Below are 64,447 nucleotides of genomic sequence, written 5' to 3'. Positions count from 1 at the left end.
GGGGTGTACGGAGTGTGACACAGAGAGTGAGTTGGTAGTGGCGCGAGTGCGGGAGAGCACATCGGAGCGCGAGTGTGAAACCGAGTGCGAGCGAGAATGCACGTCGGGGTGTACGGAGTGTGACACAGAGAGTGAGTTGGTAGTGGCGTGAGTGCGAGAGAGCACATCGGAGCGCGAGTGTGAAACCGAGTGCGAGCTCAAAATATTTGACGATCCATATTTTTTATTCATATTTACCTCAGCGCATTTCAGCGCACGGAATCAACGGAATCAGAGCAGGTGGGCGCTGATTCGCTCAGAGCGATCACGTGATGACGCTATGAACGCTATGACGCTATGAACGATATGACGCTATGACGCTATGAAAAAAAAAATCGCTATGAATGCTATGATGCTATGACGCTATGAAAAAAAAAATCGCTATGACGTAATGAACGCTATGACGCTATGAACGATATGAACGCTATGACGCTATGAACGCTATGACGCTATGACGCTATGAAAAAAAAAATCGCTATGACGCTATGAAACGCTATGAACGCTATGACGCTATGACGCTATGAAAAAAAAAATCGCTCGCTTTACCAAGAGGCTCGCTCTCCCCCCGTTCCCCTCCCCTCCCCTTCCCCCTCCGCTCCCCCGCCCGGCAATGCCGGGTACTTCTGCTAGTATATATATATATATATATATTGTTACGGAACCCAACGTCGGCCTCTGTTCCCCTTATCGAGGGGGGATTAGTCCCCTCGTTTATGACTGACCGACGTAGTCCCTGACGCTGTACAGCGACCTCCGGAAAGGCCGGTGGCACAGCCCCGTTCGTACCGCGGACAGATGTTAATTGCCGAGCGGTTTTAGCAACCGCGGCACGAACTATTAACAATGACTAGACTCGATTCCTGAACGTTGGCCAAATCGTGCCACAGGTATTCAATTTGGAAAAGACAAAGACGAAGGAAGTGAAGAAGAAGAAGACAAAAGGGTGAAAATACGAATATTATTTATTACTACTATTTACACAATTAAAGAAACCAAGGAAGAAGGAAGGATAATTAAATTAAGACAGAAAGGAGCCAGGAGACACAGTGAAACTCTAGCTTAACTAAACAGGCTTAACTTATACCCCAAGGACAAGACAAAGACAGACAACGAGCACACTTACATGGGGAATGATGGCAGAAACGAATGCAGGAGGTGGATGGCTGGAGGGAGAGGGAGGTCCACGGGAACTGTGTACTGGTCGGGCCAGGAGCGGCAGCTCCGTTCCTCCGCGGCCACGGTCGGCACCGCCGTCAACGTCCAAGCTGCGGTCGTGCGAGCTGCCGCGGGACGAGCACCGCCGGTCGAGTTAAAGCTGCCTGGTGGAGCCAACGCTGCTTGGTGGAGTCAAAGCTGCTGGGGGGGGGGGGGGGGGGAGGGTTTGGCGTGACGGGTTCTCTCTCTCTTGAACTCCTTTTGAACTCCTCTCTCGTTTCTCTCGACTCTTGAACTCCCTTCTCCGTTTCTCTGACGCAACTTGTTCCAAAGGCTTCCGCGTGCGTTTTTATATCGCCTCCGGCGATCAAGCCGCCGGCCTCCAGGACACGCCCATCGGTGGGCTCGCCTCGGCCCTGATTGGTCGCGAGGGCTCACCGATCCCGCCCTTAGAGGAGGCGTTGGCAAGGCCACGCCTTGTTCCCGGCGCTGGGCCGACTCCTCCCACCTTCGGCTCCGAGATGACCTCGTGGCTAATGGAGTCTTGCAGCGAAAACAACCACAACCCCCCAGCAGCGGCAGAATGCAGCAAACCGCTCAGTGCAGTTGGCAATTGACGAAAGGGGGGATGTGCTGGGAATCTACCTTAATCCACTTCGGTGCAATGGAGTGTTAATTAATGGAAGACACAGCCTTAATCTAATACACATAATAAGGAGATAACTACTGAACAAGGAGGAAATCTATGATTGGCTACGTGTGGTATATGGAATAACTAACGGGAACGACCTTTGACCTTTATACACAACAAATGGAGGAAGGAGGGTGATATTTTACAATTACAATAACAAAACACAATTCTCAAATCCATAGCACTGCACCCTCCTCCTCTTAGGCACGTCCCGGGCCTATTAAACTTTTACCTTCAGTGTGGCACGTAGGTGTAGTTCCCTCTACATTTAACCTGACCCTGAGTGTGACAGTTTTAAAACACGAATAAATATGTTCCGCTGCTGCATTGCACCCTGCCTAACAGACTTACGCCCACAGCTAACCGAATTGCGGAATTGTCTTCAAACTACAACATGAACGATGGGGGAGCATTATTTACAGTTACTCTACTGGTATTTACAAAACTAACCCAGGACCTGTGATTGTTCTTTTGGGGGCGGGGGAGACAGCCTGCCCTGCATCGACGCACCATGAAGCACCAAAACACCATCAGGCACCAATCGGTGCACAGTCACCACAGTTCATAATAAACAGTAAACCCAAACCCTGCTGGTGGTCTTGCTCTTCGGCTCCCTCTGCTGGCTAATGCTCTTCCAGATGTTGTCAACTTCTTTGCTGGCGGCCTATTTGCTGGAAATAAACTTGCACAAAACGTGTCCATTTTTTATTTATGGCCCACAGGGCCGACTAGGGGTGGTTCACCTGTGTGGCATAGGTGCCCTGTGACCAAGGTCCGCCAGCAAGGTCTCGGGCCATCATGGCCGGTTCCAGCAGAGGGGCCATGCCCCACCCCGTGGGGTCCATGAGTGGTGCTCAGCCACAGACATGTGGTCCATACGTGGTGCATCGATGCAGACAGCTGGTTGCGGGAGTTTCGGGCACACAATGGCGGACTCCCGCACGCTCCCCTCGGCGCCCAGTGGCGCACAGTCCTCGGGTGGGAGACAAGGGGGGGGGGGGGGGGAAGAAGACAGGTGAGCGAGGGGTAAGGCCACAAGGGTACACATCAACAAGGCAATGCACGACGAGGAGCGTACAGAGAGCGAAGTGAGAAAGCCCGTCCCTACCGTACGCCCCCCCCCCCCCACATGTGACCTACATTACCCTTGCCCTTACCCCATATTTACAACAATTTACACATTACAAATCCGTCGCGACCGTCACGTCTTCCCCATATTTCCCCTATACCAAATTCGTCCCCACAATCCCTCTAACCAAAATTTGCCATCACCAATCCATCATCAATCCTCATAAGGAGGGAGAGATGGAACAACAAAGCACAATGTCACACCCACGTCATGATGCATCTCACAATCCAAAACATTTGCACAAAAAAATAAATAAAAACATGGCATGGTGCGGAGTTTTGTCACCTCAGGTGAGTGGATGTAGATGGTGCGAGGAGATTCTTAATCCTAACTATCCTCTAAATGACTTTAATACACTTTACACTACTCGGGGTCTTTCCCTGCCAATCCATTGGCAATCTTACTCTATGCGGTTTTAAGAACCAAATTCCCATTGACCAAACTGTGGTGCTTATCAATTTGGGGTCTCACTCCCCCGATTCAACTCCCTGTGCCTTCGCACAATTTCCGGGCTGGGTCGTGCAGCTCTCCCAGCAGGTCTACCCACCTGCACACCTTTTTTTTTTTTTTTTTTTTTTTGTATACAGGATCGAGGCTCGTGAAAGAGCGAACATTAATCACACAGAAAGACAAACCGACACATAAAACATATAACATCGGGAGCGGTAGACAAGATGGGGAGAGAGGGGGAAGGACACAAACACAACATTTGAGAGCAGGGACCGAGAGACATGGAGACATCGAGAGATCTGAGAGAGGGCGAGGGCTTTGGGGGGGGGGCATGGGAAGGGGGCGGTGGGAGAGGTATAAAACATATGGATACTGCCAGGACTTCCAGGAAAGAAGTTGGAATTTCAAACAAGGTGGATCTGGGGTGAATTAGCGGGGGTAGAAAAGATCAAGGTTTTGGATGGGGGAAGATAAGAGATGGTGGTGAACAGCTGTTTTAAAGACCTGGAGGGAGGAGTGGGATTGAAGGGAGTGAGGGAGTTTGTTCCAGAGGCGGGAGAAAAGAGGAATGAAAGAGTGAAGGTGAGCAGCGAGCCGAGATTTCGGCAGTTTAACCATCAGAGGGTTGCTGGCAGATCTTGTGCGACCTGTAGGAATATTTGGGGGACAGAGCACAGAGAGAGCTGGGGGTGCAAGGCCGGAGAGGAGTCGGTAGAAGACAGAAAGACCACCTACCTGCCTGCGGTGAGTGAGTGAAAGGCCCTCAGAGATAGCTTCATCGCAGGAGATTCCAATAATTCTGAAAGCTTTGGTTTCAACAGCGTGAAGCCGAGCTAGGTGTGAGGCAGGAGCACCGGCCCATAGGGGAGAACAGTGTTCTATTGAGCTGCGGATGAAAGCCTTGTATGTGGTGAGGAGCTCAGGTTTTGCCGAGGAAGGACTTCGCATGACGGAGGATGCCCAGTCGGCGACTGGCTTTGGAGACCAGCTTGGAAATGTGGTTTTCCCAAGAAAGATCATGGCAGATAGTGAGACCCAAAAGCTTGAGCGACAGAACTTCTTGGAGAGGATTGTTGAGAAAGTAGATGGGATGGTTGTCCAGTCGATCTTTTAGGAGAGACATAGTACGAGTGTGAGATTTGTCAGGATTGAAAGACATGGTCCACTTGTTTGACCAGTCTGTGATTTTGTCCAAGTCTTCAGAGAGTGAGGAGGCTGCAGACTGCCGATCTGAGGGAAGAGGAATGGAGCGGCAGAGAGTGGAGTCATCAGCAAAGAGATACAGAGGATTTTCAAGAGAGTCAGAGAGATCATTGATGAAGACCAGAAAAAGCACGGGGCCCAGAACACTGCCTTGGGGAACTCCAGCCTGAACAGGAAGAGGAGATGAGAGAAACCTATTCAGGGCCACACGTTGACGACGACTAGAGAGGAAGTCCGCCAGCCATGCGTGGAGATTTCCATGGATACCAAAGGAGGCGAGTTTGGTGAGCAGAGCGGGGTGCCAGACCGTGTCGAAGGCACGTGATATGTCGAGGGAGACAGCTCTAATTTCCTGTTTGGCATTGAGGACCTCCATCCATTGTTGAGACAGCAGAAGCAGCATGTCCAGAGTAGAGTGACCTGGTCTGAAACCAAATTGATGATCAGAGATCAAGCCATTGGAGAAGAGGAAAGATTTCATATCCGAAGCAATGATGGATTCCATGACTTTGCTGATAATTGGGAGAAGGCTGATTGGTCTGTAGTTGCTAGGATCTGTTTTTGCACCTTTTTTGTGCAAAGCGGTGATGTTGGCTGATTTCCAAGCAGATGGCAGTTGACCTTGAGCAAAGGAGAGGGTGAAGAGAACAGAGAGAGGGTGAGATAGAGCAGCAGAACAGGATTTTAGGACCCGTGGGCTGATGCCGTCGGGTCCAGTTGCAGAATCAGAGTCGAGGGTTGACAGAAACCTTTCCACCTTGTCAGGAGGAAAGGACACGGAGTCCAGGAGCAGCAGGGTACGACTGGGTATGGTGGGTACAGAGAGGGATGGGTTTGGGACACAAGATTTAGAGGCAAACACAGAGTTGAGGCATTCAGCTTTTTCACGTGCGGAGTCAGCTGTGTAGCCGTTTGAGGTAAGGGAGGGGATGGAGGGGGAACAAACACCAGAAACGGATTTGACCAGACGCCACCAGGATTTGGAAGAGGGTGACAGATAAAAGAGTTCGGTCTTGAGAACGGAGAGATATTGTTTCCTGGCTCTCCTGAGGGTGGACACACACTTGTATCGGGCTTTGTGAAAGGAAATGAGATTTCCTTCCGTTGGATTTGCTTTCCAGGAGACGAAGGCAAGTTGTTTCTGGGCAACAGCCTCACCACAAGATTCCGTGTACCATGGACGGGAGGAAGGGTATGACAACTGAAGACGAGATGGGATAAATCTGTGCATGAGAGAGAGCAATTTACTTTGGAAGAATTCCCAGGATGAGTTGATGTCAGAGGTGGTAGAGATGGGAGACCAGTCCAGATGATTGATGGCTGCTTGAAGACCGTGCCAGTTGGCCTGAGTGAAATGCCAGACTCGTCGACGCTGAGCAGGCTCCCTGAGGATGGTCAGAGAGATGTCCACTTTAACAAGGACATGATCAGATGATCCGATTGGAGCAGAAGAAGAGCAGCAGACATTTTCAGGGAAGTTAGTCATAACCAAGTCCAGAAGAGAAGATGTTCCGTTGACTGAGATCCGGGTCGGGAAATTGACAGATTGTGTCAGTCCCAGTGAGTCGCAGAAGTCCTTTGCTGAGGAGCCATGGCTGGTGAGAGAGGTACCCACACCCAGCCAACTGGCATGATGACAGTTGAAATCACCACATATGAGGAAGAGGGAGTTGGGATGAGTAGATAGAAGTTGGTCCATATTATCAGACAGCGAGATGTAGATGGAGTCATCACTGTTTGGTGGACGGTACAACACACATATGAACAAGAGGTGGGAGCGAAGGGGAAGCCGTAGCCAGAGGTATTCCTGGGGGTGAGGTGGAGAGAGTGCAGTGCAGGGCGAGTGAGGAAGAGAGTTTTTGATAAAGATAGCAACCCCGCCTCCAGGACGAGGCTCAGGTCTATCATACCGGAGGAGGGAGTAGCCCGGGAGAGATACTAAGGAATCAGAGACATCATAAAGGAGGAAAGTTTCTGTTAAGCAGATCACGTCTGGTTTGACAGAAGCAACCTGTATGGAGAGATCAGTTAAGTTTGAACGAAGGCCCCGGATGTTTGAGGTCCATACCGTTAATGAAGAGGAAGGGGGAGCATCAGATACAGAACAGGGGGGAGGAGGGGTAGGGTAAGATGTGGAAGAGGTGGAAGAGGTAGGGAGAGCTGTTGAAGGTGTGTCAGAGATTTCAGAATAGCTCGGAGAAAGGGAAGGATGGGGCGGACAAAAGGTTTGATGGTGATTGGGTGAGGCACAATGACGTGTTATTTGAGGAGGGGGAAGAGCGAGGCAGAAGGTTGGGGGAGATGGAGGTGAGAGTTGGAAGGGGGAAGAAGCGGGGAGGACGCTTTGAGGAGGGGGAGTGAGAGGGGGGAAATTGAGAAGCAATGAGGGTGGGGAGATTTGAAGGGGAGGGGTGAGGGGGGAGTTTGGGAGGGAAGGGACAAGGGGAGGGATTTGAAAGGGATGGGATATGGGGAAGATTTGGAGGGGAGGGGTGAGGCAGGAGTCTAGGAGGGGAGGGGTGAGGGGGCGTCTTGGCAGGGAGGGGTGAGGGGGTAGTTTAGGAGGGAGGGGGCAAGGGGGGAGATTTGAAAGGGATGGGTGATGGGGAAGATTTGGAGGGGAGGGGTGATGGGGAAGATTTGGAGGGGAGGAGTTATGGGGAAGATTTGGAGGGGAGGGGTGAGATTGGATTTTAGAAAGTGTACGATTTATGGGAAACGAACATTTATTGCAAAATGAGTTTCTTGTGACCTTCGAGTTAAAAATACGTTTAAGGACGCTGGATGGAGGATGGAGTGCAGGAGATTTTAGGGAATGTAGAAAAAAGGCACTATAGGAGATGGATATTTTTTTTGGGATGAATTGATTTGGTGAGCAAGTCGAAAGCAGCCTTTTAAAGAAGAAGAAAAAAAAGGTGTTATAAAATATGACGGAATACATAACTTGAGGGGAAAGTGTAAACATTGAAGGTTAATAACTGTGAAAACTATCTGGGGAAATGGGGGAGAAACACGTGGTCGAAGAACGAACAAACGAATAAGAATGAATAAACGAATGAGAACAGAGAAGGAAATGTTTTTTTTTTTTGTTTTTTTTTGAGTTGAGATTTACACAAGGAAGTAGGCTATGGGTGAAAAGACTGGGAATACAGAGAACGAAAGTTATTGGATCACAAACGATGGACCGCTGAGAGAAAAACAAAGCCTCAAGGTCGTACAGTGTACACTGTACAAGGCCTCAAGACACGACACGAATTAACACGATTTTCAATACAGGTATGAAAGATTTGCACCGAAAAATCTTCGTCGGGACACAATATACGTACAACACCATAAATAAATACAGTTTTAACGAAAATACAAATGGGAACAATCACTTAACTTCGATTTCAAATCGTTCGCGACGCGGCAAAGGCCTTGCTCGCGACACGGCAAACAGACGATCAATTTATGAAAGATAAACACCGAGAAACAACCAAAGTTGCACACAATAACTTCACACACCGAAAGATAAATACAGTTTCGACAAAATACAATTGTGAACAGACTTAACTTCGAAAAACGTGGAGACCGTGTGGAGCTTCGAAAATCCCTCCCACTGTCTCCGAGATCTCGCGAGATCCCCAAGACCTCCACCACGCGATATCGCGAGACCTCCACCACTGTAGTTGCCTCTGAGCTTACCTGCTCCTCACCCTAACCTATCTAACTGGGGAAGGCCCTCTGGCGCTCTCCCCACTCGGTGCCCTCTCTGGCACTGGGCTACCCGGGTCCATCCTCCGGATCCTCGGGCCCCATCCACAACTCTACCGGCTCCCAGAGCCCACCTGCGGCCTCACCTTGCCGACATCCTCACAGTGGTGGAGTGCTCAACCAACTACACACACTAACAGGCCACACGCCCAGCCATTTCCACGACACTAATGCACCCATCCAAACTCCATTCTTCCACACGCACCACAGATGCCAATATCCAACCACAATTTACCTGTACCCTCTACCTAACACTTAAACTACCCTCCCCGGGTATTCGTGATGGGGGTCCACCTTTGCCCCATTCACACCTTCGCACCATCCACTCCACTCCACAGTTTCCACCATACTCACTCCACGACCATCCATTCCATACTCCATATATTCCATACTCCATGTATTCCACACAACCATTCTCCATACACCTGGATTTGCACACCTGTGCAATCACTCCTGGTGCTACCTGCACCCTCCTTCCTCCAAAGCTCCTTCAATCACTCAATACAATGCACCACCACAATCGTTCCTCATGCACTGCTCCATACACTTCCACGCTCAATACCATTGCCTCAGGCACCCAGATTTTCCCACGCTCACACACACATCTCTCCCGAGCATTGCCCCGCAATTCCTCATTTGCTCGATATCAATACTCACACATACGGCATCATCTGCTCTACCTGGTTTCCCGCTAACTTGGTGCTCCCCGTCTCCCTTTAAACTAAGCACATACCACGTCATTATCATCCAACTACCCTCTCTATGTCCCCACTACCTGTCCAAAGTCGCTACTTAAACTTACCGTTACCTATGGTCATCTTCTCTAGATCCCTATCATTTATCCTAACCCTCCCGGGCTAGTTTTCACTGCCAAACCCCATAAAACTACTGCTCCTTTGCCCCCGCTGTAAGAGATGGCAGAGTTGCTATCCCACCACATCGGGCATCTCTCACTATCACTATCAATTTTGTTCATCCAATTCCTGCATATCAAATTTTTCCAATCACTGCCAATTCTATTCACTTGTCTAAATTTCGGATCAAAAACACTATCATCATCAGTCTACTCACTGGAGCCTCTCGGTGCGCCAATTCATCTCCAAAGCTCGGCTTCGCAAAGCCGAGCAATGAATGCGGGTTGTTCGGTGCCGGCGGTTGGATCCGTCCGGCATTCGGTGCAGGGAAGGAGGTTTACTCGGGCCGAAATCCCAAGGTCCACCTCAGCGCGGAGCCTTTCGGTCCCCCGCCTGATGACCCGATCTCGCCCTGCCGGAACGCCTCAACCAAAAGAGGTCGCCGTCCCGACCCTTCTTACCGGGCCGCCCGTTCCGCCTAGCGGAGCACGCACGCGGCCGTTCAGAGCGCGGCCCGGCGTGGATCCCGCACGGCGGTTCTTTCGAAACCGCCGTGGTTACGATCCCCGCTGGTTCCAGCGGCACACGAAGCCCGGCACGAACCGAGGGCCCGCTTCGGCTATAAGTCGATCTAACCGCTATCCCGGTTACCGTCGATGCTCCACTTGCATGCTTACACCCCGCAGCCCGTTCCTTGCTCACACATCCAGCTGTCTCCATGCTCTTTGTCATTGCACCTTCTCTGACACACCCTCCAGGTTCACTCATAGACTTCGTCACTCCTCTGACCACCGCACACCTTAGCACACACTCGTCGTTCGCACACCTCACCAACACACCTCTTCGCGCCCCCTCCTCGGTCACATCCTCTGTGACAACCACGGGTGTGCACTTACTTGCACACCCAATCACGTGCCTTACTACTACCTCCAGTGTGCTTTCCCACACGCGCTCGACCATTGCAGGTGTGCATCCTTTCACTCCAGGTGTACATCCTTCCATTCCAGGTGTGCATCCTCTCTCACCTGCTACAACCAACTCACGCTCCGTGTCACTCTCACTACTTTCACCACCACTCTCGGTCGCGCATTCACCCTTACTCTTGACAGCGCACTCTGTACTCATGCACCCATCCGTTACACACCTTTCTCGTGCATCCTCTTGCGCACACTTTCCCATCACACCCTCCATAATACTCACCACAGGTGTGCACTCTTTTGTTACATCCCCTGTAACACTCCCCATCCCGTGCTTCCATGTGCCCCCCCCGCACACGAGCTACGACCAACTCACTCTCGACAGCACACTCACTCCTCGGTGCGCACTTTTTCCTCACACACCCCATAGTCGGACTTCCTCGCACACCTCCTCCTTCACACTCTGCACCTGTCGCACACTTTACCAGCGGCCTCTCACGAACACCCGGGTCCAAACCAACCCCCGAGCCGACTGAATGTCCCCTCACACCATATACATTTCCGCGTATATCACCACTCACCTTGGCACCTCGTCTCCGCACCTCCTCCGCCACTTGCAAACTCTTTATTTGGTTAGCAAGCACACCATCACGATTTGAGCACCGACCTTGTACATATTCCATCACTTCCTCCTTTATATCTTTCTTAGTTTCCCTCCGTCTCTTCTTAATTTCACTCACCCCCTCTTCCACTTCCTCTAACCTTTGCTTCACCTCTTTTATTTCCCGGTGCGTCTCCTCAATTTCGTCCTCTAAGGCCACCTTGACCGTTTCTATGTGCGTCCTCACCTCCCGGTCCTTCGTCTCCATTGCCTCTGTCACCTCGTCCAAACGCTTTGTCAACCCCTCACGTACCATCCGACATTCCCTCTTCGTCGCTATTAATTCATTTTTGATTTCTTTTTGTGTCGCTTTCAACCCTCCTAGTACCGCAGTGTTCTTTTCCACCTGCTCCACTAGTTCCTTTTGTCCCACCGTCAGCTGCTCTACTCCCCAGCTCAACTCCTCTATGCCCCCTTGTAACTTTGCCGTCCCCCTTCTCACCTCTTTCTCCATACGCTCCTCCCCTCGCTTTACCTCCTCGCGTACCCTCGAGACATCCTCGCCCACACCTCGTCTTATCTCCTCCCCCATTTCTCCCATCTCTTTAGTGGATGCCGCCCTCATCTGTTCCAATTCATCCCTCTGAGCATCCAGTTTACCTTCCAACCCGATTTTCACCTCCTCTATCTGGTTCCCCATCTGTTTGATTTCCCGGGCGGATTGCTCCCCTCTTTCCCGCAATTTGTCTTCCATCCTGGCTTCTAGCCCCGTTAACCCATTCTTCATCCCTTCCATCTGGTTCTCCTGGGCAGCCATTCTATTTTCCAACCCCGTTAACCCATTCTTCACCTCTTTTATCCCGTTGTCTAACCCTTCAAATTTATTGTCCAACCCCTTAAAATTATTGTCTAACCGTTCACTGGTACCCCTCGCTTCGTCCCTCATTGCTCCCAATTGCTCACTGGTACCCCTCGCTTCGTCCCTCATTGCTCCCAATTGCTCACTCATTCTGTTTTCCATTTCTTCACCCGACTTAACCATAAAGGCCTTTATTTTTTCCATAAATAGGCCCCAATCCATCGGCGGCGCTGCTACGGTCGTGGGCGCGGCGACATTTGGTGCTGCTGTAACCACATGCGCGAGGGCGCCATTTTGTGTACCTGACACCCCCTCAACCACTTCACCATTGCTCTCCTCTATTTCCCCCAAATACATTTCCCTGGGGTCCTGGGTCGACTCTAACCCCTCTTCTATTTCCCCCACCGGCATCCCGTCGCCTTGACCATCCATGGCACGATTTTTTAAATTTAGGATTTTATAAAACACAATTTTTGGGCCACTCGTAATTTGAACGCGCTAAGCGCTTCAGGTCCGAATCTCGCTCCCGACACCAAATGTTACGGAACCCAACGTCGGCCTCTGTTCCCCTTATCGAGGGGGGATTAGTCCCCTCGTTTATGACTGACCGACGTGGTCCCTGACGCTGTACAGCGACCTCCGGAAAGGCCGGTGGCACAGCCCCGTTCGTACCGCGGACAGATGTTAATTGCCGAGTGGTTTTAGCAACCGCGGCACGAATTATTAACAATGACTAGACCCGATTGCTGAACGTTGGCCAAATCGTGCCACAGGTATTCAATTTGGAAAAGACAAAGACGAAGGATGTGAAGAAGAAGAAGACAAAAGGGTGGAAATACGAATATTATTTATTACTACTATTTACACAATTAAAGAAACCAAGGAAGAAGGAAGGATAATAAAATAAAGACAGAAAGGAGCCAGGAGACACAGTGAAACTCGAGCTTAACTAAACAGGCTTAACTTATACCCCAAGGACAAGACAAAGACAGACAACGAGCACACTTACACGGGGAATGATGGCAGGAACGAATGCAGTAGGTGGATGGCTGGAGGGAGAGGGAGGTCCACGGGAACTGTGTACTGGTCGGGCCAGGAGCGGCAGCTCCGTTCCTCCGCGGCCACGGTCGACACCGCCGTCAACGCCCAAGCTGCGGTCGTGCGAGCTGCCGCAGGACGAGCTCCGTCGGTCAAGTTAAAGCTGCCTGGTGGAGCCAACGCTGCTTGGTGGAGTCAAAGCTGCTGGGGGGGGGGGGGGGGGGTCTGGCGTGAAGGGTTCTCTCTCTCTTGAACTCCTTTTGAACTCCTCTCTCGTTTCTCTCGACTCTTGAACTCCCTTCTCCGTTTCTCTGACGCAACTTGTTCCAAAGGCTCCGCGCGCATTTTTGTATCACCTCCGGCGATCAAGCCACCGGCCTCTGGGACACGCCCATCGGTGAGCTCGCCTCGGCCCTGATTGGTCGCGAGGGCTCACCGATCCCGCCCTTAGAGGAGGCGTTGGCAAGGCCACGCCTTGTTCCCGGCGCTGGGCCGACTCCTCCCACCTTCGGCTCCGAGATGACCTCGTGGCTAATGGAGTCTTGCAGCGAAAACAACCACAACCCCCCAGCAGCGGCAGAATGCAGCAAACCGCTCAGTGCAGTTGGCAATTGACGAAAGGGGGGATGTGCTGGGAATCTACCTTATTCCACTTCAGTGCAATGGAGTGTTAATTAATGGAAGACACAGCCTTAATCTAATACACATAATAAGGAGATAACTACTGAACAAGGAGGAAATCTATGATTGGCTATGTGTGGTATATGGAATAACTAACGGGAACGACATTTGACCTTTATACACAACAAATGGAGGAAGGAGGGTGATATTTTACAATTACAATAAAAAAACACAATTCTCAAATCCATAACAATATATATATATATATATATATATACAGTCATGTGAAAAAGTAAGTACACCCCATGTAAAGTTTTGACTTTTTCAACATATTTCAACATACAGCTATTTGATCTTCATTTCAACAATATTGATAGATAAAGGTGATGTAATATAACAAATATCGTGAAACATTTACATTTTGTAGTCAATTGTATAATTTAAATAAACATAAATGCAAATTTCGCATGTGGAAAAAGTAAGTACACCCCTACATTTATCACTACTTCAAACACCTAAAATTAGAATCAGGTGCACCAGCTCAGGTGCAAATGATTATAACATCGTTAGAGAGGATCTTGGAGGAACCTGTCTTATTTAAACCTCAGACATTTACTTTGGTTTGCTCTTTGTTGTTGAAGTGTGCGGCGTCACCATGCCTAGATCAAAAGAGCTCTCTGAGGCTTTCAGAAAGAAGGTTATAGATGCCTACGAGTCTGGGAAGGGATTTAAAAAGATCTCCAAACAATTTGAAATCAATCATTCGACTGTCCGGAAGATAATCTACAAGTGGAGAAGATTCCAAACAACTGCCGACTTGTTCAGGCCAGGCCGCCCCAGCAAGTTCAGCCTGAGAGCAGACCGCAAGATGCTGAAAGAAGTCTCTAAGAACCGCAGAATGTCATCACGGGACCTACAGGTAGCTTTTGCCACTGTTGATGTTAAAGTGCACGAGTCTACCATTAGAAAGAGGCTGCACAAATGTGATCTACATGGGAGGTGTGCCAGGAGGAAACCTTTGCTGTCCAGAAAGAACATCAGGGCAAGATTAAAGGTTGCCAAGGAACACCTCGGCAAAGACCAGCACTTCTGGAACAATGTGCTCTGGAGAGATGAGTCAAAGGTAGAGCTATTTGGCCACAGTACCAGAAGACATGTTTGGCGAAATCCAAAGACAGCATTTGACCACAATAACCTGATACCAACTGTAAAGCATGGTCATGGAAATATTATGGTTTGGGGCAGCTTTGCTGCATCAGGGCCTGGGCGGCTCACCATCATAGAATCCACTATGAATTCTTCATTGTACCAGAGGGTGCTTGAGGATAATGTGAGGCCATCTGTCGGAAAGTTGAAGCTCAACCGAAGGTGTACCTGCAACATGACAATGACCCTAAACATACCAGTAAATCCACCAAGGAATGGCTGAAAAGAAAGAAATGGAGGGTTCTGGAATGGCCAAGTCAAAGCCCGGATCTAAATCCCATCGAGATATTGTGGGGGGATTTGAAACGAGCTGTGCATGCAAGAAACCCCTCAAACATCGCACAGCTGAAAGAATTCTGCATGGAGGAGTGGGCGAAAATTTCTCCCTGTCGATGTCAGAGACTGGTAGACAGTTATAAGAAACGCTTACTTGAGGTTGTTTCTGCCAAAGGGGGTAATACCACCTATTAGAGCCAAGGGTGTACTTACTTTTTCCACATGCGAAATTTGCATTGATGTTTATTTAAATTATACAATGGACTACAACATGTAAATGTTTCATGATATTTGTTATATTATATCACCTTTATCTTTCAATATTGTTGAAATGAAGATCAAATAGCTGTATGTTGAAATATGTTGAAAAAGTCTAAACTTTACATGGGGTGTACTTACTTTTTCACGTGACTGTATATATATATATATATATATATATATATATATATATATATATATATATATATATATATATATATATATATATATATATATATACATATATATATATATACATACATACATATATATATATATATATATATATATATATATATATATATATATATATATATATATATATATATATATACATATATACAGTATATATATATATATATATATATATATATACATACATACATATATATATATATTAGATTTAGACATACATTCGTAAACCACAGCATTTTCTGTCAAAGTAGGAAATGAACGAGTGTATTCTGTGAGTGAGAAAATAAAATTCCCTTGATGTGTATTGGTTGGTTTTGGAACTCGATGGTATTCATAGAATACTTACCCTGCGCAGTCAACTTGTTGCGAGCCAACTCTTCTGTTTTTGTACACCGCACCTTTCCTATGCCTTCTCCAGGTATTGCAAATCGTCATTACTGAGCACCGAAGGGGACTCGGCAGTGACGCACGCTGAAAGGGAGTACTCAGTTTTCACTCTGTTTGTTGTACACCGCACCTTTCCTATGCCATCTACAGGCATTGCAAATCGTCATTTCTGGGCACCGAAGGGGGCTCGGCAGTGACTCACGCTGAAAGGGAGTATTCAGTTTTCACTCTGGTTGTTGTACACCGCACCTTTCCTTTGCCATCTCCAGGCATTGCAAATCGTCATTGCTGGGCACCGAAGGGGGCTCAGCAGTGACGCACGCTGAAAGGGAGTACTCAGTTTTCACTCTGGTTGTTTTCTTGTTTGTTGTACACTGCACCTTTCCTATGCTACCTCCAGGCATTGCAAATCGTCATTGCTGGGCACCGAAGGGGGCTCGGCAGTGACGCACGCTGAAAGGGAGTACTCAGTTTTCACTCTGGTTGTTTGTTTGTTTTCTTTCTTGTTTGTTTTCTTTCTTGTTTGTTTTCTTGTTTGTTTGTCCGGATGATATCTCAGCCATCCTTTGAGCTAGGAAGCTGAAATTTCGGCGCAGTAGTGAGCATGTCCTTTGTCCAAAAGCATATTTTTTGTTTTTTGAATAATCGATTAATTGAGGAGTTATTTAATTATTAGCGATTAATTAAGTACTTATTTAATTAATCAAATTTCCTTTCTCTTCTGACCATTAACTCAGGCACCTTTTGAGTTAGGAAGCTGATATTTGGACATGCCAATGACCAGGTGATTTGGCTGCAAAGGCTATTTTTGATTTATTAATGAATCATTTAATCAATTAATCGATTAATTATTTGATTATTCGATTAATGACTATTGTTTATTCTTTTTTTAAGTTACAGATTCTGATGAAATGGTGGTGGTTCATGTGTTCTCTGACTGAATTGATTAATAATTTAATTTTTTATGATTATCATTTATTTATTTTAATTATTAATCATTTATTTATTTTCTTTCTCATTTGGCCAATATCTCAGGCACCTTTTGAGCTCGGAAGCTAATATTTGGACATGAGTGACCAAGTGATGTGGCTATCAAGGATATTTTTGATTTATTGATTAATCAATTAATTGATTAATTATTTAATTATTCGATTAATTTCTAAAAAAATAAAAATAAAATCAGTTACAGATTCTGATGAAATGGTGGTGGTTTATGTGTTCTGTGACCGAATTGATTAATAATTTAATTTTTTAATGATTATTATTTATTTATTTTCATTATTAATCATTCATTTATTTTCTTTCTCATTTGGCCAATATCTCAGGCACCTTTTGAGCTGGGAAGCTAATATTTGGACATGACAGTGACCAAGTGATGTGGCTATCAAGGATATTTTTGATTTATTGATTAATCATTTTATCGATTAATTATTTATTGATTAATTATTTATTGATTAATCAAGTAATTATTAAATTTTTTATTAATGACTTATTTAATTACATTTCTAAAAGATACATCTTCGGATGTAGCACTCGTGGTTTAGTTAAGCTGTTAGCCAATTGATTAAGAAAATATTTTCTGATAATCTTTTATTGATTTTAATCATACAATTAATCAATCAATTAGCATACACCTCTCCCTCCCAATGCAGCCTCTATGAGCTGCACTGCGGTATATTTAATTATTTGGCAAGGGGGCGGTGTACTTTGAATGTACCTTTACTTGTTGTACACCGCACCTTTCCTATGCCATCTCCAGGCATTGCAAATCGTCATTGCCGGGCACCGAAGGGGGCTCGGCAGTGACGCACGCTGAAAGGGAGTATTCAGTTTTCACTCTGTTTGTTTGTTTTCTTGTTTGTTTTTCCGGACGATATCTCAGCCATCCTTTGAGCTAGGAAGCTAAAATTTCGGCACAATAGTGAGCAAGTCCTTTGTCAAAAACAGTATTTTTTGTTTTTTGAATAATCAATTAATTTAGGAGTTGTTTAATTATTAGCGATTAATTAAGTACTTATTTAATTAATTAAATTTCATTTCTCTTCTGACCATTAACTCAGACACCTTTTGAGTGAGGAAGCTGATATTTGGACATGCCAATGACCAGGTGATTTGGCTGCAAAGGCTATTTTTGATTTATTAATTAATCAATTAATCGATTAATTATTTAATTATTCGATTTAATGACTAAAATTTTTTTTTTTAAAGTTACAGATTCTGATGAAATGGTGGTGGTTTATGTGTTCTCTGACCGAATTGATTAATAATTTAATTTTTTCATGATTATTATTTATTTATTTTCATTATTAATCATTTATTTATTTTCTTTCTCATTTTGCCAATATCTCAGGCACCTTTTGAGCTCGGAAGCTAATATTTCGACATGAGTGACCAAGTGATGTGGCTATCAAGGATATTTTTGATTTATTGATTAATCAGTTAATCGATTAATTATTTAATTATTCGATTAATTACTAAAAAAATTTTTTTTTTTTTTAAGTTACAGATTTTGATGAAATGGTGGTGGTTTATATGTTCTCTGACCGAATTGATTAATAATTTAATTTTTTAATGATTATTATTTATTTATTTTCATTATAAATCATTTATTTATTTTCTTTCTCATTTGGCCAATATCTCAGGCACCTTTTGAGCTGGGAAGCTAATATTTGAACATGACAGTGACCAAATGATGTGGCTATCAAGGATATTTTTGATTTATTGATTAATCATTTAATCGATTAATTATTTATTGATTAATCGATTAATTATTTATTGATTAATCAATTAATTATTTGATTTTTTATTAATGACCTATTTAATTAAATTTCTAAAAGATACATCTTCGGATGAAGCACTAGTGGTTTCGTTTTGCTATTAGCCAATTGATTAAGAAAATATTTTGTGATAATCTTTTATTGATTTTAATTATACAATTAATCAATCAATTAGCGTACACCTCTCCTTCCCAATGCAGCCTCTATGATCTGCACTGCGGTATTGCCGGGCGCCGGAGGCGCCCCGGCATTGCCGCGCTGTTCGGATATTTAATTATTCGGCATGGGGGCGGTGTACTTTGAATGTATCTGTACTTGTTGAACATATTTTTTTTCATTGATCCAACATGACGGCCATAATGACATCAGACGTAATCGCATCACCCTGTCATGTGACCAGATCCTCAGCTCTGATTGGTGTACGTCTGAGGGGACAGACATGCATACATACATACATACGGACGGACAGACACTCTTTGAGACTGCTTTGCCCTGTGGGCTATGCCGTAAAAAACAAAATTTAATATCTGAAGTGGCGACATGAACGCATTAAATAATCAAATTTTATACATAATATAATTAAAATTTCAATTTCACACAATACAATTTCGCTGCGAAAAGCGCGGTTAAACAATCTTCGTGTCCGTACTTACGTAAGAACGTAGGTGTGTGCATTTTTTAAGAGCGTACATCGAAAACCGTTTCACGGAGGGAATGTAAACTTTACCACGTGTTAAAAGACCATTTGATATAGGGCCCTAGCGCATGACATGTTGAGCGCACATCGAAAACCTTGCGAAATGAGAATTTAGAATCATTGTAATCGCCTCAGCCTTGCACGGCTGGAAAAAAAAATAGCGAAGGAGAAGAAGTACAAATTGTCGTTTTGTAGCGGTTCCCGCTGGATGTACACAATCGCCTTGCACCTGCCAGGACGCGGCCAGGGCGCAATCGCCATGCCGGGCTCGTCCGGACGGGCCCAGACGCGCCTCTCCCGGGCATGCCCGGACTCGCTGTTCCTGGGCATGCCCGAACCTCCCGGGCACGCCCGGTCTCGTCTTTCCCGGGCATGCCCGCTCTCGCCTTTCCAGGGCTCGCCCAGAACGCCCGGGCATGCCCGCTCTCGCCTTTCCAGGGCTCGCCCAGAGCGCCCGGGCACGCCCAGCCTCGACTTGCCAGGCCGCGTCCAGGACGCCCGGGCATGTCCAGACTCGCCTTTCCAGGACTCGCCCTTGACACCTGGGCATGCCCGGTCTCGCTTTTCCCGGGCAAACGCTCCGGCATAAATGTGTATATATATTGCTGCCCGATAAACGGGCTTTTCAGAGTACCCGAGTTTGATAAGTATAATAAAGCAACTCGGACGAATTTCCGTCTTTGGTCGCGTCAATTCTTTCGACTCGCGTTGGAGCACAGCTCCTTCACTGGTGACCTACCGACATGGACATGGCAGTGACTCTTAAACTGCCTACCTTCTGGGAGGCTCACGCGGCTGTTTGGTTCGCCCAGGCGGACTCCCAGTTCGCCCTGCGAGGCATCACCGCGGACGACACCCGCTTCCACCATGTCGTGGCAGCGCTCGGTTCCGCCACTGCGGCCTGCGCCCTGAGCCTCCTCGAGCACCCGCCGGCTGCTGACAAGTATGACGCGCTGAAGACACTGCTCCTCGACGCTTTCGCCCTCTCACCGGCGGCACGCGCACGACGCCTGCTCGACCTGCCCGAGCTCGGCGACACGCGCCCGTCCGAGCGCATGGACTATATGCTCTCGTTGCTCGGTGAGCACTCTCCGGATTTTCTGTTCCGCGAGCTGTTCCTTCGCCAGCTGCCTCACCCGGTGCGCCTCGCCCTGGCTGGCACGTCGATCACAGATCCCCGCGCCCTCGCCAGGGAAGCCGACAAGATCTCCTCGGCGGGCCAGCACATCGGAGCGGCTACCTGGAGCCCGCCGCCGCCCGAGGCGACGCCCACGATGCCCGAGCGCCCTGCGCGGTTGGAGGCCGAACTGCCGGTGCAACTGGCGGCCGCCATGCTGCGCCGACCGCTTCCGACACGACGGCCGGGGCCTCCACCTGACCAGGCGTGGTGTTATTACCACGCCAGGTTCGGACACAAGGCCCCGTGCACTTTCGGCAAGTCGGGAAACGGCCGGGCCGGCGTTCATTCCCAGCCATGAGCGCCGGCCACTCGGGCAACTTGCTTTTTATTCGGGACAAAGCATCCGGGCGGCGTTTCCTTTGTGACACCGGCACCCAACTGAGCGTCATACCCGCCTCCGAGCAGGACAGGCGGAACGCCGTTTGCGGCCCCTCTTTGGTCGCTGCTAATGGCTCGGCCATACGCACTTTCGGCCCGCGCGACGTCACCCTATGCTTCGGCAGCCAGTGCTTCCAGTGGACCTTTGTGACCGCCAGCGTCCCCATGGCTTTGCTGGGCGCCGACTTCCTCTGCACGCACGGGCTGCTGGTCGACGTCAAACGACGTCGCCTTATCAACGCCGAGACCTTCAGCTCCCTGGCGTGTACGATGAGCAGCTCTGCGCCGACCGAACTGGCATGCGCCCTCCTGACGGCGAACGAGTTCGCTCGCCTGCTCGCGGAATTCCCGGCCCTCACGCGGCCGACGTTTTCGGCCGTCGCAGTGCGGCATGGGATCGAGCACCACATACCCACTACGGGCCCGCCGGTCTACGCCAGGGCCTGCCGCCTCGACCCGGCCAAGCTCGCCATGGCAAAAGCCGAGTTCGACGCGTTGGAGCGCCTCAGCATCATGCGGCGCTCCAATAGCGCGTGGGCCTCACCACTGCACATCGTGCTAAAGCCGGGGGGCGGATGGCGCCCGTGTGGCGACTACCGCCGCCTCAACGACGCTACCACCCCCGACAGGTACCCGATCCCGCACATCCAGGACTTTTCCGCCCGTTTGGCGGACGGGTCATATTTTCAAAAATTGACCTGATACGGGGATACCACCAGGTACCTGCCCGGGCGGCCGACGTCCCGAAGACGGCCGTCATCACGCCGTTTGGCCTGTTCGAATTTTTGAGGATGCCGTTTGGCCTCAAGAACGCGGCCCAGGCGTTCCATCGCTTGATGGACGGCGTGCTGCGCGACCTGCCATTTCTTTTCGTCTATCTGGACGACATCCTCGTCGCCAGCACGTCCCGCGCCGAGCACCTCCTCCACATCCGAACACTGTTCGGTTGCCTCAGCGAGCACGGCTTAATTGTCAACCCGGCCAAATGCCACTTCGGCACGACGACCATTGACTTTTTGGGCCACCGCATCACCAAGACCGGGGCCGTGCCGCTGCCGACCAAGGCCAAGGCCATCACCACGTTCCCGCGTCCCCGCTCCATCAAGGCCCTACAAGAGTTCCTCGGCACGGTGAATTTTTATCACCGATTCGTGCCCCGCGCTGCTCAGCTCATGCGGCCCCTTTACGAGGCCCTCCGGGGCAAGCCGGCCAAGCATGACATCATTTGGTCCGCGGCCATGGACGCGGCCTTCGCGAGCGCAAAGCGGGCCCTCGCCGACGCAACGCTGCTGGCTCACCCGGTGCTCAACGCGCCCATCGCCCTCACTACGGACGCCTCCAACTACGCGGTGGGCACCGTCCATGAACAATGGGTGGATGGGGTTTGGCAGCCACTCGCTTTTTTCAGCCGGCAACTCCGGCCGAACGAGTTAAAATACAGCACGTTCGACCGCGAGCTGCTCGGTCTATTCCTGGCCGTTCGCCATTTCCGACACCTCCTGGAGGGCCGCCCGTTCACGGCTTTCGTCGACCACAAGCCGTTGGTCTACGCAATGGCCAAGGTCACGGAGCCGTGGTCGGCCCGCCAGCAGTGCCACCTCTCCGCCGTGTCGGAATTCACCACGGACATCCGGCACGTCGCCGGCAAAGACAACGCCGTGGCCGACTGTCTTTCTCGGGCCAGCGCGAACGCCGTCCACCTCGGCGTGGACTTCGCGCTCATGGCGGCCGACCAGACCACCGACACCTCAGTGCAGGCCCTCCGGGTGGCGGACACGGGCCTCCGCCTGGCCGACATCCCCTTCGCGGACACTGTCCTGCTCTGCGACGTCTCCCAGGGCCAGCCTCGCCCCATCGTGCCCGTTACCTGGCAGCGCCGCATCTTCGCCTCCATCCACGGCCTTTCTCACCCGGGCCGGAAAGCTTCTCAGAAGCTGGTGTCGGCGCGTTTCGTCTGGCACGGCCTTCGACGGGACGTCCGCGACTGGGCCAACGCCTGCACGGCCTGCCAGCGGGCCAAGGTCCACCGCCACACCCAGGCCCCGCTGGCACCTTTCACCGTGCCTGAACGGCGTTTCGACCACGTCCACGTGGACCTGGTGGGTCCCCTGCCCCCATCGCGGGGGTTCACCCACCTGCTCACCATGCTGGACAGGACCACCAGGTGGCCGGAGGCCGTGCCCCTCACCTCCACCACCACCGCCGACGTGGCGCAGGCGTTCATCGCCATCTGGGTCGCGCGCTTCGGCGCACCGGCGGACATCTCGTCCGACAGCGGCCCACAGTTCACGTCCGAACTTTGGGGCGCGGTCGCCCGCTCGTTGGGGGTCACGCTGCACCGCACCACGGCCTACCACCCCCAAGCCAACGGGTTGTGCGAGCGGTTTCACCGCTCCATGAAGGCCGCACTCATGGCCGGCCTTCAGGACGACGGTTGGGCCGACCGGCTGCAGTGGGTCCTTTTGGGCCTTCGCCCGGCCCCCAAGGAGGACCTCCGGGCGTCCACCGCCGAGCTCGTCTACGGCCAGCCGCTCCGCGTCCCGGGCGAGTTCGTGCCCGACGCTACCAGTCCCTGGTCCGCTGCACACCAGCGCTCGGACCTCCAGGAGGCCGCCCGACGATTTGCCCCTGTGCCAACGTCCCGCCACGGTGGCCCTCAGTCCTACGTCCCCCCGGCGCTTCGCACAGCGGAGTACGTCTTTGTGCGTCATGACGCACACCGGGGGCCACTCCGGCCGCCGTACGACGGGCCCTTCCGGGTCCTGCGACGGGGCGACATGTCATTTGTCGTCGACTTCGGCGGCCAGTCGGACCGGATTTCTGTGGACCGCCTCAAACCGGCGCACGTGGACGTCGACCGACCACCACGGTTGGCCCTTCCTCCGCGGCAAGGCCGCCCCCCGTCCACAGTTCCCCCCGCTCGACCACCCACCACCACATCGGACCCCCCCCCCCCCCACGACCCTCCAGGGGTCGCCTCGGCCGGGTCATCCGGACCCCCCTTAAATTGACCCTGCCGGTGCAGGTCGATTCTGGAGGGGCGTGTGTAGCGGTTCCCGCTGGATGTACACAATCGCCTTGCACCTGCCAGGACGCGGCCAGGGCGCAATCGCCATGCCGGGCTCGTCCGGACGGGCCCAGATGCGCCTCTCCCGGGCATGCCCGGACTCGCTGTTCCCGGGCACGCCCGAACCTCCCGGGCACGCCCGGTCTCGTCTTTCCCCGGCATGCCCGCTCTCGCCTTTCCAGGGCTCGCCCAGAGCGTCCGGGCATGCCCGCTCTCGCCTTTCCAGGGCTCGCCCAGAGCGCCCGGGCACGCCCAGCCTCGACTTGCCAGGCCGCGTCCAGGACGCCCGGGCATGTCCAGACTCGCCTTTCCAGGACTTGCCCTTGACACCCGGGCATGCCCGGTCTCGCTTTTCCCGGGCAAACGCTCCGGCATAAATGTGTATATATATTGCTGCCAGATAAACGGGCTTTTCAGAGTATCCCAGTTTGATACGTATAATAAAGCAACTCGGACGAATTTCCGTCTTTGGTCGCGTCAATTCTTTCGACTCGCGTTGGAGCACAGCTCCTTCAGTTTTAACGATCTCTCGATTTATACTTCAGCGATCTATCCTGGCGTTTTTATCAGCCTTGGTAATTATGAAAACACTCGAGAACGAGAATAAAAGCTACTTTGAAAAGGCTTATTTATTAATGTACTCTATTGCAGACTTTTAAAGTATAATTTGTATTATACTTTAAATGTAAATGTAATTTGTATTATACATTTACCTTGTGGCGGGCACAATGGTCAATAATTCCGCGCACCAGTGGGTGGCGAGAGCGTCCGGGCGTGGAACTGAGATACATGCCCCGCCTTTCGGCCGTTCGGCCACGCCCGGGGGCATTGCGTGGCCTCGGGATATATATGCGGGCTCTAAGGTCGAGCCCGCCCAGTGCTGATGTGCGAGCTTGTATTAAAGTGCTTTCGTTTGTATCCACGCGTTGTGGGCTACCTTTTTGGCAATCGAGTCGTGTGTGCACAGCACCACAACCTCAGAATTGTAGATAGATGCATTAATTACAAATTTGTAAGACTGCGTGGGGTATTTTATGAATACCATCTAGTTATTTTTTGTGTCTATGACTATTTAACTCAAAGTTTCAGAATGTAAAGTTAAATCTGTAATGTGTACAGGACAGTACTTCATACATAAACCATCACCTCGAGAATCATTAACATTAACATTAACATTAACCGAATTCATTCATTCATTCATTCATTCAATCATGCATTAATGCATTAATTAATTTATTCATCCTCAAGCTCAACGTCGGTGCTGTAATAGCCAGAGCGTCGTCTGCGAGGTCAGCGGTTCGAATCCCGGCCGAGCCTATTAATAATATTATTATTATCCTCCCTTTAAAATGGACGTCATCCTTGTGCGCCAAGGCCATCGCGTGACGTATGATAAACGACGCGCATGCGCAGTCCTGGCCGCGTGGGTCCTGTTGGCGTGTTTGAGCTGGGCGACGGTTCTGCGCTGCCCTGCAACTCATTCCGAGCTCCCCACCCCCCCCGTAAAGGCGCCAACGCACCACCTCCACGAGGTGCGTTCGAACGGTGCTTGACATAATACAACGCAGACATTTTGTTAAGCGTTTGTTCTCTCAGAAATGTGATTTGACCGTCTCGACTAGTGCAGGCCGCCGACCTGTCAGGCGCACGGACACGTCTGTTGTTTTATTTTCTTTGGAAATCGTTCTCATCAGCGTCACGGGCTCCATCGTGCGGTGTTATTGTGTGGTTGTGTGGTTTGAAGAGCGGTTATTAGTATTACCGATTGGATGTGAAACACTTTGAGAGCCTCGGTTGACCCAGGTTCCAGATTCCAAGTTCATGTGTACGTGATGGTGCTTGTTGTTTATGGCTGTGACTCGCAAGTTAAACCTGTGTGAGCGACTTCGTGTTGGGTTTGTGTCGTTGAGCGCGGTTTACCTGCTTCGATCGCGTCTCCACTCGTGGCCTGATCGGTTATTAAAGCCGCTTTATTTATTTTATAAAGATATGCAAGGGACTTGGACAAATGAGGCCATTTGATCTATCAGTATCAGTATCATGGGTACTCCTTATCGACATTATCTACGTTAATGAAGTCCATCGTTTTATTTCCTTCATTTCACTGGGAAGGGAAGCCTGGTGTTGGCTAACCGGTTAAGCCTAAGCCTAAGGTGGGCTGGCTTGAGATCTTAGGGTCTTCAGTTGGAGCCCCTGTCGTGACGTCATATTACACCAGGTGGGTTGATTCAGCCAGACATGTTTCCGATGTCGATAAATGAGTGCCAGATGACTGGTAACAGGGACACTGCATCAGCGGCACAGCTGCACTCCCAGTAATAATGAAACCAGCAGCCACAGACTGCATACGAAACAGCAACAACTGGGAAGGGTGAAGCGGAGAAGTAGTAGTAGTAGTAGTAGTAGAGCAGTGGTACAGGGGTAGGGACATCGGCAGGGTAGTGGGAGAGGGGGTAGGGACATCGGCAGGGTAGTGGGAGAGGGGGCAGGGAGTGGGAGAGGGGGTAGGGACATCGGCAGGGTAGTGGGAGAGGCGGCAGGGACATCGGCAGGGTAGTGGGAGAGGGGGTAGTGGGAGAGGGGCTAGTGGTATAGGGGTAGGGACATCAGCAGGGTAGTGGGAGAGGGGCTAGTGGTATAGGGGTAGGGACATCAGCAGGGTAGTGGGAGAGGGGCTAGTGGTATGGGGGTAGGGACATCGGCAGGGTAGTGGGAGAGGGGGTAGTGGGAGAGGGGGTAAGGACATCGGCAGGGTAGTGGTATGGGGGTAGTGACATCGGCAGGGTAGTGGGAGAGGGGGTAGGGACATCGGCGGGGTTGTGGGAGAGTGGATAGTGACATCAGCAGGGTAGTGGGAGAGCAGGTAGGGACATCGGCAGGGTAGTGGTATGGGGGGTAGAGACATCGGCAGGGTAGTGGGAGAGTGGGTAGTGGTATGGGGGTTGGGACATCGGCAGGGTAGTGGGAGAGTGGGTCGTGGTATGGGGGTAGGGCCATCAGCAGGGTAGTGGGAGAGCGGGTAGGGACATCGGCAGGGTAGTGGTACGGGGGTAGAGACATCGGCGGGGTAGTGGGAGAGTGGGTAATGGTATGGGGGTTGGGACATCGGCAGGGTAGTGGGAGAGTGGGTAGTGGTATGGGGGTAGGGCCATCAGCAGGGTAGTGGGAGAGCGGGTAGGGACATCGGCAGGGTAGTGGTACAGGGGTAGGGATATCAGCAGGGTAGTGGTACGGGGGTAGCGACAGCAGGGTAGTGGGAGAGGGGGTAGTGGTATGGGGTTTGGGACATCGGCAGGGTAGTGGGAGAGGAGGTAGTGGTATGGGGGCTGACCGACAAAGCTCACATTGTCCGTCTTGATCATACAAGTTGATGGTCTGGCTGTGAGGCATATTGCCGACAGCCTGAAGAGCAGCTTCCTACGGTAGCCTCCATTTGGCCCGTATAAGCATATAGTCCAGGCCCTGCTCATAACCCCGTACACAACTCATCCGCAAGAGATTTTGAAACTTGATTTGACTTATTGGACCATTTACCTTTAAAAATCACACAGGTGCTTCTTCGGAACCGGCTGCAAATGGCCGCTTGGGGTGAAAATCCTAGATGGCTGCCAGTAGCCATATTGAAAATATAAATTTTGAACCACTCACCATAAACATGTGTAATATCTTGTTTTATGGGTTTTTGGGTGTGGGGAATCCATTTGTGACATCATTTTCATGATTGAAGGCCAAGGTCACATGCTAAGGTCAAGGTCAAGGTCAGAAATCACAAAAAACTACCAAAATCGCAGTTTCACAGACATCGAGAAGCAAACTATCAAAGTTTGATGAGTGGTACAATTACTGATGTTTTGCAACTTAACTGACTGTGGGAATAAGTGTAGGCCATGTAGTTTTTTCAAATCTTGTTTATTTTACAACTTCTTATTTTATTTGTCTCACAATATCGTCAGCATACACATTGTTCACTTATGAATTGGAACATTTTAATCATTCTTTCGAACACACAATCTGAAAATTAAAAAAAACAATAGCTACATTACAGTGCCATACAATACCTGCATATAAGCCATATTCCTTATAATTATGACTAAAAATGAATGGTATATGAGTCAGATGCCCAGACGAGAGAGCTAAGGTGGGAACTTGGCATTTGTTTATTTATTCACACAGATAATAATAATAATGCATTTATTTTATATAGCGCTTTTCAGGGAGCCCAAAGACGCTTTGACAGAGTGCAAAACATAATGCATAGCAAAACATAAAAACAATTGCAAAAAAAGAAGAATCAATAGGGAAATATTCAAAGCACAAAGGAGGGAGAAGGAGAGGAGATAGTCAGGGGTTAGATGCTGTGGGTTAAATGTTGAATGCAGTGTTGAACAGGTGGGTCTTGAGTGATGTTTTGAATGTGGTGAGTGAGGAGGAGTCTCTGATGGTGTGAGGTAGTGAGTTCCAGAGGGTGGGAGCAGCGATGGAGAAGGCCCTGTCCCCCCAGGATCTAAATTTGGTCCGGAGGGGGGGGGGGGGGGGGGGTCAGGAGGTTGGTACCAGCAGAGCGGAGGTTGCGGGTGGGAGTGTGTCTGGAGAGGAGGTCAGCCAGGTAGGATGGGGCCAGGTTATGGAGGGCTTTGTAGGTCAAGAGGAGGATTTTGTACTGGATTCTCTGGGAGATGGGGAGCCAGTGAAGCTTTTATGGGCTCAACAACCTTCTTATGGCAGTAGATCACACACATAACTTGTGCTGCTTTGCAGGAACAACGCTTTGAGTTACACTTCCCACACAGGGAGCCACACAGGGTCAGAATTTTGGTGGGGATCGGCTTCAGAGACTTAAGAAAATGAATAGGGTCAAGCTGACTGGCATCAGCTAGCAAGATCAAGGCATTCCGGATCACGTAGAATTGAATAGAATTGAAGCAAATTGAATACGATCACCACAATGGTCATCAAGTAACTTTTTTACATCTCGGTTGTAAATTATAAAATGTACAGTGTCATCTAAATGATACATACAACTCGTAATGTCTTTGACAGTAAAACCATACCCTTTTTGCAGAAGAGGCTCAATGTGCTTTAAGGCCTGCAAAAATTAAGTCTGCTTAACCGCAGAAGTTGACTTGCATTTTTCAAAAGGAATATTGCTCGAGGATTGTACATCTTGCTCATACTTATGCAGGTAACGTCTGATACAAATGGCATGACAATACACATCTGATGCCAATACATCCTCAACACTGTTCAGCTCAGCAACTCTACAAAACACCTCATCTTTCAAATGTTTAGTTGAAATCAAGAAATTTTCTTCTGCAACTCGCTCACTAATTCTGAATTTGTCTCTCAAGGATACACAGTTTACCTGTACCCTATCACTGCCACACACAATGCATTTCAGCTGCTTTGGGTCTTTCTCAGAACTTGCTGCTTCCCTCGGTGTGATGGAGCTGCGGCGCAGGCTGGGCTTTATAGATTCAGTTTTTGTCACTCCCATTTCATCCTGACCTACAGCTTTAGCCTGTTCCATTGCATTCAATTTCTGCCTATGAGTATACCACCTGAAGCACTTGTTAGTGTTGTGATATACATATGGTGTACATTCCTCTTCTGCTCCTTTCAATCTTTTGCTGACTACATCTTTCCTGATTGACGCAGCGCGTTTCATGCTGTCTTGACCAGCTTCTTTCGGTTGTGTTAATTTAGTAGTTTTATCACCAGTTTGCTGGCAGATGATGCAATTCATGGGATCAAACTCTTTTGAGATACCAGTTGTCAGTAACACTCCAACAGGTGCACACAAAGGAGTAGACTTCTGGCTGCTGCTCTCCACCATTCTCACTGACACAATATAGGATACACTGGAACAAAGACAAGAGGGCTTTTATTACACACTGTAAAAAGTACTAAAAAATGCTAGCTCTCGCAGGGAAAATGGCCTTAAAATGCATGTTGTTGTTGTTGTTGATACCAAATTATCCATGCTATATATACAGCGTGTCCCTAGATCATCACAGACAGAAAAAAATGGGGCCCTCTTTTTCATTAAGTTGATACAGATTTGAAAAGTATGGTTCATCAGTATAACAACACTTGTGATAACACTGGTTCTGTTTTTTTCTAAGACACCCTGTATCTAGAAAAGAATCAATTTTTGTGAAAAATAATATATACCTACCACTCGGTGTGGATGACTAGGGGCGATCAGTGAGCACAATGTCGACAGAATCAGACACGTCTATGCGGATACACATATGCACTGCACACCTGCGGAGTATAAAACAACCTTAGTCAGTGGCAAATTGGTCATAAACATCATAAAGTACATCATAAACTTTTAAATAGTGAGTTATACTTGATGGTCTGCTTCTCGATGTGTGTAAAACTGCGATTTTGACCGTTTTTGTGATTTCTGACCTTAACCTTGACCTTAGCATGTGACCTTGGCCTTCAATCATGAAAATGATGTCACAAATGGATTCCCCACACCCAAAAACCCATAAAACAAGGTATTACACATGTGTTTATGGTGAGTGGTTCAAAATTTATATTTTCAATATGGCTACTGGCAGCCATCTAGGATTTTCACCCCAAGCGGCCATTTGCAGCCGGTTCCAAAGAAGCACCTGTGTGATTTTTAAAGGTAAATGGTCCAATAACTCAAATCAAGTTTCAAAATCTCTTGCGGATGAGTTGTGTACGGGGTTATGAGCAGGGCCTGGACTATACGCTTATACGGGCCAAATGGAGGCTAGCGTAGGAAGCTGCTCTTCAGGCTGTCGGCAATATGCCTCACAGCCAGACCATCAACATGTATGATCAAGACGGACAATGTGAGCTTTGTCGGTCAGCCCCCATACCACTAGGTCCAATAACTCAAATCAAGTTCCAAAATCTCTTGCGGATGAGTTGTATACGGGGTTATGAGCAGGGCCTGGACTAATCGCCCCTGGATTCACAATCCCGAGTGGAATTTTCTTCAACTTGTAGGTGACATCTGTCATCACAAACACTTTCCTGGGTGTGTCTCCTTCAGCTGCCAGTATCTGCCAATACTCCTTGCTCAAGTCGATCTTGGTGAAAGACTAATTTCCTGTGAGCTTCCCGAAGAGGTGACTGACTATCGCTCTTGGTTCTGGATCAGACACAGCAGCAAGAGGAAGTCATGTATATCAGTTCTGGAGCACCAGGGGCCTAATGCTCTGCACACTCCTTGCAGTGCCCCGAGTTCAGCTCGACCTAGCTTAAGTTCCCCTGGTTCCGAGTCCAGCGCAGTTTCCTGGCAGTGGCTCTCCCTCTGGTCGAGTGGACAAGCAGGTCGTCGACAGCAAAGGTCACAGCAGAGTCCGTGGCGAAAGTGATCTTTTTGAGTTTTTGGTAATCAACATCTCCAACATAATGTGCCACATGTCTTCACTAAAGGATTGTCTGACTGTACGGTATTGTGTAGTTTTGACTGGACACGCTCACTTGTAGTCAAGTTTGTGATGTTGGAATGAAGTCATAGTCGCTGGGATAAGATTTTGGGGCAAAGGTCAAAGGGCATGTGACCTTTATCTGAAAGGAGCAAATTTTCATTTCCACGATAACTTGTGAACCGATGAAGGGATTTTTTTTTTGTACTAAACTTGGCATAGAAATGGACTTTAATACAAAGATGAACTGATTAAATTTTGGCTTTAAAAGTCAAAGGCCGAAGGTCAAGTGCTTTTTCATTGAAAATCTGTGTTGTTGCAATAACTTATGAACCACTCAAGATATTTCAACCATGATTGACACATTTATGGAGTGTAATACAAAGATGAACCAATTCAATTTTAGATTGAACAGGTCAAAGGTCATGTGCTCTTTGAAAATAATTTTGCAGACCACAACTCGAGTTACAATCATCTGATGTTGGCTCTGTCTTGATCTCTCTCTCTCTCTCTCTCTCTCTCTCACTCCCTCACTCTCTCACTCTCTCACTCTCTCACCCTCTCACTCTCTCACCCTCTCACCCTCTCACTCTCTCACTCTCTCACTCTCTCACTCTCTCACCCTCTCACTCTCTCACCCTCTCACCCTCTCACTCTCTCACTCTCTCACTCTCTCACTCTCTCACCCTCTCACTCTCTCACCCTCTCACTCTCTCACCCTCTCACTCTCTCACTCTCTCACTCTCTCACTCTCTCACCCTCTCACTCTCTCACCCTCTCACTCTCTCACTCTCTCACTCTCTCACCCTCTCACCCTCTCACTCTCTCACCCTCTCACCCTCTCACCCTCTCACTCTCTCACTCTCTCACTCTCTCACTCTCTCACTCTCTCACTCTCTCACTCTCTCACTCTCTCACTCTCTCACTCTCTCACCCTCTCACCCTCTCACTCTCTCACTCTCTCACCCTCTCACTCTCTCACTCTCTCACCCTCTCACTCTCTCACTCTCTCACCCTCTCAATCTCTCACCCTCTCTCTCTCTCACTCTCTCACTCTCTCACCCTCTCACCCTCTCACCCTCTCACCCTCTCACTCTCTCACTCTCTCACCCTCTCACCCTGTCACCCTCTCACTCTCTCACTCTCTCACTCTCTCACTCTCTCACTCTCTCACTCTCTCACTCTCTCACCCTGTCACCCTCTCACTCTCTCACTCTCTCACTCTCTCACTCTCTCACTCTCTCACCCTCTCACCCTCTCACCCTCTCACCCTCTCACTATTCCCCACAACTCACTATTCCCCACAACTCACTATTCCCCACAACTCTCTAATCCCCACAACTCTCTATTCCCCACAACTCTCTGTTCCCCACAACTCTCTGTTCCCCACAACTCTCTGTTCCCCACAACTCTCTGTTCCCCACAACTCTCCGTTCCCCACAACTCTCTATTCTCCACAACTCTCTGTTCCCCACAACTCTCTGTTCCCCACAACTCTCCATTCCCCACAACTCTATTCCCCACAACTCTCTGTTCACCACAACTCTCTATTCCCCACAACTCTCTATTCCCCACAACTCTCTGTTTACCACAACTCTCTGTTCACCACAACTCTCTATTCCCCACAACTCTCTATTCCCCACAACTCTCTATTCCCCACAACTCTCTGTTCCCCACAACTCTCTGTTTACCACAACTCTCTGTTCACCACAACTCTCTATTCCCCACAACTCTCTATTCCCCACAACTCTCTATTCCCCACAACTCTCTATTCCCCACAACTCTCTATTCCCCACAACTCTCTATTCCCCACAACGCTCTATTTCCCACAACTCTCTATTCCCCACAACTCTCTATTCCCCACAACTCTCTATTCCCCACAACTCTCTGTTCCCCACAACTCTCTGTTCACCACAACTCTCTATTCCCCACAACTCTCTATTCCCCACAACTCTCTATTCCCCACAACTCTCTATTCCCCACAACGCTCTATTTCCCACAACTCTCTATTCCCCACAACTCTCTATTCCCCACAACTCTCTATTCCCCACAACTCTCTATTCCCCACAACTCTCTATTCCCCACAACTCTCTATTCCCCACAACTCTCCATTCCCCACAACTCTCCATTCCCCACAACTCTCTATTCCCCACAACTCTCTATTCCCCACAACTCTCTATTCCCCACAACTCTCTATTCCCCACAACTCTCTATTCCCCACAACTCTCTATTCCCCACAACTCTGCATTCCCCACAACTCTATATTCCCCACAACTATCCATTCCACACAACTCTCTATTCCCCACAACTCTCTATTTCCCACAACTCTCTATTCCCCACAACTCTCTATTCCCCACAACTCTCCATTCCCCACAACTCTCTATTCACCACAACTCTCTATTCCCCACAACTCTCTGTTCCCCACAACTCTCTGTTCTCCACAACTCTTTATTCCCCACAACTCTCTATTCCCCACAACTCTCTATTCCCCACAACTCTATTCCCCACAACTCTCTATTCCCCACAACTCTCTATTCCCCACAACTCTCTATTCCCCACAACTCTCTATTCCCCACAACTCTCTATTCCCCACAACTCTCTATTCCCCACAACTGTCTATTCCCCACAACTCTCTATTCCCCACAACTCTCCATTCCCCACAACTCTATTCCCCACAACTCTCTATTTCCCACAATGCTCTATTCCCCACAACTCTATTCCCCACAACTCTCTATTCCCCACAACTCTCTATTCCCCACAATGTTCTTTTCCCCACAAAGCTCTATTCCCCACAACTCTCTATTCCCCACAACTCTCGATTCCCCACAACTCTCTATTCCCCACAACTCTCTATTCCCCACAATGCTCTGTTCCACCACAACTCTCTATTCCCCACAACTCTCTATTCCCCACAACTCTCTATTCCCCACAACTCTCTATTCCCCACAACTCTATTCCCCACAATGCTCTATTCCCCACAACGCTCTATTCCCCACAACTCTCTATTCCCCACAACTCTATTCCCCACAACTCTCTATTCCCCACAATGCTCTATTCCCCACAACGCTCTATTCCCCACAACTCTCTATTCCCCACAACTCTCTATTCCCCACAACTCTCTATTCCCCATAACTCTCTATTCCCCACAACTCTCTATTCCCCACAACTCTCTATTCCCCATAACACTCTATTCCCCACAACTCTCTATACCCCACAACTCTCTATTCCCCATAACTCTCTATTCCCCACAACTCTCTATTCCCCACAACTCTCTATTCCCCACAACTCTCTATTCCCCACAACTCTCGATTCCCCACAACTCTCTATTCCCCATAACTCTCTATTCCCCACAACTCTGCATTCCCCACAACTCTCTATTCCCCACAACTCTCTATTCCCCACAACTCTCTATTCCCCACAACTCTCTATTCCCCACAACTCTCTATTCCCCACAACTCTCTATTCCCCACAACTCTCTATTCCCCATAACTCTCTATTCCCCACAACTCTCTATTCCCCACAACTCTCTATTCCCCACAACTCTCTATTCCCCACAACTCTCTATTCCCCACAACTCTCTATTCCCCACAACTCTCTATTCCCCATAACTCTCTATTCCCCATAACTCTCTATTCCCCATAACTCTCTATTCCCCATAACTCTCTATTCCCCATAACTCTCTATTCCCCACAACTCTCTATTCCCCATAACTCTCTATTCCCCACAACTCTCTATTCCCCACAACTCTCTATTCCCCACAACTCTCTATTCCCCACAACTCTCTATTCCCCACAACTCTCTATTCCCCATAACTCTCTATTCCCCACAACTCTCTATTCCCCACAACTCTCTATTCCCCATAACTCTCTATTCCCCACAACGCTCTATTCCCCATTACTCTCTATTCCCCACAACTCTCTATTCCCCACAACTCTCTATTCCCCACAACTCTCTATTCTCCACAACTCTCTATTCCCCACAACTCTCTATTCCCCCACAACTCTCTATTCCCCACAACTCTCTATTCCCCACAACTCTCTATTCCCCACAACTCTCTATTCCCCACAACACTCTATTCCCCACAACTCTCTATTCCCCACAACTCTCTATTCCCCACAACTCTCTATTCCCCACAACTCTCTATTCCCCACAACACTCTATTCCCCACAACTCTCTATTCCCCACAACTCTATTCCCCACAACTCTCTATTCCCCACAACTCTCTATTCCCCACAACTCTCTATTCCCCACAACTCTCTATTCCCCACAACACTCTATTCCCCACAACTCTCTATTCCCCAACAACTCTCTATTCCCCAACAACTCTCTATTCCCCACAATGCTCTATTCCCCACAACTCTCTATTCCCCACAACTCTCTATTCCCCACAACTCTCTATTCCCCACAACTCTCTATTCCCCACAACTCTCTATTCCCCACAACTCTCTATTCCCCACAACTCTCTATTCCCCATAACTCTATATTCCCGACAACACTCTATTCCCCACAACTCTCTATTCCCCACAACTCTCTATTCCCCACAACTCTCTATTCCCCACAACTCTCTATTCCCCACAACTCTCGATTCCCCATAACCCTCTATTCCCCACAACGCTCTATTCCCCATAACTCTCTATTCCCCACAACACTCTATTCCCCACAACTCTCTATTCCCCACAACTCTCTATTCCCCACAACTCTCTATTCCCCACAATGCTCTATTCCCCACAACTCTCTATTCCCCACAACTCTCTATTCTCCACAACTCTCTATTCCCCACAACTCTCTATTCCCCACAACTCTCTATTCCCCATAACTCTCTATTCCCCACAACTCTCTATTCCCCACAACTCTCTATTCCCCACAACTCTCTATTCCCCATAACTCTCTATTCCCCACAACGCTGTATTCCCCACAACTCTCTATTCCCCACAACTCTCTATTCCCCACAACTCTATTCCCCACAACTCTCTATTCCCCACAACTCTCCATTCCCCACAACTCTATTCCCCACAACTCTCTATTTCCCACAACGCTCTATTCCCCACAACTCTCTATTCCCCACAACGCTCTATTCCCCACAACTCTCTATTCCCCACAACGCTCTATTCCCCACAATGCTCTATTCCCCACAACTCTCTATTCCCCACAACTCTCTATTCCCCACAACTCTCTGTTCCCCACAACTCTCTATTCCCCACAACTCTCTATTCCCCATAACTCTCTATTCCCCACAACGCTCTATTCCCCATAACTCTCTATTCCCCACAACACTCTATTCCCCACAACTCTCTATTCCCCACAACTCTCTATTCCCCACAACTCTCTATTCCCCACAACTCTCTATTCCCCACAACTCTCTATTCCCCACAATGCTCTATTCCCCACAACTCTCTATTCCCCACAACTCTCTATTCCCCACAACTCTCTATTCCCCACAACTCTCTATTCTCCACAACTCTCTATTCCCCACAACTCTCTATTCCCCACAACTCTCTATTCCCCATAAAACTATTCCCCACAACTCTCTATTCCCCACAACTCTCTATTCCCCACAACTCTCTATTCCCCACAACTCTCTATTCCCCACAACTCTCTATTCCCCATAACTCTCTATTCCCCACAACTCTCTATTCCCCACAACTCTCTATTCCCCATAACTCTCTATTCCCCACAACGCTCTATTCCCCATTACTCTCTATTCCCCACAACACTCTATTCCCCACAACTCTCTATTCCCCACAACTCTCTATTCCCCACAACTCTCTATTCCCCACAACTCTCTATTCCCCACAACTCTCTATTCCCCACAATGCTCTATTCCCCACAACTCTCTATTCCCCACAACTCTCTATTCCCCACAACTCTCTATTCCCCACAACTCTCTATTCTCCACAACTCTCTATTCCCCACAACTCTCTATTCCCCACAACTCTCTATTCCCCATAAAACTATTCCCCACAACTCTCTATTCCCCACAACTCTCTATTCCCCACAACTCTCTATTCCCCACAACTCTCTATTCCCCATAACTCTCTATTCCCCACAACGCTGTATTCCCCACAACTCTCTATTCCCCACAACTCTCTATTCCCCCACAACTCTCTATTCCCCACAACTCTCTATTCCCCACAACGCTCTATTCCCCACAACTCTCTATTCCCCACAACTCTCTATTCCCCACAACTCTCTATTCCCCACAATTCTCTATTCCCCACAACTCTCTATTCCCCACAACTCTGTTCCCCACAACTCTCTATTCCCCACAACTCTCTATTCCCCACAAGTCTCTATTCCCCCACAACTCTCTATTCCCCACAACTCTCTATTCCCCACAACGCTCTATTCCCCACAACTCTCTATTCACCACAACGTTCTTTTCCCCACAACTCTCTATTCCCCACAATGCTCTATTCCCCACAATGCTCTATTCCCCACAACTCTCTATTCCCCACAACTCTCTATTTCCCACAACTCTCTATTCCCCACAACTCTGTTCCCCACAACTCTCTATTCCCCACAACGCTCTATTCCCCACAATGCTCTATTCCCCACAACTCTCTATTCCCCACAACTCTCTATTCCCCACAACTCTATTCCCCACAACTCTCTATTCCCCACAACGCTCTATTCCCCACAACTCTCTATTCCCCACAACTATCTGTTCCCCAACGCGGCCGGTTTGTCTCGCCAACGGTGTGCGGTTTGCCCTGCTTTGCGATCAGGTATGCAACTTCATACGACGTGGTGAGGATCGGTTTGTCAATTGGAACGAAGCCGAGAGTGGGCAAGGTAGCACTTGCGTCGAATCGGACTCTCTTCAATTTGAATTCATCCAGCGTTGCGTCTTTGTACTGCCCCTCGCGGTGCAGTTTTTTGAAGTGTTCCTGTAGTTTTGCTGGTGCTGGGCTGGAGTTGCTCAACTTGACATTGCAAAGCATGCATTGAGGACGCTGACTTCCGTCCCGTTCCGTCAAACATGTGAACCCGTACCGCACGTAATCCTCCGCCCAGACCACTTCCTTTTTTTGCTTGACATACTGCAAAAAAAAAAAAAAAGTAACAAACTGATCTTAATTGAGTTCGGGCAAATAATTATATGACAAAAATTAAAAAAGGAACATGCTTAAATATAATCAGTACCCCTCTGAAAACTGAGAAATTTTAACAAAGAAAACCTAACTTATAGTTACGATGACGGAATTTATTATCTACTCAACTCTATGTCACCTCAAATCCCATTATAATATTACATAGAAAACTGCGAATTGTTAGTTTTGAATTGTGACCAAAGGAGTTATATCACCTCCACCTAATTTTCTGAGTAATTCAATGATATTTTATAATAATAATACCGTAAGGACTCGACTTTGTTATCCCTTTTACGCCGCACCCAGTGACCCGATGCCCACGGCACTAATGGATTTACGATCTACGAACCGTGCTCTTTGTTTATCACGTACAGACATACTCGAAAAATCAGAATTAGCCGACGTTGGGGCCCAAAAGCATCCGATTAACTGCTGATACGACGCCATCTTACGACGCCATCGTATTGGCGTCTGCTGGGCGAAGGCGAAGCGAGCCGTCGGCTGATTGGACAGTCGAGTGGTGTGAACATGGGTGGTGTGAACCAAATGGTCTTTTTATTCCCTTGAACATTTTAAATTAGGATATATAAGGAAACGTCTTTATCGTCATTTTAATAAAGTTAAATGGAGTGACGTTGCGATACTCAGGGTGCGTTGCATAAATCCTCGTAACTCAGAGAGGTGTAGCAGGTGGCGAGATGTAAGGAAGCTTAAAGATAACGAGCTGAAAACAGACGAACGATATGTCAATCTCTTTCTACACCGAACGGAAATAAAAGTATGAGAGCGAGATGGCATTGCCTGAGCACTTCGAGCAGAGAGGACTGATTGGACTTAAATTAAAGAGAAAAAATTGGAGCTTAACGGAAGAAGAAGATCCCATGAGCGCTCCCCTATGCCATCCATAATGGTACATCCTCCCTTCCGTGGATCCTCCCCTATCCTCCCTTCCGTGGATGTTCCACGGGTTTCGGCTAGTATTTTATAATCACCATCCACTTTTGACTTTAATATAACTCTGAACCTGCCCTGCATATCCACAAACATTTCCAACTTACTTTTCAATTAATCAGTAACTCCAAAGTAAGGCGCGACCAATGACGCACGGCACACGGCAAGCTAATCGAGGCTATTCACTGGAATTTCCGAACACCTGCAAAGTCCAAAATCCAGTAAGTAAGTAAGCAAGTAAGCACCATCAACAGAATAATTAGCAAGTTGCTCATTGATTCAACTTACTGCAGTCAGTGTGAAACAACTTATCTTAAACACAGACCAGAGAAACCATGAATGGGATGGGAATACAATTACAAATAACATTTCCATTCGTTCGTAACATACATAGCAAAATAATAATAATTTTAATAATAAGCGTAATTACACATAGATTCAAAATTCATACAAAACTAAAAACAAAAAACAAACAAATTGCAATGCGTTTCGGAGGACCTCCTCCGAACCCCTGAGACTGGCTCACTGAACCCCTGGGGTTCGGTCAACCCAGGTTAAGAACCACGGCCTTAGCTGCTTTTAACCATCCTCTTACACGTGGTGCAGAACATGTCTTGTCCATCAAATTCCAACCATGGATGTACTTTTTTTGGCTGGAGCAGGGTCATGGATGAAATGGACTTTTAACAAAGCTATCCTTGGCAGAAATTTCTCGTCTGTGCCCTTTTCATGCCTGTCATTACAGAATGCACTATTTTATTTGGCAGGGGGCACGTCTTGTCGTCAAGATATTCATCAGTGTAAATCCTGTCAGTCATCTGTTTTTTCAATATCAGTATTTTTATCAGGAGCAAGAAGAGGCATGTTAATGGAAACATTATTAAAAATATAAAACGAAAAATTGTTTTTGTCTGGCTCTCTGCATCGCACGGCAAATTGTTCTTCTTTTTCTCTGTCGGGTCAAAGGTTCATGGAAGAGTTGCGACGTAAATCGCGAACACACATGCAGATGAATACATTGAGACACACCAGACTTTTACTTCAGACAAATCCAGCCACTGAAGTTGGGAGAAGTGACGTAACTTCCCGAGACACTCTGGGTGTGGGTGGACATCTTTCTTATTTGCCTTCAATGAAGGAAGAATTTTCTTCTCCCCATGGTTACCAACCTACAGGGTATATCCATGCTCTATCATTGTAAATGCTGAACTTCGTGCAAGGAAGCAGTACCTACCATATTGAATGTCTTTGGTATGACTCGACTAGAGTCGGAATCGATCAACCACAACTCAGAGTGGACACTCTAACCATTATACCATGACTTTAAATTAGCAGCTCCAGACAGTAAGTTCTGGTTTTTATTGACGCCAGCGCACGGCTCGTTCACATATCATTAGCTATTAGTCCTTGAGCCAGACCAAAAGTAATGCTCCGGCGGGGGGAGTAATTCTCATTACGATTTTCCATTAGACCAATGTCTCAAGTGTCAGAAAAGGTGTGATGGACATCTGAGAACGGTAGCTTAGTGCCCGGATGGACGCCATCTTTGAAACCACCCAGCTCGAAAATGCCCATTTGGTGGGGTACATTGTTGCACGTGTATCTGGACTTCTATACTAGCTATCGATGTGCGGTTGACGACTAAATATACGTCCGATGTGTACCGTCTAAATAAAAAATAATATGAAGCATTTTGTTTTAGATTAATTATTATAAAAATCAATTATTATCGAAAAAAAATCATATATTTTTCAATATTTTATTATTAGACTTGTACTTTTTTTAGTGAAACAACACTGGTATGATTTTCCAAATTATGCATTGTGCTACACCGTTTATCTGTCTATAAAAATAACTCAAAAACTAAAACATATCATCCACCACGAGTTTACAACAAATAAATGTAAAGAGGCATAAAATGACTTAGGCCGCCGCTGGCATTATCTATTCTGACGATAACGCAAGTTAGGAATGTCGTACGGAGAGGATTTTAACACCATACGATATCTAATAAGCAGGCGGAAATTGTTACATAGGAAATCTGCACTTTGGTGGCCATCTTGGATTTCAAAATGGCCGCCAATTATATTAATTATTCATTACTAGAGTTTGGAAAGACGTATGGAGCTGATTTTAACACCATACGATGTATATTCCTAATAAGCAAGTGGAGGTATCATTGAACATGTCATGTTTTAGTCAAATAACACCGGTATGATCTTCCAAATTATACATTTTGCTAAACCGTTTATCTGTCTATAAAGATTTTCAGGCAATTTGGCCTGCATTATAATAGAGAACAACATATGCTATACAATATACAGTGCACACAAAGTTAATCATCAGAGTCGCCATCAGTCATTGGCATCCTGAGCCACGATAGCATCATCCTGCACCATGTTGGAGCATCCCTGCAGCTTACACACAACAGTGCACTTCAACCCATTCAGTATGCAGGAGCAATCTGACGGTCGACACGTCCTTCTGCATGTGCATGAGATGAGATTCAAGACGACATCTGGAGCTGGTAGACCCGCCATCCATCGGATTGTGAGCGAACCGCCATCATCGAGTTCCCAACCATGTCCTGCTGATGGTGTTGGGACGTCTGGTAGGTTTTCAAGGCTGCGTCGCCAGATAGCCGCCTGATAGTTGGCCCTAAGCGTATGCTGCATCAAGGAGTCTTCACAAGGCGGCAATTGTCCAGATTCGATCTGGCCCTTCTTTGCACAGAACATGTGATAACGGAGCGAATTAACACCGACGATCTTCGTGTTCTTGGCGTACAGCTGACACGTGAAGGCCTGAATGCTATTGAAGACGTCTGTTGGTACATTCCACGAAGATCCCAGATCTGTGAATGCTTGAAGATACAGCTCATTCGCTTGCACAAGCTTCAAAGCCTTTATCTTTCCTTGGCTAGCCAGAGCACTCACAGTGTCACACCCGCTCCATGCATGAAGCCCTGGCAATGCACTGCAAACTCCAGACCCCAATACCCCAGCCAACTTTCCAACGTCGATCATTCTGACTCGAACCTTTGTTCCTCGTCTGATGAAGAGCTGACTATCGATGGTTCTGCTGAGATGAAGACTGATGATCAGAACGTCGGTGTCATCTGCCACTAAGATGATCGTCTTGTAGTGGGTAGCGGCGTGCTTTGCGTGGAGAAACATACGCGTGTCTGCTTCCTCGTGGCTACATTCGAGTGCTTGCACCAACTTCCACCTATCGCGGGTCAGTACCAGACATTTTTCACCACAGGTGACATACAGTGTTCTGTTGCCTAGCTTTTCGCGATTTGTTTCATGTTTCCACGACTCCGCCAGAAACACAACCAGTTTCTCCTTTGTCTGGCTGCAAGCAAGGAGACGCCGCCAGTTCATGATTTTGTGTGCGGGTCTGATCTCGCTGAAACTGATGCCTTCATTTGAACCGCGGTTCACACGCTCAGCTGCTTTGATGGATTCTTCTGTGTATGTGTCAAAGACAACATCGATGCGCTCACTGCCTTGACCAGCGTGAAGCGCTGCAGCAAGGATGCGGTCAGATAGTTCTTCGAACGTGTCGTTCTCGCCATGCATCTTTTGTATGAGAGCCATCGCATCAATTATTGTTGCACTTCGCTTGTCAACGCTCTCGGCTGGTTCCACAAGACCTTCCATGTGTTTCGCAAGTGCAGCTTTGTTCGTTTTTTTCATTGACCCATCAACGTTTGCCAAAGACCATGGTAACGGCCCTAGTGGGTGACAAAGGACAAGTTGCATGTCGAGGTTCCTTGTCTTGGCGATGAGTATCATGGTGGCAAACAGTTGTCTGTCAGCTCTCAGGACGATCTCCTTGTTTGTGCCCTTCACAACTTTCTGCTTGATCTTACCAAAGGTCTTCAAGTTTAGCTTGTTCAATGTGTCATGAAAGCCTGTTCCCTCTTCAAGACGTTTCTGGAAGCTTTGATACACCGCTTCCCCCTTTTGCAGGGTGTTGAGTAGGTCATTAGAAACGTCCTCCCTCGCAGCCGCTCCGGTAGATATACTGAGAAGACATGACGGATCATCGGCAAATGGATTGGTCCAGTCATTTTCCAGTAGATCACAGATAGCTGTGACGCCAGACTCATCACGTTTGATGCGAGAAGTAGACAAGTCAGGGTGCTTGGCGTGAGATATGTCGCTGCCATTCACAAGGATAGTTTCTCGTAGTTGCCTCAGTGCAGTAGCCCGATTTTCTGCAGTTAGATAGTATCGTGACACAGCCCCTTGTCAAAGACTAAAACCTCGTGTTCCTCCAGCTGTTTGCGTATCTTTGTTTACTGTTTCTTCTGTTGTCTGATCAACAGCGATTCTGGCAAATGGATTCCCTGGTCTAAGCTGTACGGAGAAGTAGCCTTGATTGAAATGCCTGTACAACTCGGGGCATGTTTCGTGGAGTTGCGTCATCTGTGCATAGTACACTGGTAGATATCTAGCATAGTTCACCTTGTTCATTGCGAAACACCAAGGGATCACTCTTCTGACACAAGCCAAGTGAAGCATCCAGTCGCCTTCTCTATCCGCACGAATCAACCCCAGCAGGGTCTCTACCATATCAATATACATCATCCAGAAGCGAGCCAGGTCTCCATGTTTGGTTCGCAGAAAATGTAGGTATTTCGCGAACATGTCAAAGCTCTGTACACATGAATCATCATCGAGAGCAGCAGCGAGAGTCTCGTGGCAAACATCCTCCTTGATGCTGCGAATTTTGAGGTCAGTGCTTCGAATCTGGGGTTCCTTGTCAGGATGATTGCTTTCTATCCACACCTGGAAGCCCTTCCAAATGATGCGCATTAGTGCCTCGTACATCAACTTGTGGAGTCGCACAGCACGGTTGTATTGCTTGCCTTCCAGAACCCTGTTGATGGAACCTTCAGCGATTACTCCTGACTCAACAGCTACATCCCGAAGGCCTGCATCTCCAAACATTTTCCCAATGCTCGACATGAAGTTACAGATGGTATGGAAGTTCCCCATCATGAGCACGATTCTTCCATATCGATCGACATCTTTCCATGCTATTTCGGTCGCCTTAGCAAATAGTGCCTGGTCTAGCACCACCGGTATACGCTCAAGCTGAAGTGATGACATGATGTTCAGAGCTTCTCTGAGGATTTCTTGCACTGTTGCCATATCTGTGGCAGGCACGTTTATAGTCGGCAGGTAGCCAACTACATCTTCCGTCACCTGAACACGATCTCTAGTCATGATGTTGAAACCAGTCCACAAACTGATTGTCTGGTCGCATGGTTCCAGCATGCGAGTCATAATCCATACGTGATTTCGGCGCTGCGCAAGGGATGTTGCGCCTGCAAGAGTGTCAGAAAGATCTGCAGGCTTGATTGCAGGTGGGCCCTCCCGTTTCCCACCGCTGTATATTGCAACTAAATCGCTGGATGACGGGATAGATCGCTTCTTATCTGCTTTGGATACTGCCGATGGAGGTTGGGGCGGCAAACACGACTGCGACTTCGGTTGGACGATGATACCGTTGACGCGATGCGATGTTCCGCCACCACTCAGCGATTCCTCCCCCCCCCCCCCCCCCCCCTCAGAAATTAATCAGGTCACCGCAACAAATCTCAGACTGAGATATAGAATATAGAATATAGATATAGAATAGACTGACGTCACTTTCGGCACTGGGTTCTGTGGGTTGATTATCGGCGGGAAATTCCAACTGACATAGTTTCGGTTTGTGGAAAGTGCATGCCTTTTCATATATTTTTTGTGTAAACTCGTGGTGGATGATATGTTTTAGTTTTTGAGTTATTTTTATAGACAGATAAACGGTGTAGCACAATGCATAATTTGGAAAATCATACCAGTGTTGTTTCACTAAAAAAAGTACAAGTCTAATAATAAAATATTGAAAAATATATGATTTTTTTTCGATAATTGATTTTTATAATAATTAATCTAAAACAAAATGCTTAATATTATTTTTTTATTTTGACGGTACACATCGGACGTATATTTAGTCGTCAACCGCACATCGATAGCTAGTATAGAAGTCCAGATACACGTGCAACAATGTACCCCACCAAATGGGCATTTTCGAGCTGGGTGGTTTCAAAGATGGCGTCCATCCGGGCACTAAGCTACCGTTCTCAGATGTCCATCACACCTTTTCTGACACTTGAGACATTGGTCTAATGGAAAATCATAATGAGAATTACTCCCCCCGCCGGAGCATTCACTTCAAAATATGGCCGGTTGGCTCAAGGACTATATTATCCAGCTCCACTACTGCACATGGTTATTTTGATGCCGCCATTTTCATGACCTGTGAATTGTTGGAATGATGTATGGTGCCGTAATCAGTCTGAAGCCTTTATACCCCTTTGCCATTTGGAATGTATCGTTTAAGCCTCACGTTCACCGAGCCTTAGAAATGCAAGTTACTGACTTTGGGGCATTCTTATTGGGGTTGCTGTTCACCGATGCTCCCCATCCAATTAGACAGGGCTTGATCAAATCTGCAAGGAAGAATGGGAGAAACTCCCCAAATCCAGATGTGCAAAGCTGATACAGACATATCCAAGAAGACTCGAAGGTGTAATCGCTGCCGAAGGCGCTTCTACGAAGTATTGGCTCAGGGGGTTGAATACTTATGTAAATTAGATATTTCTGTATTTCATTTGTAGCTATTTTGTAAAACTTTCTAAAAAAAATTCCCACTTTTACTTTATGGGGTATTATGTGTAGTTCAGTGACAGAAACCTCTCAATTTAATCAATTTTAAATTCAGGTAGCAACACAACAAAATGTGAAAGAAGTCAAGGGGTGTGAATACTTTCTGAAGGCACTGTATGTCCAGAGAGACAGCCTTGATTGCAAGTCTGACATTGAGGGCCTCCATATTCCTCATTGACGTGGGAGCATTGAAGCAGCATGTCCAAGGTAGAGTGACCTTGTCTGAATCCGAATAGAAGATCTGAGAAGAGGCCGTTGGAGAAGAGCAATGATTTTATGTCAACTGCCGTGATGGATTCCATGACCATGTTGATGATTGGAAGTAAGCTACATAGGGCTGTATTTGACAGGGAGATGTTTACAGAGCAGTTTTAGCACCATGTTAACAAAATTGATGAGCCTTAGTTTAACAGAGCAGATGATTGTTTATGTTGACAGTACAATTAAGTGCTATTGTTAAGCGAGCAGACAATTGTGTGATAATAGAGTGTGTTTTATTCTAGTTGGTACCTTTAACAGCCCCATTGTTCGTGTGTTCATGTGTGTACACGTCTAATAATTATAGAATCGAAAACGGCTCAGCCAATCTCCACCAAATGATGTTTGTGTGTCTGGGTTATAGAGGGTCAGGTCACAGGTGCAAAATAACCCCCTCCACCCCTCCATAAGCATGCGGTGCATTGACCCCCTGCTGGAGAGCATGGGAATTACTTCTCAAAATGTATTTCCCCTCCCCACCCCCCCACCCCCACCCCCTCCCCCCCTCCCTCCCAGTTCCCACTGCGAGTGTGGGGAAGATGACCTGTGTTTTTCACCTGTACACATGGGATAGTATAAGTGTTTTTTCCACTGTTCCATACCAGAGGGAGTGGGTAGTGAGGGTGTGGAAAGGATGCCAATTTTGAATTTTTTATCTTGCTCCCAGAGAGACCAGGTATTACTAGTTCAAGAAAGCATTGGGAGTGGAATTGGACAACTCGAGGCATATTAGTTTAATTTATGGGTAAGGTGTTGCAGACATTAATTAGGGTCAGATGGGGACAATTTAAGTGAAATCAAACTAATTAAAATCAGTCTGCATGGAATTACTAAAGGGAGGTCATGTTTAACTTTTCTTTTTCTTTTAATCGTATGAAGCAGTTTCTGATTGGGTGGAAGAGGCAAGTGCAGTGGATGTAGTTTCTCTTGATTTTCAGAAGGCGTGTGATAAGGTACTGCATCACATACTATGAGAAGGCTGTTGGCTAAAGTAAGGGTTTGCGGATTAGCCGATACAGTAGTTAACTGCAATGTAAACGGACTCGGTGATCATGAGCAAAGAGTGGCTGTTAGTGGGAGGATGTCTGGCTGGGAGGATGTAAGTCGTGAGGTACTTAAGGGTTTGGTACTGGGACCAATATTACTTATAATTCATGTAAATGATTTGGACAATGGGGGTTAGTCGGTTTTCCAAATTTGCCGATAACACAAAGGTTGGAGGTCAGGTTGATATCAGAGTTTAGATTCAGGAAAGTTTTGATCTTTCATAGGTTGGGCAACCTAAAGGTGGTTATAGGTTGGGCAACAGTTTAGCAAGTTGTTGTTGCTGTGGATCTCAATGATGAGGCAAATTGTGGAAATATTTCGTTATAAAAATTGCATGCAACATTACAAGTGCTTATTGAGGCCTATTTGGATGTGGCAGGGAGACATTGCTTGGGAAAGTGAACATATGGCGATCATGTCAATAATGGTGTGAACATCCAAGTTGCACAAATATTTTGTGCGGTAGATTCCCACAGCTGCTCGCTCTCACAAACACTCACTTGGCAATCATGACCAGAACACCAAGCACTGAACACGAGTTTCGGAAAGCCTTCGTGCTGCAATAGACTTAAAATTGAATAGTTGAGGTTTTAAGGTCCAGTATAGCAGAAAATATAAAGGTCACTAGGTTAGTGTAGTGACTTAAATTGGGCAACTTTAAATTTGAACATTTGTTTTGAATCTGTTGCAGTTTATGTATTGTGCAATTACCCTGAGTTGTGACTTTGCTGTTCGTGACTGCCATGCCATGACAATAACACATTTGCAACGGTTTTCCACAAACTGAAAGCACTTGTGCAGAAGTGCAGCCGTTACTTATTTTTGCAAGCGATTGCAAGATCCTCGTTCATGATTGGCTGTTATCCCTTTGACACTTGTGCAACATGTATCTGGTGGACTGTTATAAATCGTTTGTACATTCCCTCTTTCACTTCATCCAGTATTAGAGCTTGTGCAGATGGTTGTTTGAATTGCACTGTGTTGGTGGTGAAGATGTCCACACTTGGCTGAATATGGCTCTTTAATGTCTTCCTCTTTTGAGCAGAAAGAGATGTAGAGTGGTGATGATTTGTGTTCAGCCTGTGGCTGCTGGTTGCATCATTTTCTGGTGGCGCGGCTGCCACTAATGCAACACCTCTGTATTACCAGTCATCTGGTACTCATTTTGCCGACCTCGGAAGGATTGCTGAGGTGTTAATTGGCAGACAATGGAAGGTGTTCATTCAACGGCATGACAGAGGCTCAAACTCAGGACCCTAATATCTCAAGCCAGCCACCTTAATCGTTAAGCCAACGCCAGGTCATATATAGGGTTTACAAACCTTTTCATTCTCAGAATCAAAATATGTCATTTTATTCCATTTGTTTTATTTTTTTATTTTTTTATTTTTTTGCATACTGAATCGAGGCTCGTGAAAGAGCTAACATTTACTTCACAAACAAATCAACCAGACAAACAAAATACACAAAAAGAGGGAGCGGAGGACAAGATGGGGAGAGAAGGGGAAGCACACAAACACAACATCCGAGAGCAGGGAGATGTGTGGAAGGGAGAGGGCCCGGGGGGAGGAGGCATGGGAAGGGGGTGGGGGGGGGGGGGGGAGAAGTATAAAACACAAGGACACCAAGGACTTCTATTTAAATATTTACTTGTGGTTAGACATATGAACAGTTGTCCACTTGCCTCTGAGTTGTTTGATTCTGGGTTTTATTCTCTGCCCAGTTGGATTCTCCCTAAGCTGTGCCATCTTTCTGCAGTAATCGCAGGATGCTGCTTTGGAGCTCCACGAAATTCAGAGGGAGGGATTGTGTCATTGGTTGTCCTATCTCATCTGTTCAGTGACCTCTGGTTCCTAGCTGCACCATTTCAGACCCAATAGCAATGTTTTAATAGTGTAGATATGGATTCAGTATATATGATATGGTGCAGTATGATCTAATATGTAAAGCTCTTTCCAACACAGGCATCAGCAACCCAAATAATAAGAAGAGCCATTTTTAAGTGGTGAAGCCCTTCCTTCCATCTGTCCATCCATCAAAAATAAAGAGAACCTTTCTACCCATCTTTAATTATAAAGGGTTATAAAATGTAATTCTTGAGGATTCGAAAGGATAATTCGAATGGATTCTAAAGGGTAATTATAAAGGGTTCGAAAGTGTAATTAAAATGGATTCTAAAGGTTAATTATAAAGGGTTCTAATGTGTAATTCTAGAGGGTTCTAAAGTGTAATTCTAATGGATTCTAAAGGGTAATTCTAAAGGGTTGTAAAGTGTAATTCTAAAGGGTTCTAAAATGTAATTCTAGAGGGTTCTAGAGGGTTATAAAGGGTAATTATAAAGGGTTCTAAAGTGTAATTCTAAAGGGTAATTATAAAGGGTTCTCAAGGGTAATTCTAATGGATTCTAAAGGGTAATTCTAATAGGTTCTAAAGGGCGATTATAAAGGGTAATTCTGATAGGTTCTAAAGGGTTGTAAAGTGTAATTCTAAAGGGTTCTAAAATGTAATTCTAGAGGGTTCTAGAGGGTTATAAAGGGTAATTATAAAGGGTTCTAAAGTGTAATTCTAAAGGGTAATTATAAAGGGTTCTCAAGGGTAATTCTAATGGATTCTAAAGGGTAATTCTAATAGGTTCTAAAGGGCGATTATAAAGGGTAATTCTGATAGGTTCTAAAGGGTTGTAAAGTGTAATTCTAAAGGGTTCTGAAGTGTAATTCTAGAAGGTTCTAAAGTGTTCTATAGGGTAATTATAAAGGGTTCTAAAGTGTAATTCTAAAGTGTTCTAAAGTTCTAAAGTCTGTACTGAAAATGTGTGATAACATTGGCAATGCTGTCCCTAACCTTAGGGGAAGGGGCAACACCCGAGCCCTAGATGGTTTTCTACTGGTATTGAGAGGTGCTCCATTTAACAAAATTGCTATTGTTTTGTTCACTGTTTGCAGTTGTTTCTGCCATGGCAGCCAAAGTCGCTACTTTGACAGAGACAGACGGCCTAACTGTTAAAGATTGTGGGACCTGTGAGGATCTATCAAGGGTTTCCCCAAGCCCGAAGCCACCCTCGAAAGAGCCAGATCCCAACTGTGGTGTCCAACGGGTCATTTCTGCCCCTCCACCTCCAGTGAATCCTTGGAGCCGAATCCAATTAAAGGCAGCAAGTCACGAGGATAAAGAAGAACATGGTCAGTACTATATTGACTTTGATAGTCAGTTATCTTGGCTTGTGGTGACGTAGATGTTGATTGGTGTCTCATTTTCTATCGTATTTTTCTTTACTGCTTAAATCTTTATTTACAAGAGATACAAGAAAAGCTACCTCCACTCCTGCCCTCATTTCTGCCTTTCCTCTCTTAAAACACTTTAACTTCCAGAACATTGTTTTACTGCTACTATCAGGGACCCGCGGAACGAAAACCCTCCCTTTTTTTGGCCGGTGAATAGGCAACGAAGCGCTGCCCTAACCGGATGCATGCTCCCGGACGTTTATGTTTCAGCAATGTAAGGGGAGGGCATGGCGATTGTGAATATGACAGGTTCGACGATGTGTTCGACTTGAACTGCATGGAAATGAAAATGTCGGTGGGTGGAGTCAGCCTTCCCACTAATTATGTCGTTGTGGGTGGAGTCAGGCCATCTGTCCAACCAATGGGCAGAAAGAGAGTTATGCCCTTTTTGAACTTTGAGAAAATATCACATATTATACAATGGTCAGTTTTCCAGATTTTTCCCTCTTACACTTTAATACATTGAACTGAAACTTGGTGCATGGCTTTATTATGATGTTACAGAACAACTTTGAGTTTCAAGGCGTTTCATCAATCTTTTAAATTTGTTATGCCTTTACTATGCTAAATGTTGGGATCAGTAGGGGACATGTATTGCAAAGCAATTCTCCCTATTGTTTTTCTGCAGATTCTACTTCTCCAACCAAGGTTATCAAAGGTGTGAAAATGAAAGAGAAGAAAACTGTGAAGGTAAAGCTAACTATTAGAGAACCTGCAGCTGAAAGTTGATGGATTTGGACTTGATGCATTACCTGTTGTTACATCACACACCCACGCGAATTGATTGAACCCTGCCAAAAGCTTGATTTATGACGACCATAAAGCACCATTTTGCCTTTTTGTGAGATCACTCTTGGATGAAAGGAAAAAAATTCAGCTTGTCAATTCAACCCAGTGAGGTCTTCAGTGTTTGCTTCTGTTTGCTTGCCTCCAAGTTATTAAAATTGTCAAAGCACAGTAAAGAGGCCGAAAAACAGGTCGCGACCAATTGTAATTATTCAGGCACCTGAAATATTTCTCTTATTTTGTGTGTTCAACAATAAAATTTAACTTCCGTGTCATATTCCCGACGAATAGGCCTCGAGTACATGCATGAACCAATTGCTTTCCTCAGCTGTTGTGCAGTCTATTTTCAAAGTAACGTGACTCACCCTTGACTTTCTTCTTAGGCAAGTGATTTCAGTGACATCACCAACTGGCCTACACCTGGAGAGCTTGCCTGCTCTGAGGTAAACAAGACTTGCCTTTGGACAGTGATAATGATACAATTTGCTTACTAACCTTTCAGATCTATCTCTTACTAAACATCAAATTGCAATTATAAATTTTATGGTCACCTCTTGGTAAATCAAATACATGTGTTCCAAACACCATTGAACGTGGTTTATTTTTCTTTATATTTATTTCGTTGATTTAGGAATCACAAGGTAGTACACTGCTGCTCTTCTTGTTGAACTACTGAACTACCCTTCATGTTACTCCACTGTTGGTAATCAATATCATGTAAATCCCTCATCATCCAATCGGCAAGAAACCCCTCAAATACTAGTGAAATTACAGGTGTGGTAGAGATCAGGCGGAGCTGATCATAGCTAATAAGAGGGGTACTCTTCGGAGGTGGGCATAACTCTTCAATTTTCCAATTCTGGGGAAATCATCCAGATCTGAGACACAAATTTCAGCAAGTGGTTCCGACATCTAGTATGCAAATTCCTTTCGGAGTCATGTTGGACGGTCAACTGTATGGCTCACTTTGGACGTGTTGAGTTGGCTTAAACGAGTAAACTCCAAACATTGCTCAATGATTGGGGGTGGTAAAGGTGCTGGCAAATAAGGCATTAACACATATAAATTCAGAGGTAGTACGTCTGAGCAAATTTGGGTGAAGTGTGACTTAATTTAATTTTCAACTTCGGAGAACACAGAGCTGACACAACTACAACTTCAGAGAACACAACTTCAGAGCTGTTTCACAGCACCACTTGGTTGTCTGCGACATAAGGGTGAAAGGTGCGAGGAGAGCTCGGCGGGTGAAGTACCAACCGAGAATGAAGGTGTGGAGGTTGAAAGAGGTGACAGTGAGTGAGGCATTAAAAGAGAGGCTGAGTATGGTAGAGGACGATGTGGTTGAGCTTGAAAGTGGTTGGATGTCAATGAAAGATAGTCTGTTGGGAGCCGTTGGTGAGGTATGTGGATGGACAAAAGGACCACCGAGGCACTCAAAAACATGGTGGTGGGATGATGAAGTTGGAAAGAGGATTGACGAGAAGAGGAAGAAGTTCAAGGAGTGGAAGAAGGCGAAGGGTACTGGGGCAGAAGAGGCAGAGCATGAAAGTTATAAGGCAGCCAAGAAGGCTGCAAAGAAAGGTAGCAAAGGCGCAGGAGGCATGTAGGAAAATGTTCGGAGAACTCTTGGATTCGGAAGAGGGTCAGAGAGCGGTATTCAGGATTGCAAAGCAGATAGCGAAGAGAGGTGCGATGTGATGGGGGTGAGTTGCTTGAAGGATGAAGTGGGACAAATCATTGTGGACCCAGATGGAATTAAAGGACGATGGAAGAGATATGTGGAAATGCTGTTCAATGCAGAGAATGAATGGGATGGCAACATCGAGAGTAACCCAGTTTTAGGACTGGCAGAGAAGATAACTGAGAAGGAAGTTGAGGAAGCGATAAAAGCAATGAAGAGTAGAAAAGCGGGAGGACCAACGGGAGTTGTGGGAGATGTGATCCACCACGCGGTAACCCGGGTTGCCCCGTGATTTTTAATCATTTTACATAATTAATTAATCTATTTTAGGGGGAGTGTAACCCGAGTTCGCGTGACAGGAAAATCCTTTGTGTCACAAAGGATTGGGAACTGAGTACCCTCGTCCCTCTATACAAGGGGAAAGGTGACCCTCTGGACTGTGGCTCGTATTTATTGGAGCATGGAATGAAGGTATTGGAAAGGGTGTTGGAGAAGAGGATAAGGAAGAAAGTGAAGATCGACGAAATGCAGTTTGGATTTATGCCAGGAAGAGGAACGACAGACACGCTTTTTATTGTGAGGCAGTTGCAGGAGAAGTACATGGAGAAGAGGAAGAAGTTGTTTCTTGGGTTTGTTGATCTGGAGAAAGCATTCGACAGGGTTCCACGTGAAGTAGTGACATGGGCATTGAGGAAGTTAGGAGTGGAGGAATGGTTGATCAGAGTCGTGATGGCATGTACGAGAGAGCGTGCACAGCTGTAAGGACGAACGACGGGAACAGTGGTGAGTTTGAGGTGAAGGTGGGAGTGCATCAGGGGTCAGTACTAAGTCCACTACTATTTGTAGTTGTGATGGAGGTGCTGGCTCGGAATGTAAAGGAGGGTTTTCCGTGGGAGTTGTTGAATGCAGATGATCTGGTGTTGATTGGGGAGAGTATGGATGGACTGAAGGAGAATATGAACAAGTGGAAGGAATGTATGGAGGCGAAAGGTCTGAACTTGAATATCGGAAAGACGAAGGTGATGGCATGTGGTAAAGCATGTGGTGAGGTGGAAAGAACTGGGAAGTGGCCGTGTGCTGTGTGCAGGAAGGGTGTTGCAGTGAACTCCATTCAATGTACAATGTGCGCTGAGTGGGTTCATCAAAAATGTCGTGGTCTGAGAGGGTCATTAACCAGTGTGGCAGCGACATTCAAGTGTAAGGTGTGCATAGAGGGAGCTGCAGATGGAGGAAATGTTGAGTTGGATCTTGGAGACGGCGTGAAGCTGGAAGGTGTGAAAACATTTTGCTACCTAGGAGACATGCTGAATGGAGAAGGTGGATCAGACTCGGCAACGGTTGCTGGAGTGGGATGTGCATGGAAGAAGTTTTGAGAACTGAGTGGCGTGCTGATGAGGAGGGGAGTGTCGTTGAAACTGAAGGGAAAGGTGTATGCTGCATGTGTGAGAAGTGTTATGATTTATGGGAGCGAGACATTGGTTATGAACGTTGAGCAGCAATGAAGGCTGGAAAGGGTGGAAATGCGAATGGTTCGGTGGATGTGCGGAGTATCGTTGAGAGAGAGAGAGGAAGATAAATGATGAATTGCGATAGATGATGGGGATAGAGCCTGTGATGGATGCTGTGAAGAGAAGAGAAACAGGTTGAGATGGTTTGGTCATGTGTTGAGGAAGGATGAAAGTGACTGGTTGAGAAGAGTGATGGAAATGAATGCGGAAGGAAGTAGAGGACGGGGAAGACCGAGAAAGACTTCGCTAAAGGTGGTGGAAGAAGAAATGCGGGCAAGGGGGTTAACAAGGGCAGATGCAGAAAATAGGGCAAAATGGAGAAGATTGTCATGGGGCCTGCAAGGCTAACCCCCGCTCTAGCAGAGAAAATGGCCTTAAAATGCCTGTTGTTGTTTGTTGTGGAGAACAATTTATTACTTACAGGAAGACAAAATGAAAATGACTTAAAACATCCCAGATTTGGACACTGTGACTGGTCTTTGTAGTTGGGTGTGTTCTGCTGAGGTAGTGCTCACTATTTGTATTTTTTCAGCACATGTGCCCAAGTATAATTTTGCTTTGAACCCCTCCTCAAATCCTCAATTCCTCCCCCATCATTACCAGCCCGTCCCTCACGCAGCGGAAGACACGTTTTCAATCACTTCTGTGTGTCTTTCCGGGTGGTAACTTGTTGAGCTTTTGTCATCAAATTTTCAATAAAGCTTTATGATGAGAATATGGAGAAGAAAAAGTAATAATAGTTATCAAAAGGTAAATTTTCATCCAATCGACCTGAAATTTTAAGAATTTGCATATTGGGTGTCTGGATATTTTTAAATATTTTTTTTGTATACAAGATCAAGGCTCGTGAAAGAGCTAACATTAATCACACAAAAAGTCAAACTGACACATAAAACATATAATAAGGGGAGCGGTGGACAAGATGGGGAGAGAGGGGGAAGGAGGGGGTTAACAAGGGGAGATGCAGAAAATAGGGCAAAATGGGAAGATTGTCATGGGGACCGCAAGGCTAACCCCTGCTCTTGCAGGGAAAATGGCCTTATAAAATGCCTGTTGTTGCTGTTGTACAGGTCACATGCTTTGGCAGCCAAAACCTAAAACCTCAAAAAAACTTCTCGAAACTTTACATGATTGACTCGAAACTTTACATGTGTCATTGACTAGGCATTGTGATTAAAAGTTGATCACAAAAATATCATTGGTCACATGGTGTGGCAGCCATATTGGATTGAAGGAAAATATTAAATAATTATATCTCTGAAACCGCTTACCCCATCAACAACAACAACAACAGGCATTTTAAGGCCATTTCGGGGGTTAGCCTTGCGGTCCCCATGACAATCTTCTCCATTTTGCCCTATTTTCTGCATCTCCCCTTGTTAACCCTCTTGCCCGCATTTCTTCTTCCACCATCTTTAGCCAAGTCTTTCTCGGTCTTCCCCGTCCTCTACTTCCTTCTACATTCATTTCCATCACTCTTCTCAACCAGTCACTTTCATCCTTCCTCAACACGTGACCAAACCATCTCAACCTGTTTCTCTTCACAGCATCCATCACAGGCTCTATCCCCATCATCTATCGCAATTCATCATTTATCTTCCTCTCTCTCTCTCTCAACGATACTCCACACATCCACCGAACCATTCGCATTTCCACCCTTTCCAGCCTTCGTTGCTGCTCTACGTTCATTACCCATGTCTCGCTCCCATAAATCATAACACTTCTCACACATGCAGCATACACCTTTCCCTTCAGCTTCAACGATGTCTAATGCTGGGGCTAATGAAGTAGGTCAAGTAAAAGTAAAATATACAAGATAGATACACTCAAAGTACACCACCCCCAGGCCAAATAATTAAATGTCAAATTAATATGAAAATAATTAAATATCAAATAATCAGAGAATTAAATTACCCCATTGATGCTAAATTTTACAAATATCATCGAACACCATTGTTGCATATCATTTGAAAATGATGTCATAGGTAATGTGGTTTGGCAGCCATATTGAATAGAAAACGAACTTTATCCGATCAACACGAAACTTCACAAATATGATCCCCGACACATACAGGCACGTGAAAAAGTAAGTACACCCCATGTAAAGTTTTGACTTTTTCAACATATTTCAACATACAGCTATTTGACCTTCATTTCAACAATATTGAGAGATAAAGGTGATATAATATAACAAATATCATGAAACATTTACATTTTGTAGTCCATTGTATAATTTAAATAAACATAAATGCAAATTTCGCATGTGGAAAAAGTAAGTACACCCCTACATTTATCACGACTTCAAATACCTAAAATTAGAATCAGGTGCACTTGCTCAGGTGCAAATGATTAGACCATCGTTAGAGAGGATCTTGGAGGAACCTGTCTTATTTAAACCTCAGACATTTAGTTTGGTTTGCTCTTTGTTGTTGAAGTGTGCGGCGTCACCATGCCTAGATCAAAAGAGCTCTCGGAGGCCTTCAGAAAGAAGTTTATAGATGCCTACAAGTCTGGGAAGGGATTTAAAAAGATCTCCAAACAATTTGAAATCAATCATGCGACTGTCCGGAAGATCATCTACAAGTGGAGAAGACTCCAAACAACTGCAAACCTGTTCAGGCCAGGCCGCCCCAGAAAGTTCAGCCCGAGAGCAGACCGCAAGATGCTGAAAGAAGTCTCTAAGAACCCAAGAATGTCATCACGGGACCTACAGGTAGCTCTTGCCACTGTTGATGTCAAAATGCACGAGTCTACCATTAAAAAGAGGCTGCACAAATTATCTACATGGGAGGTGTGCCAGGAGGAAACTTTTGCTGTCCAGAAAGAACATCAGGGCAAGCCTAAAGTTTGCCAATGAACACCTAGGCAAAGACCAGCACTTCTGGAACAATGTGCTCTGGACAGATGAGTCAAAGGTAGAGTTATTTGGCCACAGTACCAGAAGACATGTTTGGCGAAAACCAAAGACAGCATTTGACCACAAGAACCTGATACCAACTGTAAAGCATGGTGGTGGAAATATTATGGTTTGGGGCACTTTGTTGCATCGAATGGACTTCCGGTACCTCGGGCGAGTGAGGCGTGCTTCGAGCTCTCCACGGCATCGAAGTTTGAGTGTTTTCCCATTCTTGTCTTTGTCAAATTTCCACTGGTTATTTTGCTGTGTACGTGTTATTGTGTGTTTCTAGTTGGTGTTGGTTTGTGGTTCGTGCAAACTTGTGTGTAGTTAATCGTTTTCTGAGTCGTACCTCGTGCGCGGCCTGGTGACTTGGGGCTTCCCTCCCCCCTTCGGTGTTTTGTCGGTTTGGGTTATTTCCTTCGCTGTATTGCTTGTTTCTTTTATTTTGTTTTCTCCCCCTCACCTCACCTCCCGAGACAAAGAATTATATATTGATTCTTTCTCTCCTCCCGGACACGTGCTTGTTCGCTCTCCTCCTCGTCTCGGCTTGTGCCCCGCCCCCTGTATCTCGTTTTCTTCCGCCTCTGCTCCTTCCTTCTCAAATCCACGTTCTCGCTTGGAGACTTTTCCCGGATTGTTTTTTTTTTTCATGGTTCTGTTTGGATATTGTTGGAATATGTTTAAACCTCAGCCGTGATGCTGACGCTGCCCCCCCCCCCCCCCCCCAGAATTTACATGTTTTAAACGTTTCCCAGTGTGTACCCTGGTCAGAATAGGTACACCGTATCCCTGCGTGTCGTAAGAGACGACTAAGAGGGTTGGCGTCAGGAAGGGCATCCGGCCATGAAAACATTGCCTCAAAAAGAGAACCATGACAATCACAAGTACATATGGGCAGGGTGCAGCCCGAAGTGGAGATCGGTTTCTGAGGTTTGGGACATGGAATGTAGGGACAATGACAGGGAGATCAGGAGAAGTGGTGGAAGTATTGGTCAGAAGAAGAGTGGACATATGTTGTGTGCAAGAGACGAGATGGAAGGGAAGCGGTGTGAGAATGGTGAAGGGTAGGCAGGGACAGAAATACAAGTTTGTGTGGCAAGGGTGCCCGGAGGGCATGAATGGTGTTGGTGTCCTGTTTTCTGAGGAGTTTGTAGACAGTGTGGTGAGTGTGACTAGAGTGAGTGATAGGTTGATGATGGTGAAAATGATGATTGGAAAGCTCTTGGTGAACGTCATCTCGGGATATGCTCCGCAGGTTGGTCGAAGCGATGAAGAGAAGGACAAGTTCTGGTGTGCGATAGAGAAGCTGATGGAAAACGTGAAAGATGAGGAAGTTGTTGTGGTGGGAGGAGACCTAAATGGACATGTGGGGAGGAGTATGGACGGTTTTGAGGGAGTTCATGGGGGTTACGGCTATGGTGTGAGAAATGGAGAAGGAGAAAGGATTTTGGAGTTTGCTGATGGAGCTGATTTGTTGATTTGTAATACTCAGTTCCAGAAAGAGGACATTAAGCTTGTTACATACACGTCAGGTGGGTCGACGACAACCGTTGACTACCTGATGGTGCGTAGGCGAGATAGGGGGCACCTCCGGGACACAAAGGTGATCCCGGGGGAGGAGGCTGTTTCACAGCACCACTTGGTTGTCTGCGACATAAGGGTGAAAGGTGCGGGGAGAGCTCGGCGGGTGAAGTACCAACCGAGAATGAAGGTGTGGAGGTTGAAAGAGGTGACAGTAAGGGAGGCATTAAAAGAGAGGCTGAGTAGGGTAGAGGATGATGTGGTTGAGCTTGAAAGTGGTTGGATGTCAATGAAAGCTAGTCTGTTGGGATCCGTTGGTGAGGTATGTGGATGGACAAAAGGACCTCCGAGGCACTCGGAAACATGGTGGTGGGATGATGAAGTTGGAAAGAGGATTGACGAGAAGAGGAAGAAGTTCAAAGAGTGGCAGAAGGCGAAGGGTACGGGAGCAGAAACAGCAGAGCATGAAAGTTATAAGGCAGCCAGGAAGGCTGCAAAGAAAGAGGTAGCAAAGGCGCAGGAGGCATGTAGGAAAATGTTCGGAGAACGCTTGGATTCGGAAGAGGGTCAGAAAGAAGTATTCAGGATTGCAAAGCACATAGTGAAAGAGAGGTGTGATGTGATGGGGGTGAGTTGCTTGAAGGATGAAGTGGGACAAATCGTTGTCGACCCAGATGGAATTAAAGGAAGATGGAAAAGATATATGGAAATGCTGTTGAATACAGAGAATGAATGGGATGGCAACATAGAGAGTAACCCAGTTTTAGGACCGGCAGAGAAGATAACTGAGAAGGAAGTTGAGGAAGCGATAAAAGCAATGAAGAGTGGAAAAGCGGGAGGGCCGACGGGAGTTGTGGGAGATATGTTGAAGGCAGCAGGAAGTTGGGGTGTGAAGAGAATGACAGAGATCTGTAATCTGGTGGTGAAAGAAGGCCGCATTCCAGTGGATTGGGAACTGAGTACCCTCGTCCCTCTATACAAGGGGAAAGGTGACCCTCTGGAGTGTGGATCGTACCGAGCGATAAAGTTATTGGAGCATGGAATGAAGGTATTGGAAAGGGTGTTGGAAAGGAGGATAAGGAAGAAAGTGAAGATCGACGAAATGCAGTTTGGATTTATGCCAGGAAGAGGAACGACAGATGCGCTTTTCATTGTGAGGCAGTTGCAGGAGAAGTACATGGATAAGAGGAAGAAGTTGTTTTTTGGGTTTGTTGATCTGGAGAAAGCATTCGATAGGGTTCCACGCAAAGTATTGACATGGGCATTGAGGAAGTTAGGAGTGGAGGAATGGTTGATCAGAGTAGTGATGGCAATGTACAAAAGAGCATGCACAGCTGTAAGGACGAAGGACGGGAACAGTGGTGAGTTTGAGGTGAAGGTGGGAGTGCATCAGGGGTCGGTACTGAGTCCACTACAATTTGTAGCTGTGATGGAGGTGCTGGCTCAGAACATAAAGGAGGGCTTACCGTGGGAGTTGTTGTATGCAGATGATCTGGTGTTGATTGCGGAAAGTATGGATGGACTGAAGGAAAAGATGAACAAGTGGAAGGAATGTATGGAGACAAAAGGTCTGAAGGTGAATATCGGAAAGGCAAAGGTGATGGCAAGTGGTAAAGCATGTGGTGAGGTGGAAAGAACTGGGAAGTGGCCGTGTGCTGTGTGCAGGAAGGGTGTCGGAGTGAACTCCATTCAATGTACAATGTGTGCTGAGTGGGTTCATCAAAAATGTAGTGGTCTGAGAGGGTCATTTACCAGTGTGGCAGCTACATTCAAATGTAAGGTGTGCGCAGAGGGAGCTGCAGATGGAGGAAATGTTGAGTTGGATCTTGGAGACGGCGTGAAGCTGGAAGGTGTGAAAACATTTTGCTACCTCGGAGACATGCTGAATGGAGAAGGTGGATCAGACTCGGCAACGGTTGCTCGAGTGAGATGTGCATGGAAGAAGTTTCGGGAACTGAGTGGCGTGCTGATGAGGAGGAGAGTGTCGCTGAAGCTGAAGGGAAAGGTGTATGCTGCATGTGTGAGAAGTGTTATGATTTATGGGAGCGAGACATGGGTAATGAACGTAGAGCAGCAACGAAGGCTGGAAAGGGTGGAAATGCGAATGGTTCGATGGATGTGTGGAGTATCGTTGAGAGAGAGGAAGACAAATGATGAATTGCGAAAGATGATGGGAATATTGCCTGTGATTGATGCTGTGAAGAGGAACAGGTTGAGATGGTTTGGTCATGTATTGAGGAAGGATGAAAGTGACTGGTTGAGAAGAGTGATGGAAGTTAATGTAGAAGGAAGTAGAGGACGGGGAAGACCGAGAAAGACTTGGCTAAAGATGGTGTAAGAAGAAATGCGGGCAAGGGGGTTAACAAGGAGAGATGCAGAAAATAGGGCAAAATGGAGAAGATTGTCATGGGGACCGCAAGGCTAACCCCCGCTCTAGCAGGGAAAATGGCCTTAAAATGCATGTTGTTGCACTTTGTTGCATCGGGGCCTGAGCAGCTCACCATCATAGAATCCACTATGAATTCTTCATTGTACCAGAGGGTGATTGAGGAGAATGTGAGGCCATCTGTCGGAAAGTTGAAGCTCAACCGAAGGTGGACCTTGAAACATGACAATGACCCTAAACAGACCAGTAAATCCACCAAGGAATGGCTGAAAATAAAGAAATGGAGGGTTCTGGAATGGCCAAGTCAAAGCCCGGATCTAAATCCCATCGAGATGTTGTGGGGGGATTTGAAATGAGCTGTGCATGCAAGAAACCCCTCAAACATCGCACAGCTGAAAGAATTCTGCATGGAGGAGTGGGCAAAAATTTCTCCCAGTCGATGTCAGAGACTGGTAGACAGTTATAAGAAACGCCTGCTTGAGGTTGTTTCTGCCAAAGGGGGCAATACCACCTATTAGAGCCAAGGGTGTACTTACTTTTTCCACATGCGAAATTTGCATTTATGTTTTTAAAAATTATACAATGGACTACAAAATGTAAATGTTTCATGATATTTGTTATATTATATCACCTTTATCTATCAATATTGTTGAAATGAAGATCAAATAGCTGTATGTTGAAATATGTTGAAAAAGTAAAAACTTTACATGGGGTGTACTTACTTTTTCACGTGACTGTACATATGCAGAGTGTACATTTTTAAAGGTCATATGTCACATGGTGTGGCAGCCATATTAGCTTGAATGCCAATATTTTAAAAAATCCCTTCTCTGAAACCGCTTCACCGATCGATGTGAAACCTGCCATGGCTGGTGAAAATGTGATAATTGAAAACAGCTGAAGGGAACGAGGGCATATACCCATTGTGGGACTATGTGGAGGCATATTGGCGACAGTTGCATTGCCTTAGTTTTTATCTGTTTTCGTCATGTTTAGCGTACAGAAGAAGAAGTCTGAATACAAAGCGGATGCGGATGGACTTTGCATTTTCAGATCCTTTTATAGTTATTATTGTCATTATTACTATTAACTCAACTGGACTACCGTCCAGTTGAGTTCATCACATGCTGAACCCTCCGGCGTCCATCGTCTGTCGTCTGTTAATTTTTCGATGTTATCACTCCAGCGCCCACAAATATCAACCGATTCTGATCAAACTTGACATGCAGCATCCTTACCCCAAGGACCAGGTTGGTATTACATTTCAGCCCGATCCGTTGAAAAATGGCGGACTTATTCGACCATTTTGTTTTTGGTCATGAAAACGACGTTAACACTCTGGCGTCCACAAATATTAACAGATTTTGATCAAACTTAGAATGTTTAACCCTTACCACACAAGGTAGGTTACTATTGCATTCCAACCCGATCCGTCACAAAATGGCCACCATAGGCCGCCATATTGTTTTCAGCTCCGAAACGATGTTAAGACTTTAACGTCCACAAATATTTATGGATTTTGATCAAACTTTGAATGTTTAACCCTTACCACACAAGGTAGGTTGCCATCGCATGTCAACCCGATCTGTCACAAAATGAACGCCATAGGCCGGCATATTTTTTTCAGCTCTTAAGAAAAGCACTTTTACTTTCATGACAAGGATTCCCCGCAATTTCTTCTGACGTCACTTAAATATGCACTTGCGACGTTTTGTGGGCATGTTCACTGGGACAAGATGTGGGGGTGGGTGACTTTGAAAGCGAATTACACCCGTTTCCTTTTATCTACACATACAGGCTAACCCCCGCTCAGGCTAACCCCCGCTCTAGTAGGGAAAATGGCCTTTAAAATGCATGTTGTTGTTGTCCTTTTATCTACACAACTATATTTCTGCAACATTGGTGCAAAGTGTAACATTGTATCAATTGTAAAACAAGGACAAGTATAAGGATACAAGGACCTTAAAATTATTACACAAGGTTGTTGGCTTTTCATTTAAGTCAAATCTAGTACAGACAACTGACCTACTTTAAACTTGTCCAGTCAGTTCAGTTGAGTTCTGCTTCCCTGGAAGCTCTAGTTTTTCTCCTATGCAATCTCCACTTGCATTTGTCACCCACATCCTTTTTCTCCTTCTTTCCTGACAGGTTCAGCGAGGTCAAGGGGACAGGAGAACTGGCCCTGGAACCCAGCTTGAGGCATGTACACAGGGGTCTGAGTGCAAGGAGAATTGTCAGGCTGTGGAGGTCAGCCAAGATGGGTTAAATTGCGAGTCAGAACGGCCTCGCTCACCTGTGTCACGTCGAAAAGGTATTTGTTGATGATATTTTTGATAATTTTGTAATGTTTGTAACTATTTCTGTGCACTCCTTCTTTCTCTGCATTTCATAATACTGTCGTGCGAATACTCTCCGGTTAATACCAGGGCTCGCGAATGACCAAACGGCTTTAATTGAGGCGACGACCAAATACGGATTTTGCTATCACAGCACGGGAGAAAGAATGAAGAAGAAGAAGCGGAAGCGCTTATCTGGAGAGGGAACGAACTCAAACGGGAATCCGGGTTTAGAAGGAAATTGAAAATAATACAAGGATTTATTTAGAAGGATAGTGGGACAGGAAAATATGCGATGATAAATAAAATGTCCTAATCGGGACGTCCTCACTCACACTTCAGATACAGCACAGGGGAAATGAATTAATAAAAATAAAACGTTGTGTAATGTTCTGTGGGGTTCGGCCTTATCTGTCAGTCGTCAAGGAATCGTCAGCTCCAAGCGCGCTAGCCCGCCGCGGCTTTGATGTCGGCGGGAAACAGGCTTCGATGCGCGCCTGTTCGTGCGCCGTCAGGCCTCACCGAGCGCCTCGCTGCAAGCCCCTTGCCAGTCGCACCCGAGTTCCCGTCCGCTCGCAGCACCGAAAGCACCAAAAAGCACTGAGCACCACGACAAGCCAAAAGCACCAAAGGTCCAACGCAGGGCTAGCAATCTCCACACGAAGCCGATCCAGCGCGGAGAGAGTCCGAATAACACCAGGAACGCACAGAGATGGAACTGGCCGAGACAAGAAGAAGCCAAGAGACCCAAGAGATCGTGCAGCGCCAAGAGAAAAAATGTCATCCAGCGCGGCCTTTTGTCACCTCGCGTGTGACGTCAATCTTGCTCTG

The 64,447-nt window shown here is 46.8% G+C and overlaps 1 protein-coding gene across 1 annotated transcript; it reads left to right on the top strand.

Moving 5' to 3' along the window:
• Nucleotides 1-25,149: 25,149 nt before the first annotated feature.
• LOC144889283 (la-related protein 1-like) lies at nt 25,150-63,591 on the top strand (the record flags this gene model as incomplete). The annotated part of the gene is made up of 5 exons (XM_078769361.1): nt 25,150-25,263; nt 50,161-50,397; nt 51,128-51,189; nt 51,669-51,728; nt 63,429-63,591. Coding segments are annotated over exons 2-5 (511 nt in total), but the record flags the coding sequence as incomplete, so codon positions are not given.
• Between the last annotated feature and the right edge of the window lie 856 nt (nt 63,592-64,447).

The sequence above is a fragment of the Myxine glutinosa genome, unplaced genomic scaffold (assembly GCF_964187855.1).
Source record: "Myxine glutinosa unplaced genomic scaffold, kmMyxGlut1.1 SCAFFOLD_2233, whole genome shotgun sequence".
In the NCBI taxonomy this organism is placed as follows: Eukaryota; Metazoa; Chordata; class Myxini; order Myxiniformes; family Myxinidae; genus Myxine; species Myxine glutinosa.
The sequence above is the reverse complement of the archived record's forward strand: the minus strand, read 5'-3'. Positions and strand labels throughout refer to the sequence as shown.